Source organism: Solanum stenotomum, chromosome 8, assembly GCF_019186545.1.
Source record: "Solanum stenotomum isolate F172 chromosome 8, ASM1918654v1, whole genome shotgun sequence".
Classification (NCBI taxonomy): domain Eukaryota; kingdom Viridiplantae; phylum Streptophyta; class Magnoliopsida; order Solanales; family Solanaceae; genus Solanum; species Solanum stenotomum.
Window position 1 is genome coordinate 525,018 of NC_064289.1, and position 68,627 is coordinate 593,644.

Below are 68,627 nucleotides of genomic sequence, written 5' to 3' on the forward strand. Positions count from 1 at the left end.
AATATAATAATAGTAAATGAGGCATAAATATTTCCTCCCTTCATCTTTTCCCAACCTTAAATTCTATGTCCTATGAATATTCTCTAAGGTCACTTTTATAAGAATAATAAATAAAATCATCCAGAAATTGCAGAAATTAAACTTGCTTATATATTAAGCCACCATGCATATAGTTTATAGGATACTCTTTGTATGTTTACTTTTTCAATAAATTAAATTCCCTTTTATCAATAAAAGAAGGAAAATAAAATCTTATATAAATGTGATCATCGACACCTCATTATCCGATTACTGCTACTTTATTGCCCTTCATATTAATTAATCATTGTTTTTTTTCCTTTAATTACTTCATTCCACTTAAACTGAAGAGTGCGTTTTAATTTAAGGGGAATATTAAGAATGACTGATTAAATTATTTATAAGTTATACATTAAAATAATCGAAGAGAATCATGAATATTTTGCACTAATTGATGGCCAATTTAAATATTTAATTTATTTTGTTCGTAGAAACGTTATCTTTCTTCTTTTCCAATATCTATAGAATCTAGTAAATCATATTGTATAATACATTATGCATATTGGATTAAGCACGAGAGGACAAGTGAACGTAATTACTTTAAGAATACGAATTAACAACCAACAAAATTTGATAGATAAATAGTAAAAATTATCAATAATGTTATTTAGCAACGGATTAGCACAAATATTTTTAAAAAATGTTAACTATGAAGTACATAACTAATTTTAATTTTTAATTTGTTATAGTTATACATAACTTTGGATAAAGCTTTTGTTGAAGAATGACAAAAGTCTTATATTGGTGGTCAATGAGGTTTGGGCAATCCACCTCCCTTTTGGGGTGTGAGTTAGGTGCAAGACCTAATTTCACATGGTATCAGAGTCAGGTTCCATCTCACCCAATGTTGGGACCCCCCAACAATTAAAATTGATGACGCAACAAATGCTAAGCACAAACGTGAGGTGAGATGTTAATGAGATGAGTGGAATCCTTATAACACTTATACAATCCAGTCCTCCTCCCTTTGAACTAACTTTTGATGAGTGAGTTAGGCCTAAAACCTAAGTTCATAGTTTTGTGGTGACTAATTTTCAACACAATAATCATTTGAGATCATTTTCGATTTTTCACACAGTACTTCAAGTGTTTTAATGCCTATCTTGTCGTGCAGTAAAAATCATTGTAGTTTTTATATATATGTGAGTCAATCATAAGAGCATTATCAAAAAATTCATACCACAAGCTTTTATGTTACTCGGCGAGAAAACAGTACAGTTTTATTTTTAGTTTTATTAGGGCGATTAAATCATTACTACTATTATTTGACCATATGTAATAAATGAGTTTATTTAACAAGAAATATAATTATTTTCAAATATATTCTCCGTCCGCTTTTAATTGTCATGGTTTTTTTTAGAGTCAAACGATAAGAAATTTGACTTATATTTTTCGATGTATTTTTGCATCATATTGATATGCAAAAAATTGCAATTTATAGTACTTTTCATATAGTTTTTAAATATCTAATTTTTTTTATTTATAATATTAGTGTAATCTAATTTGACTTTAAAAATTAGTCAAATTAACTTATGGAAAGCATGATGGATGAAGGGAGTAGAGTATATTATTCTTATTCGAAAAAACTAATGTCAAGTAAAATGGAACGTGGTGTAATAATTCAGTATTTGCAAATACTTACCACACTTTCCCACATGCATGCTGAACTTTAGTACGTATTGGACTTATCGAAATTCTTATTTGAGAATCATTTCAGCTCAAATAATGTTATTCAATCATACATTTCAACTTTGGAATTATTATTTTTTCTGAATTTCAACTAAGTATTATCCAAACACCTACATATATCATCATCGGCCCATGAATATTCATTGACCTAATGATTTCTTTTGCTTGAATTATTTGGTTGACTTTGATGAGACGACCCCTAGCCTTCCCTCCTTACATTTGGTAGGATATATATATTAGAAAAAACATAAATTAGTTATGATATTATTTAATTTTGCTTGATACAGGATTTTCTAACGAATACATATATTAGCTATACACCCTATTTAAGTATTATATAGAGTGTATATAATTGATACATAACAAACCATATTATAAGCAATACAAACTACTTCACAAAGATTATTGATACATGAATAAGCATAATTAAAGACAGAGTTATCCTAATTGATTTACCAAATCAGATAATGTATAAGAACTCTATCGAACGACCATTTGAAAGTGAAAACAGTGATGAGCTCTTCAATTGTGTGAAACGACATTAATAATATTATGAATGGCTAGAGAAATAATGTTGTCGCTTCATTTGTGTGTTTAGTCATATAATTATGGTAGAAAGATCGAGACAGTATACTGTTGTGAGGAGTATTAATGGAGTTAGCAATAAGCAATAATAATAATAATAGTAATATACATGTAGGTAGGAGTGGAAAATAATATTCATTTGTATATGTGTGGATCAAAAATGGAGTGTCATGCATGGGATACAATGACGAAAGAGGGATGTCGACACATTCGATACTATTTCCCAAAAGTTCTCATTAATTATATATATAAACAATATGCATGTATATATACAACGACTAAATACGACTTAGATACTATACAAATTATCAAATAAGTATCAACCTAGCTAGCTAGTTCGAGTCAGGGTGAGCATAAAATGAAAATTATTACCTTTGCTTCTTAGGTAGTGGGGTCTATATATATATAATGGTTAAGGTAATTAGTCTTATTATACGACTAATTAATCAATGACCAGTTTTGATTAAGTTGTAGAAGACTTTTAGTATGTTATTTCAGTAAATATATATATAGGGCTAGAGAATATTATGACAAAGAACATTATATACAAAAAGAAAATTATCCAACAATAACAAAGGTTCGTTATAGATATATTGAACCGTCCAACCGCACCCAACGTAACCACGTGGGGGTGCATTCTTTTTATATAAATAAAAATGGGCGTAGTCGATCGGGGACAAAATGAATATGAAAAGTGGATATTTCAATCGTCATACTCCACTATATATTCTCTTCTCCTTGTCAACATATCCTTTTCACCCACAACTTCACAGTTCGTAAATCCACTTTTTTCAAGCTCCACCCATCGCCTTGTCCATATCCAATTCAATATTGACAATAAAATTTATTTATTTTCGATACAAAATATAAATCTACTTTTTTAATAATGCCGATATGAATAATTATAAATGAATTTATGTATTACTTAGTTATTCACTTATTAGTATGTAATTTACATCCTAACCAATTAGCTGGGAACATAATATTATGCAAGATTTAGTACATATATTATTCATCTCTAAATCAGTTATTATATAACCCTTTAATAATATGAACATTGAAGGTTAGAATCTATAAAATTTAAATTTACTTAATTTTATTCACAACGAGATGAAATCTACGTTACGTTATACCAATGATGGAGCAAATTTGTGGATCAGAAAACATGGTGGTCCAATTAAGGCATGTTTTATGGCTGAAAATGCCATCAACAACCTCCACTGCTATTTGGGACGCATAAATAAGAAAATAGACAACTAATATATGAAATGGAGAAAGTAATAAATTATAAGTGTTGGAGAAATATCATCACAATTGACATATGAAGAAATGTGGGTCGGTCCTAGTCAACATGTGCTCCAAATTTGGTATATCTGGGGATGGTCTCTACTAATGCCATCATATAACAATTTGCTTGGTCAATGATGAATGATCCTGATTAGGATAGCAATAAGTCATGAATAGTCAATTTGGCCTCACTTTTAAAAAATTGCTTCTTTACAAAGTTTTTTTGGAGATTAATATTTCATGTTTTATAAAAACATCTTTCTAAATATTAAAATAAAAATTTGTGTTTGATAAAAAATGTGCATGTTACTATTCAAGAATACTCCCTCCGTATCATACAAGTTGATCACTTTCCATTTTACACGCATATTAAGAATTCAAGATAATTTTACTAATTCACTCTTTATAAAACTTCTTGATAATTTTACAAATGTAAACACTTTCAAAAAGAATTAACTGCAAGGTAAATATAAGAAAATATGATTAATGGGATGGAGCGTGTATTTCTTGATTTAGTAAAGTAGACAACTACTATTATATGGGACAACTATTTTTAATTATGGGATAGAGCGTGTATTTACTTTTCCAAAACTTTCTAAAAATAAACAAAAAAGGTTGAAAATAAATCTTTTATATTCCCAGAAACTTCAACAACCAGAGAAAAAGACGAAGAGAAGTTACATCTCATAACCTAAATTCATCACACGTACATGCCTAGTTGAGTGATGTAGTTTAACTTAGCATGAAACTTAAAAAAGAACTTTTGAAATTTATGATTTAAAATAATTATGTTTGTGTGACTATTTATCATTTAATTAGGAATAAAATGAGTATTTTAAAGTTAAATAATTACTCCATTAAATATAGAAATGCGATAGAATATTATTTTAAAAGAAAAAGTTTGGTAGTTTTCCTTTTTGACCTTGCTTTCATCTACGACCTGCCTACCGTCATTGAGGATTTGACGCCATAAAGACTCATTTCTCATTTAGAATCGTCCCTTAAAATTATTGAAAATGTGTTGTTGACAACGTTTTCCACTCTTTTGTCTCCAAGATTACATATCAATGAAAAATAAATACTAAACCACTTGAAAAAAAATTTAAAGATTCATGTGGTCTCAATTGTCTGTATTTTGTTTCTCATTTTTTCCACCTTCTCTCTCTCACTTTTCCATTTGTCTTTCAACGTCTTGCTTTTTTTCTGAAAAAAAAGGTATCATCCTTCATCAACTTTAAAGCAGTATCTTCAAGCACTTCTTTTTTTACTTTGTGGCTATGCCACCTTTGTAAGGATGTGATAAAAGGTTAAACGTCATTCTTTTTGTAGTTCTTGCCCCCTATCTTACTTTGTAAAGAATGTTAAACTTATCTAAAAATTTAAACCGTTTAAAAAAATATGTTTTTATTTATTAGTTTACTTAATTATGCATCACGCTCGACCCTCACAAAAATGACTACTCATTATATCATGAATTTATTTTGGTCTTGTTTTTTATTTATTTATTTTATAACGATTAATGGTAAGATTTGAGTTCATGATCTTTTGTCGTTCTAAATGTTGAGATGTGAATCGAACCACAAATTTCAAAACTCTTTCTTTCTCAAATTGCATATCCAATCAAACTATACTACATAAATACACACGGAGGGAGTAAATCCCAACTCCAACTCCTCACCCACAAACTTTTGGATTTTTCCTAAAGTATACCTGCAGTGGGCTGCTAATGACGGCTAACAGAAACCCAAGATTCTACTTGCTAAGACATGGGCCTCCATTAACCTATGACAAAGCCCAATATGAATTTTGTTTCAAGAGGACCATGTTAATATCTAGCTTAGCCCAAGTAAAATCTAGGAAAAATTACGCGATTAAGTAAATTTATATTATTTAATTACTCATCATAGTTATAGTTTGATATACCCACGACTAACATTAACTACTAATTACGTAGACTGACTTCGAGTTTGCATAATTAGCCAAATTTATTTAATTCGCCACACTTGTATAATTCGCAACTAACAATTCTTCACTTGATTTGTATTTGTATACGATGATTTGTTTTTGTATATGATGATGATTTCCTTTGATTTTCCAGTTTTGTCATCATATACATTCAGTCTTTTTGTGTATAAATTTTTAAAGTTTGTATAATCGTATAGTTTTTGAATTTTGTATAATATTATTCATATAATATATGTTGTATAGTATATTTTGTATAATTGTTTAAAATTCATATGTTTATGTTTGTATAAATTCATTATTTCGAGTTTTATCATATTTGTATAATTCCAGACTTTATATTACTCAATTACATAAAAACACGCGAATTATACAAACGAGATGTGAATTATACAAATCATTGCCCTCTATCGCTCGCCTCTCTTTCCTATCCCAATCTCACTCGCTTCTTTCCTCCCTCTTCCAATCTCGCGCGCCAGATATTCAAATACATGTGTATAAATATACAATTATCTAACTGATATACGATACAATTCACCTCTCTCCCACTCTTTGCTCTCTCTCGCTCGCCTCTCCCTCTCCCAATATCGCTCACCACGCTCCTCCCTATAGCTACAAATTGTAATTAGCAACTATAGCTATAGAGTGTAATTAAGTTGAGTGACTATATGCGAAAGTTCCTCTAAGGAATTGTTGAAGTATGTCAAAATTCGACGAAAAGCAGCCCACTATAACGATTTGGATTTTGGCCCAACCACGAAAAAGCACGGGTGGATTCACTCAAAGTTTTTTTTTGCGGCTACTATTTACTTTGTCCCAAAGGGCAAATGTTTGCAGATATAACCTTTAAACAATAGTTGAGCTATCAGATTGGTCTAATGTTCACTCACATATTCATCATCAACCTTACAAATATTAATGCTTTTGTAATAACTTTTAAATTATGCTTGTAACATTTCCTATAAAATTATTCATTTTGCTAAGCACAAATAATATTAACTTGATAGATGAACAATATTCTTTTCAAGTCACATACATACAATTAGTAACATTTTTATTTTTTTAGAGAGTTGTTTCTCAACTGAACTATTCAGAAGCTCTAAAAATAGTCAATATAGATAGGAAGAGATTGATAACGTCCAGATACAAGGCAACTGCAGCCCAGATGTATTCATCATAAGTGTAGCGCTTGATTAAATTGTCGGTATCATAAATTATATATGCGCAGAACAAAATGGAGGCTAAACAGCCATAGATCATCAGAGAGAGCCTACCCAGAGGAAACAGTAGCTGCAATAAAAATAAACATATGGATTGGTTATCTCTTCTAAATATTTATACTGTATATAGTAGTGATTTTGAACAAGAACCTGAATAAAGGCAAACAACATGAGAACCATAAGGGCACCAAATAAGAATGGTCCAAGGAAATTGAAATCGTGGCCTCTCCTTGCTGCCCAAAATGTGTATACTGTCAAACTAAGCACAACTGCTGTTGTTAATATGACGGACTCCAATATTACTTTCCCTGACAATTATAAAAGTAGACATGAAGCAATTCTCAAAATTAATAAGCATGATGCAGTAGCAGATAAAAAAATTTAATTACCACTGGTGAAGGCACAAGTCAATCCCACAGCAAAGGCCAGAGTAACTGTAAACAACCCAAGAAGCAAGAAATTGACCGGATGTTTCTGGTGATAGTAATACAAGGGGCACAATGCTGCACACATCCATCCCATATATCAGTTTATGAATAATTAAGATTAAACAAATAAAGACGGCAGATAAGAAAAGACTTACTGATGAAGGGAGAGATGATAAGAAGAATATAGAGAGCTAATCCTGCCCCAGTTGACACAAAAAAATGTGCAATTGGGTGAACCCTAACAACCACAGCGGCAACACCAATAGTCATGAGCAACTGAAAACACAAAATTGAGTAAACTTTCCTAATAAAACCCCAACGGAGTTGTGGATTCTCCAACATCGCCGGATACAACGGCCTTGCTCCGGCTTCCACGTCATCTTTCCGGTAAGGCGTATTCCACGTCTGCTGCCACATCTCACAAATAGTAATAATTTCACTAAGATTAATTTTTGAGATTTCTATGGCATTTATTTATTTTAAAAAATGAGTCGGTTATATATACATGTAAAAAAAAGAATTAGAAACTTCGTGAGTAGTCGATCGAGGAAATGAGATGACACGTGGAAGGCAAAGGAATATTTAATTATCGAACTAGTTATAGTAATATTCTTCTGGACTTGTCTGGATGAATTGTTAAAGTTTGTACTCATCCCTTTAATTTTGTTTCAAGGGAAAGACAGCTGAGTTTTGCTGTTTTGGCTTTCCTTTCTTCTAAGGTTTAACAACATGGAATTATTCTCTACGTTAATTACGATTTATCTTAATTTAGATACTCAACTAAATAGACTAGTAAAATTCCTCGATCAACTACTTAATGGATTCAACTAATATAATTTGATGGTATAAGAGCATTGCTTGGCTTATCTATTAAGCTAATGGTGTTCACTTACTTTAGTCATTTGCTTGTACTATTTACCAAGTATCATAGAAGCAATCCGATCCTATGATATACAAGTTATTCAATAATAATATATTTAACATAATTTTATAGATAAAGATCAAGAAAACTATGATAAAATATACTCCCTCCGTCCCATTTTATGTGGCAACATTTGACCGAGCACGGAGTTTAAGAAATAAATGAAGACTTTGAAATATTTACCAAATTGCCCTTTTAAAAAGTAAACTCAATTTCTCTCTCCTCATAAATGTATTGGAGTATATTATTTTAAGATTAAGTGGGACCAACAAGGATAAAAAAGGAATTGTACCTTTAAATACTTTCCATATAAGGAAATGTGACATTTTTTTTGGGACTGACCAAAAAGGAAATGTTGCCACATAAAATGGGACGGAGGGAGTAAGAATTTTCGATAAATTCTCATCTTAAAGTTAAAAGTCATTCATACTCAAATTAAACTCATAACAAATTCACCAATGAGAGTGCGTTTATGGGACGTTTGTTTCGGGGGGAAATAATGGAAACGTACGGTCTAGATTTACATTTTATTTGACACTGACCAAATCTATGATGGTATGTTTGGGATGAGTTCAATTAATCAATTCTCCTCAATAATCATCCTCGTAATTTACTTTAAAGCTGACTTAATATTATTTGAGTTTTTATCCAACACCTCTAGAGCTAGCAAGTCTACAAGGCATATTCTTTTCAAAAGTTATTTATAAACCAAGAATCCTATTAACATGCTAGTAGCTTCTACTCATAACTCGACTCTAGTTTTTTTTGGTCGTTTGCTTCATTTTAATTATATTTAATCTTTTAGTCAGTCTAAATTATTGACATATTTTTAAAATTTTGTGAATATTTAATGATAATATCAACATTTTAAACCTATCTTATTTGATTAAATCCATGGAGGTAAGTTTTTTATTTAAGAATTTATTTATTTAAAGATTAATTTTGAAATATTACAAAGTCATCATATATTTCTTTCACTCTATGACAAATTAAATTATATATCACCAGTGGCGTAGCCACATGGTTTGTCAGGAAAAAATATCATATATACCAGTAAAATGATACACGAAATGACTAAATAACATATTTTGGACACCTTTAACATAACAAATTGTTATAGCCTTGTGATTTCACCTCCTTGGAATGAGGAAGTGCTCGTGTGTTTGAATCTCACTAGTTCTAATTTTTGAAAAGAGCTTTTGTTGTGCTATTTCTAAACACCCTTTATAAATTCTTAGCTCCACCACTGTATATCACATTAATTAGAATAGAAAAAATATCACATATGTCCTAATAAATCTGGTACCTTCTCTTCACCATGATGACTATATATCTACCTCATTTATATTTCATTTGGCTTTCTATATAAATGAAGTTGGGAATTTGTAGTTTGCTTTTGCATCTGTCTTTTAATTTAAAGGACTCTTTAATCTGTGTTCAAGTGTAGTGGCCAAAATCAGCTCGGGCCTGGCCCGCAATTCTTCAGCAATAGGTCCATGCCAAAAATAATGACACTAGTGAAAATTTTGCTGAATGACATTTTTTTTAATCGTAATTTATGAATTTTTTAGAGCACAATCTAAAGATAATTAAAAATCTTATGAAAAAAATATGAGATCATAGTCCAAAATTTGCAAGTCATACAAATATTAGGCGACAATGTGATATTCTGTTTGTAAGGTTGAACATTATATAAAGGAAAACAATCATTGAATTCGAATCTAATGTTATCCTAAAAGATAGTTTTTCATGAATTATAATTGTAATACTTTTAAAAATATAGACAATCTAAAAAATGACCTAACAAAGAACACTAGCGTACTGTAAGAGCCTTCTAATTTTGACTAGATATAGGACCCCGTGCCAGCACGGGGCCCAATATATATTATTTTTTAATTTTAATTTATGTCATATTATGAAATTTGAGAAATTATTGAAATTTTTATATGATTTTAAAAATATTTTAAATTTTTAGCTATTGTGATTTGTAGTACTTTTTTTTAACATAATTTTGAAAATAATATTTATTACTTTGTTTGTTCTAATTTATGTGGCACACGCAGAATTTCAAATATTAACCATTTTTTATATGTCTCTTTAATATATTAAGTTGTTAATTATTGTATTTTATAGTACATTTTTAACCTAATTTTTTAATAATATATGTTATTTGCCATGTCCCAATTTATGTGGCATTAATTGATAGATTTGTTGGAGTCGAGAGATTTATTTTGTTAATTATTGTAATTTATAGTTTTTTTTTCGTCAATTTCAAACAATATATGTTGTTAATTGATAGAATACTTTTAATGTAATTTTTTTAAAAAAATATGTGTGACTGTCCATGTCCCAATTTATGTGGCACATGTAAAGTTTTGACAATTAACCAAAATTTTAATACATTTTAAAAAATATTTTTAAGTCGTTAAATTTTAAGTAATTTAAATTGTTGTATTATTTATTACAATTTATAATACTTTTAAAGTAGTTGAAATATTGTACTATTTATTATGATTTATAACACTTTTTTTTTAAATTTATGTCATATTATGGAATTTGAGAAGTTATTGAAATTTTTATATGATTTTAAAAATATTTTAAATTGTTAGCTATTGTGATTTGTAGTACTTTTTTTTAACATAATTTTGAAAATAATATTTATTACTCTATTTGTTCTAATTTATGTGGCAGATGCAGAATTTCAAATATTAACCCTTTTTTATATGTCTCTTTAATATATTAAGTTGTTAATTATTGTATTTTATAGTACATTTTGAACCTAATTTTTTAATAATATATGTTATTTGCCATGTCCCAATTTATGTGGCATTAATTGATAGATTTGTTGGAGTCGAGAGATTTATTTTGTTAATTATTGTAATTTATAGTTTGTTTTTCGTCAATTTCAAACAATATATGTTGTTAATTGATAGATTTTTTGGAGTGGACTATTTTTTTTATTAATTATTGTAATTTATTGTTTCTTTTTCGTCAATTTCAAACAATATATGTTTATTATATAATCCATTTTATGTGGTACCAATAGAATTTAGAGAGTCAATTAAATTTTTTATATAAGTTTTAAATAATTAAGCTGTTAATTATTGTAATGTATAGTATTACTTATATTATTTTTAAATATATTTAAATATTATATGTTAGGTTTTTTATCCTAATTTATATGGCATTGATAGAATTTAAAGTGTCAAATAATTGTTAATTATTGTAATAGATAATATGGAGTATTTAAGTCATTTATAGTATAGTAATTAATATATAATATGTAGTATTTAAGTGGAAGGTGATGGGGCCCATTTATATAGTTTGATAAATATATTGGATATTAGTAGTGATTTATAGTATAGTAATTAATAATATATAATATGTAGTATTTAAGTGGAAGGTGGTGAGGCCCACTTATATATTTTATATAGTAAGTATTGGACATTTGTAGTGATTTTATTGGAACAATGGTAGTAAATCCTAGACTCTTCTAATATATAAATTTTATATAAGGTTTTATGATTTGTGGGCTAGGTGGGAGCCCATTTGAAGAAAATGTAAGCAAAGAGGCAACTAAGGAGTAAACGAAAAAGAAAATCATGTTGGGAGCGCCATCTCTGAATAGAGCGCGATTCGAATTTAGTTGGAGCTTCAATGTGGGCTCGGACACCGAGTGAGAAATCAAAAAAGAGAGAGGAGAAAACGATATAAATGGTCCTTAATTTGATTACATTTGGTCCTTAACTTATTTAGATGATTCTTCACATATATTTTTAAAAGTTATAAGTCTGGCCTAAAGCTATATATAAAGATAATCGCTACTTTTATTGTTTGTTTGTTAAAATAAACCGAAGTTCTCAACATGTGTCGGACGTTCATGAGTTGTCAAGCTACAAACGTAAGATATATATTTTTATAATATTGTTCAATTCAATTCAAAAGTCTAACTAGTAAGATTTGAAGAAAATTATAATTTTATTATGAAAAACATTCAATGGCGTATGGAAGTAAGTTGTGCATAGAGGAAAATACGGAGGGCCCTCAATATATACATGTTAGACCATAAAAACAAAGTTTGTTTTTACTTGCTTATATGAGTTAAAGACCAAAATGATTATTTTAAAAAAGAAGTATACTTCCATCATATTTATACATATAGTATCAAATAGGATCACAGCTCATACATCAAGTGAAACTACTTAGCCTAACAAAAAATAATTCGATCCAATTACAAATTTACTTTACATGATAAGTGGTCCTTAACTGATAAAAGGTAGACAAAAATGGAAATAACATTACATATATGTAAATGCAATTATTAAATAAGTAACAGATTTAACAACCTTTTTAGAAAGGTGATTTTCTGAAAGTGATTGTTAAGTTGTCATTAAATTTTTATTTAATGCACCAAATCCCAGACGTGGAGAATTATAAAACAATATTCGTGCCCATCTACTCATTTGCTCATGGTGGTCCCTTAATTTGAATTTTGATCGACAAATATTCATCTTCATGACATGCAAAATAAGCGGAGTCAGAATTATTAAATTTTAAATTCTAAAATATTATTTATACATGTAATTTTTCTATAAATATTAAATTTGAATTTAAATTATTGAATTTGATCAAATTCGTAACCGTAATATACTAACTCTATCCGCAGCAAACCAAAAGCTTCAAGGCTTCCAATGTAAAGGATAAGAAAATTGATTGACCCGCACCATTCAATTTGGTCGGCGATAAATTAAGATAAATATCGGAAAATTAATGTAAATTGTGACCATAATAATATTTATAGCAATCCATATTAACTACTCAAGTTGTCATCACATATTCGAAAAAAAAAAAGGTTTGGTACAAATTGACATCAATACTACCACCAACGAGAATTGTGGTACTTAATCAGAATTGAAGGGTATATCATGTCTTTTTTCTTTTTTAAAACTATTATTTTTTATTTTAGAAAGATGAAAAAGAAAGAAAGATGTGACACGTGAATTGTGACAAAGGACTACTAAAGTGCTAATTGAAATTTTTAGAAAATAGATTTTTATCAAATTTGTTTTTATATGGAGAATTGACTGACAATATTCATGAGGAATTTATTGATGATACTATTTACACTTCAGAATTAATACAGAGCTACAGCAGTGAACAGTATTAGTATTGCTTAACAGAGCAGCTGTCAACAGGGCCCTTTTCCTCTGAATGCATCACAACATCAACAAAACAACAAATTAGTATAATCACGCGAGTGAAATTTAAAAATACTAATTAAGTATTTATATATATATAGGTTTTATTTTTATATTCGATCAAATAGAACCTTTACGCTCAAAAAAAGCATTTGGTTAGGAAATTTTTTTATTGACAATATAAATAGTAAAGGGAAATTTGAATTTATATGCTTTAGTTTTTGAACATAGGACAACAATATCTTAAAACTATGATGAAAGATATTTGCATATCATGATAATTTAAACATATATTTATACTTTTTCTAAAAAAAAAGAAGAAACCGATGTTAGTAAAAGAAAAATTACTCGAATGGTAAACATCCTTCACTTTCAATCTAAAAATTGCGAGTTCGAGTCACCAACTTAGGAGGGTTAAAAAAAAAAAGGAGCGGGAGGAATTAAAGTTGATGATAATGACTGTTGGGTGTGTGGCTTCATGGGACTGAAGGCTTTCTGACCTCTACTACTTTACGGGTCACAAATTGAAATTGCCCCCATCAAAACTTTTCGCATAACTTTTTTCTTTCCGATTGTCTGAGGAGCTTTGCCGTAACTTGACAGCATGCCGGCGGAAGAAACAGTTTCCAAGTCACCTCTCGATAAACCTCTCAATCAACTCACTGACGATGACATTTCTCAGCTCACACGCGAAGACTGCCGTCGTTACCTCAAACAAAAAGGTACTCCTCTCACCTCTGCCTCTGTATTCACTACATACAAACAATTTAGGTTGCGAAATCGAATAAAAATTTCTTAAAAATACGTTAAAGCATAGTGATATGTGGAAAATTTGTCGTTAATGTGTTCCGTACAGGAATGAGAAAGCCGTCCTGGAATAAATCACAAGCGATTCAGCAAGTTATATCGTTGAAGGCTCTCCTCGAGCCGGATACTGACGCCGGAACTCGGAAGAAGCTTCACATTCCTCGTGCAGATACTCATGTACGGCGAGTGCGTTTCAATTATCTAGTGCATTTCCTCTTTATATCTCCAAGCATTATTTTGAGCTCCTTTTGTTATACTGCACTGATAATTAGTAGTAGTATTATTATATGATGGTTGCCTGTGAAGTAACAGTGCATGTTTATATGATAAAATTAAATTATTCTAAAAACTAATGTAGGTCCAGAGAGGGAAAAATACCTATGGCGAACCTTCTGAACCAGTGCCTGATAGAAGAAATCAGCAGGACAGACCTGATCTTTCCAGTCAAATTACTGCCCTTCCGGTCGCTGTTGTTGATAATTCAGCTCCTTCTAGGTGAGTTATAGTCATCTTGAATGCTTTTTGCAATGAATAAACCTTCTAAATGTGTATATAGCTCGAAATTTACTAAGGGAATGAAGTTTGGAATGGACCTGGAAAATTCTAATAGTCAATCTTAACAAGTTTAGGATTAATATATTTGATTGCTTGATTGACAATAAGCTCAGCACTGTGTTCAATGGATGACTGATGGCTACTTACTTTTTGTTATTAAAGAAAAGGCACCTGACTTTCGAAATTGTTCCTCTTGAATACTTGACTTTCATGTTTCTATTAAATAGCGGCTACTCCTATCAAAGTCAGAGTTCCTCTCCTACTTGTAGTTTTGTTAATACGATCCTCTGGTGATCTCTTGTTATAGTAATAGTTTCATTCAGTATATTATTTTTTGTGATTGCAAAGTTATCATTTTAGAACTTAGGTAAGATCCTTTCTCTATTATTGACAAATCATCCGATCCAAATATATTCATCTTAACCTTTTATTTTTCCACATGCCTTTGTAACTCATAGTTCGCTAGAAGATACTCTATTGAAAAAATGGCATCACAATTATAGGGGCGCAGGCCTCCATTTGACTAGCATTTCCCCCAAAGGAAACTGCATCCTATCTAGCTTCAAAAACTGATAGCTTTTCCATTGGTGATTCCAGAACAATAGGTTCAGCAGATAAACCAGTAGGACAAATGACAATCTTCTATAGAGGCAAGGTGAATGTCTATGATGATGTGCCTGCCGACAAGGTATTTAAGCTTGCTGAAAATTGGGAACTTCACCAGATCAGTATACTTTCACTTTTTACCTGATATGGCCAACTTGCATCTTTTCAGGCACAAAAAATCACGTGTCTTGCTTCAAGCCCTCTTTGTGTGCCTTCAGAAACTCCATCGAATGCCACTGTAGCAGCTCGACATTCAGCATGCTGCTTACAAGCTGCAAATAGTAAACTATGCCTAGATACTGATATGGTACCGACTATTCAAACAGGTCATTAGTTGCATTAATTCTATCTTCTTGTACTTTACTTGATTACAATGGCAAGTTGAAAATGTGAATTAAGCAGTCTTTGTTTCTCTGGATTTTTTTTGAACCAAGCTATTAGGTTACTGCAAAAATAAATCAACCATAAGAAGTTAATGTGAAAAGATACAACTACTTTATGATCCGTAATGTCTAAATTATGAGTCTGTGAGGTGGCGAGTCTTTTTCCTGGGAGCGTCCAGGAAGATGTTTATTGTATCCCCTATTCCTTAACATTTTAGTTTGAATCCCTTACAGTGAAAATGAGTGAGGTTTCTCGAGTTCCTATAGAAGAAAGCAGCCGCTTATACAATGATAATCCTGGTATGTTCTTAGTTATGTTTTTGTTCTTCTCTTTTCCCCACAAATTACTCCTTGAACATTACTAAATTTGCGTCTATTTTATGTCCACAGAAGCAGTGGAGAGCCCCGCAAGCAGGAAAGCATCAGTACAAAGATATCTTGAGAAGCGAAAAGAAAGGTATTACAATAACTGAGCTGTTCGATGCGAAAAAGTGAACAATATAAGAAGATCTCCGCACTGCTTTCTGTCTCTTTCTATCTCTCACATCTCTGTTAGGTGAAGGTTCAAGTGGAAGAGAAAGGTAGAAACAACTTCATCAGCTAGCTTGGATATCTATTTAAGTGATCGAATTGGGACTCGTACGCCAAGTGACTATGCAAGAGGGGCTGATCTTTGCTTCACACCCCACATTACACCTACAGGAAGTGGTCCTATACAAGACAATATTCAGATGAATCCCACTTTTTCTAGTGATCTCAATGACACAGGTGATGTTGTTTACAACCTCCCTATTTTAGTGGTCATAATACTTTCAAACGTTCTACATAACTTTTTTTTTTCCTTTTGCTTCTTTAATGAGTCTGTGCATGATGTAGGGAACTGTTATTGACTAAAAACTTTTCAACATCTAGGAAATAAGAGAATATTGCTTCTCAAAAATTAAATACTCATTGTTTTCAATAAGTAACCAGATTAATCACAAACTTTGTGTTTTAACCTTTGAGTCTGTTCTTTCTAAGTTCCTAAATGATTCTTGCTGCAATTGTATTTTAAGATAGCATCAGATTCCTGCATCACTGGAACCAACTATCCTCCCCCGGGACACATTCATAAGGTGCCATGGTTCATAAATTGAGTGATTTATTATAGTGATTACATGGTGAATCCATTGCGTTTATTTCCCCTTGTTTGTTTATCCTATAACATATCTCATTTGTTTTTCGCTAGTTGTCATTGCATCACCAAGTATTGAACATTAAGTATACTAGTCATTTTTGCTTGATGTCTCCTCCTCTATATAAATCTATTGAGCCTCTGATTGAAGTTTCTCATTCTTTTTTCTCTTTCTTATAACTAAACCAATGTCAATCTCCCCCAGGCTAAGGCAATGTGTACTAGTTCTGAAAACTGGTCTCTGGAGATGTATGAAACATTCAATGGGTCAAGTGTTTGATATGTGTTATTGTTTTTTGTCAGATGTTAGAGAGTGAATGTCGGAAACTGAATGGTTGGGGATGCACACAGATTTCTGTTTTTGTCTTGAAATGTTCGGTGGCCACATCATGTTCTAGTGTATGGATAGTTGTGTGAAGTGTGATGATGGTAGCACTTGGGACAATATCTGTGAAACTGTCTTCTCTATCTAGGTTTGTCTGTAATGTAAATGAAGAGAGAATTTAGTGAGAAATAGTTGTCAGGTCATGAAACGTTTTTTGCTTTTCTTATAACAGCTAGTCGTCCTCTTCAATAATGATTTTAGGCTGTAGTATTTCCTTGTTGATGGAAACCATTCTCAATGATCTTTGCTTACTTGGAATTATACGTCCAATTTTGTTGCTGGGAGATGGAGACAAACCAGCGGAACTGCATGGCATAGAATGTGAACGGGTCATGCTCTCTAATGATCCTTGACGTTTAAAATAAGCTTTCCTGCTCCGTTATTTGATCGAATCAACGTGATTGTAGGCTTAATTTCTTCTTCAAGTTTGTCAATTCACCTATTTATCGACTATGACTGCATTGCAGGATACTGCACATGCGAAGTAAGTAATGGGAAAGAATTGTCTTCGCGTCTACTTATGTTTCTTTCCCTTTGTATAATACCTACCTTTCTCGTGTAAAATTTACAGTTCAAGATCATCATAGCACATGCATGATAATCTAATTTCACTTTTCTCTTTGTATTCCTTTGAATTTCTTTTTCCCGTTCCTGGTGGTATGAATCATCAATGAGTACTATACGAAGGTTTATAGACTGCTTTCCTCTTAAAAAAATTCGACTATGGTTTTTTATAACTCGATTCTTCACAGAACCATTGAGTAATCTTATACTAAATTTAATCTACGAAACTTATACTACTAATCCATATGATATGTCCTAGCAAGTTAAAAACATGTTAGGGTGGCGACGACAACAGCATACCTAGTATAATCTCATAAGTGGAGAATGGAAAGAGTGATGTAAATGTAATCATACCCATATCTTGTGAACTGAATTTACTATAAAGCTAAAAATATGTTATAAATACTACAACAACTATACTGTGTAAGTGAAATTTGAGAATGGTGGATTGTGCGCACGCACAACTCCTACCTTGTGCAATATTTTAGTACTCTCTCCATGACTCCATCCATCTTTACTTGTCAATATACTAAAATATTTATCCAACAATACTTGTCCTGTTTGAAAAATCAAAAGATGATTTACTTTGTGTCTATTGTACCCTTGATACTAAATACAATTCAATATCTAATATATTTCTCAAAGCATTAAATTTAGGAAATTTTACACAAACTTCATAGTGTTAAGAGCTAATTATATCTTATCCCTACTCTATACAAAAATCTTTTAAATTTGATGGAATCCATATACATCCCAAATTGTTTCCGATACATTGTGTCCCGGTTTTGAATACATCGTTCGACGTCCCGATACATAACGTTTCGATATCGGATACATCACTCAATGTCACGATACACTACATACGTCCCGATACATCATGTAAAGTGATGTATCCGAAAATAGAAGAGAGTATGTATTTTTTTCAAATGGTAGGGAATTTTAGAGAATATGGTAAAATAAGTTGTGTATTTAGATAAATTTTGCTTAAATGGAATAAAATATATTCAAAGGGTAATATTGTAACAATATCCCTATTATTGATTGTTTCTTAAGGTGTGTGCCAAGTAAATAGTGAAGTATAATTTAACCATAGCTAATTAAAGTAAATATTTATATAAAAATCAGTCGGAGTATTTTTATTTTGAAAAAAATAAGTTGTGTATTTAGATAAATTTTGCTTAAATGGGATAAAATATATTCAAAGGGTAATATTGTAACACTATCCCTATTATTTATTGTTTCTTAAGGTGTGTGCCAAGTAAATATTGATGTATAATTTAACCATAGCTAATTAATGTAAATATTTATATAAAAAAATCAATCGAAGTATTTTTATTTTGAAAACTTACCTAAATACCCAAATTATTTTACTGTAGTCTCTAAAATTCCCTACCATTGAAAATATTACAAAAATTCTCACTATCTCCTATTCTTGGATACATCACTTTACGTGATGTATTAGTCGGATACATTATTTTACGTGATGTATCGGAATTTTGAGTGATGTATCCGAAATTGAGATGCGATGTAGCAAGACGTTGAGAGATGTATCGGAATCCGAAACGTGATGTATCTGAGCATTTTGGGACGTATTTTAAGGAACTTTTGTAATTTGGAAAAGACTTGAAATAGATTGTAATTAACTTTTAACACTATGAGATTTGTGTAGAATTTCGAAAGATTTCCATAAAAGGGTATATTGGGCCAAGTAGTTTACTACCCGGCCCTCTCCAGCTGAGTTTTTGCAACTCAGTCAGGAAATTGAATTTTCTCAATCCCATAATCGCACAAACGATGCAAGATTGGTACCTTCATTTATGGTAATCTATGCACGGATTTAATAATTTCGTTATATTTCATCAAATTTAATGCTAATTAAACTGCTTGTTACCAAATTGAGTTAAATCTTGTTTGTTCATCTGTGTATTTTCACCAAGGTTTTCTGTCTCTCTTTGTTATGAGTATGTGAGTAATTAATCGAAAATAATACTTGGTATTTTTGGTGTGAAGGAAAATATTAACCATGAAATTCTTTTTTCCTTCAGAAACTATTTCCAAGGAAGAACTGTTATGTTTTGTTCTGTGTTTCCCTTTTTCTTTTCGTTTTGCTTTGCATATAGCAAGTTGAATTTAGATTATATATACTGACTATGTATAAGTTGTTGAATCTCGTTAGCCGTAAGATTATTATTTTTTTGAATTCCTGGCTCCGCCATTGGTAATGGACTCAAAAATGAACAGTTGGATCAAAATATTGTGTCATTAAGGCTTGGTTTTTATGGCAGAGTTTTCAATGGAAGGAGAAAAGGTAGCATTTCTCTTAGTAACATTTCTTTGCTCGAGTTGTGCATATGAGGTCTCAGTATCTTGTATGATGGCCTATGATGAGGGTGGTGCTTCAGCAGTTTTCAACTCGCCTGAATGTCAGCTGTGGGATTTTTCTACTGCTATTAAAAATGGAACAGATAATTGCCTTATAGCTACGCATCAGGGGCGTAGGAAATACCAAGAAGATCGTATGACATGCTATCCTCGCGTTACTGTTCCTGTTTTAGGTAGTTTCAAACTCTAACCTCTTGCCTTATTCACATATCTAATTGTTATGAAAGAGATGCAGCTATTGTCTTTCGTATTTCTTATACTTAACTTGGACTTTTTAGCAATGTATCTTTCTCAAACTCTGTTAAGTGTAGAAAAGTCTTCAGACGAAGTCCAAATGTTGTAGACATTATGATGGTCAGTCGTGTAGTTGTAAACGATACTGAAGACGTCAAAACAAATTATATAGTTTAGTGAAGTTCCCCCCGAGGTAGGAGTAAGGTTTGCGTAAACACTACCCTCTCCAGACACCACTTGTGGGATTACACTGGGTTTGTTGTTGTTGTGAAGTTCTTGGTTTGTGATGCTCATCTTTTTCTGCATGATCACTAGGTAAAGATGGTGTGGAAGAAGCTAGTGTGGGTATAGCGGCAGTGTTTGATGGACATGGAGGCAAGGAAGCAAGTGAGATGGCTTCTCAGAAATTCTTTGATTACTTTCTATTGCATGTTGTTTTCAACACATACAAGAATCTCTTTTCACACAGTAAAGAGCATGAAGAAGCAGGTCAAAATAGCTTGAAATTCAAAGGTCTGTAACTTGTCCTATGGAAATTTAGAATATTTTTCGATTGGTTAGTATCTCTAGTTATTTTCTTCATCAGTATCTTGTCAAACCCCCGATCTGACCGTTGTCGTATAAATGATATGAAACACCTCTAACTTGTTTTAACTTCCTAAATGGAGATCCTCATTCCCTTGCAACTTTGGGAATCCTTTAAGCACCTCCGATGGTTTTCCACTTTTCCTTATGAGTCTACCACTTAGATATATAGGAATTATTTTTCACCTTATACAGTCACATCATACATGTGTTTTATGGTTGTGTTTTGCATCTTCTTCATTTCTCGGCCTCAAATCATTCATTGCATTTACGTACTAGTTAATAACCATACATTAATGAAAAGAATTTATACACTTCGTATGCATTTCAAACTATTAGAGAAAGCCATTTATACCTATTAATCTACTCTTGACAGCGCAAGTATTGATATCTTGATGTTTACACAGTTCTAATGGGGCATTATATGTAGTTGATGATGAGGCGACACTTGGAATTCTAGAGAAAGCCCTCTTGAGAACAATCCAAGACATAGATTCAGAGTTTACACAGGCACATACAGATCTCCTTGTGTTTGTTGCTTTCCTAACCTTCCCTTCCAATTTTCAAATCAATTTCTATATGCAGGAAGCTTTGAAGAATGACTACATTTCTGGATCAACTGCAATAGTTGTTCTTTGGATGAATGGGCAGATATTAGTTGGTAACCTGGGTGATTCAAAAGCCCTCATATGCTCGAGGAAAACTCATTTTGATCAGGAAAATGAAGGTTTAAAGGCTTCTGACTATTGTTCGTTAAAACTCTATTGATTATCACATTGTTGCTCACAGCTATAATGCCTGTTATTTGTCACCACGTGTCCTTTTTCTTACGGTTCTTTTACTCTCTCTTTTCTGCTTGAATATCTCAGGTGATTTGATCACAAGACTTCAAGCTGAGGAACTAACGAAAGATCACCATCCTGATAGGGATGATGAAAAGGCTAGAATTGAAGCAGCTGGTGGGGTTGTCCTTGTTGTTGGCGTGCCTCGTGTCAATGGTATATTGGCTGTCTCACGGTCTATTGGTGATATTCGTTTGAAAAGGTGCATCTTCAACTCTTTGACATGCTCAACAGTCTTTGAATTCTATAAACACAAGGTAGCAAGCAGAGGGCATTTGTTCTTAATCTACTTTCTTTTGGTATTTCTAGATATGGAATTATTGCTGAACCAGAGGTCACAGGTTGGAGACGTTTGTCAACTGAAGACTGGTATGTGGTGATAGGATCCGATGGCATATTTGAAAGAATGAGTCCCCAGGATGTCTGTGATATTTTACACGATGGACATGATAAGGAGAACAAGACATCTATCGACTCGTCCTCCTGTCCATCCTCTTTAGCAGACTGCATTGTCCACAATGCATTTAGTAAAGGTAGTGGTGATAACTTGTCTGTTATTGTGATTCTATTGAGACAAGAATCCCCTTCACTTGATTACAAACAACAGATATAAAATTTCTTCATTTCTAAGCCTTCATCAAGTATCAAAAAGTTCCATTGCCGGGAATCGAACCCGGGTCTCCTGGGTGAAAGCCAGATATCCTAACCGCTGGACGACAATGGAGCTAATTGTTGGACTTGTGCTTAAGGACTCATAAGTACCAAATGAGAAAAGAGTAACTTCATAGTGATTGGACATATATTCCCAAATGAAAAATTAATCTACTGTATTTACACTATTTTTACATGATTAAAATTATTTACTTATATATACCATGACTTTTTCTTATTTTGAACCCCTCGGTGAAAAATCCTCACTCACAAAAGAGAAGAGGAATCAATATTATTGATCATCATAATTATTAGTTCATGCTCTCACACCCACTCCTTCCTCTTTTGAGATTCAACGGTTCAAAAGTAGCATATATACCTCGACACATTATATTATATATATATATATATATATATATATTATATTCTTCAATTATATACTATGAAACTAAAAGTTAGTAAGACTGAGAAACAGCAAAATCACTGTCTAAGTAATCTTTGACTCCAATTATATTTATTCACTTTTCCATGTGTGGTCGTCATGACTTCTTTCTGTTTTTTTTTTCTCTTCAATCTTGAACCACCTTTTTATAACTTATTTATTCCTCTTGACTTTGCAGAAAAAAAGTTCAAACATTTGGTCACGAATCTAAATCTTATGTAAAATTGTTGATTCGAATTACTATATTCATTCAAAAGTTAAAATTAAGGGTATTAAAATTAGATAATCTCACAATTCAAACATAAAAATAAAGAATACAATCATTATTTCAATTCAACTAGCTTGAGAAATAATTGCCTATCCCAAGAGTAGAAAGAACAATGAAATAGTGATTTGAGTACGCATGCAAATGAAATTGCTTGGACTCCAATTTTCTGCAAAAGCTCATTTGAGTACGTACTACTCAACAATTAACTAATCACTATACTTTTCGGACACTCCAACTCCTTGGAGAAAAAAGTGTAGATGTCCAAGATTAGTAGCTAATGGAGTATTGTCGCGCCTTATATAGGGAACCACGGGGCTAGCAAATTCCTCCTCTCATACTTTGCTTTTGAGCTGACAATCTATCAAAAATGATTTTTGTACTTCACAAAGGTCTGCCTACGTTCTATTCTCCCCAGACTCAACTTGTGAAATTATAATAATGAATATATTGTTGTTGATACAATTATAGAAAGTAGCATCTTACGTTGACAAAGACAAGACACTTGCATAGTTGCATTTCACATCATAAGGCGCTGTTCCAAGGCCTGTGTATAGAGGAAAGATATTTAATTTCTTTTTTTCGATAGGTCAACAGTAAATATACACTATTGGTGCATAAATTAACTTCAACTCCATTTTTTCTTTCACTAGATTGATGCTTAGTTGTTAGACTATTATTGTAGTGTATACCCGTTATGTACACAAAATTCATCATAGAATGATTAGTCGATCTTTTTTCTCCTTTATAATTTGTATCATGATTCAATCAGAAAATTTCGAGCTCTTCTAATTTGTAACTTCACCGAAATTGGAATAGTTCCCCTATACTACTACATAAGTATGAAACCGAATTGCATTGAAATATTTCTTATTTCTTCTAGATGAAGAGCACCCATATAAATTATTATTTTTTAGTAGTATGGGAAACTTCAATCAAAATTGGGTGATTCTTCATTAATCTATTGGTTGCCATCTTCTCAAAACCAAACAAAGGAATCAAAACTAATTAACATCAAAATCACTAATTAATAACTTTTCACTTTATTCCCCTTAATTTCTTCTATTTCTTTTTTCCTTTACAGATCAGACTCCAATAATTTACATATGTTTGTGTATTGAAGTAGTTGTATAAGAGAAACCATGGATGTATCTTAATAAATATCTATTTATATAAGTAACTGACAAAGAATAAATATGTGCAAAAATGGAAACACTGATTTCTCACCTTCCATCTCCTTATAAGGAAATGAAAAAGGGACTTTCTAAGAGTCACTTATCGTATCAAACATAAATATTATTGTCACAACCCAATATATGGCATTGTATATATAAGATTAAAATTATTGTTTATTTATATAGTATGTGTTGAATCCTTTTAGTTTATTCATATGTTTACTTCTTTTATGAAAAATTATGGTTCCATCACTAATCACAGCGTGGACCACTTCCAATATCCTAAAGTACTTAGACTTAACTTGTATAAATACATCTCCTTGGTCCTTCCCATCCACGTCAATTCTGAACCCTGGCCTATTTATACAACTCGGGCAGGGCAATTAAACTTACAGATAAATTCTCTTGTTAGAATTTCTAGCTCCACCACTACTTACACCGTGCAGCACTATCAGTTGAAGCTGCCAGCATGATCTAAACTTCCCTTTTTAGTTCAAATATAATATGAGGAAAGATCAGATCATGTGGCAGCCTCACCTGTTGATGCCATCACGAATTATTAATCATGTATTCTTTGTTTTCAAGAAACCTTCCTTCCATTTTGTTTGATCTTGTCCTTTTCATTATCTAATCCAAAATATCAAATTAGAATTCAGACATGTTTATCAATTGGTCCACACATCATCAGAACTTGATATTGATGAAGCTACTTGAAACTTGTAAGTAGGATTTTTATACCAAAGTTATGATTATAGAAAAGAAACGTAAGTTCTCGATTACGCTGATTCTTTCTTTGCAAAACTACAAAGATTAGAAACTAAAGCTCTCAAAAACCAATACAGATAAAGATCACCCCACATCACATTCTTCATTCCTTGGTAACAATACAGATGACCTTAAACAGCACTGCTCTTCCAGTACTTCTTCCCTAAGTAGAGTAAAAATTCTAAATGCCTAGACACATTCTCAAATATAAAGTTTGTAAACAGATGTGTCAGCTTAATACACACAAACTTTGGCAGCCACTGCATTGAAAACTGATAGTGTCATACAGGCATCAACAAGCCACATACCAACTAAGACCAACAAAATGAAAACATCAAACTAATATGTTCATTACATCAGATAAGTTATTCTAATCAAACACAACCAACAGTGCTGTCATTAGTCAACCCAGATAAAGAGGAAAAAAACATAAGCACAGGCGATGTTATTAGTCAAGATACATCTAAGATAACACAGGAGAGGAGAATTTCACTCTTTGGTGGTTTTGTTTATGAGGGACTTGTGAATGTGAGGGATGACACCACCACCAGCAATGGTACCTTTGATAAGGGTGTCAAGCTCCTCATCTCCACGAATGGCCAGTTGCAAGTGCCTGGGAGTGATTCTCTTCACTTTAAGATCCTTGCTTGCATTACCAGCTAATTCAAGAACCTCTGCAGTCAGGTACTCCAGAATTGCAGCAGAGTAAACAGCTGCTGTTGCTCCAACCCTGCCATGGGCAGAGGTTCTGGTCTTGAGCTGACGGTGAATTCTTCCCACTGGAAACTAAAATCCCCCCAAATATGTCAAAACAATTATATCAAAATAGTAGGAGGGTTCTGGAGAAAAGAAAAAACCATAAATCATTCTAGAGAGTTTAAATGTTATGCACTTTTTACAGCTAATAGATCAAAAAATGATGCCACCCCTAAAAGTATTTGATGAATCCAAAAAATTCAAGGTCCCAAAAGAGTAAGATGCATCCTAGTTTGTTTTTTATGTGTGCATTTTTGAAGTGTCTGCAACACCAGCACCAGTCGCATCCTATGCGATAGTATATGGCTTGGAATGAGACACCTTTTTATGGTAATTCACTTTGTTGCAATTATACATCGTTGAGGCCATGTTTATGATCATAAGATGCTGATCTTCAAATATTCCCCGACTGAATTTAAGACCTACTATAATGTTAATTACATCCGTAAGCTTATTGATTAAAACATTGAAGAAGATTATATTTGCTTATGGAACAAATATTTTGTTCTCAATTAGCTAATGGAGGTTATGCCTTTTTCATTAAAGCTCATGTTTTATTTGCACCTCACACTTAAAGCGCCAATGAACCTTAGAGCTTTTTTTGAGTTTTTTGCTTCCTTTTGATAGCATTGGTGTTGTGGTGTGTGTAATTTGCTGATAACGTGGTATTGTTTGATAAAACGTGCCTTGGAGTTAACAATAGCCTAGAACTTTTGGAGACAGATCTTAGAGTCTAAAAGTTCAGGTTACGCAAGACTTGGAGACGAGTACAAATTCAATAACAGACCTTAGATTACTTGGAGTGGAAATTCAATGACAACGCACGAGACGGATGTAGAAGTGAAGATTGATGCACAAATCATACCAATAAGAACAAGCTCCAAGTATCTTAGGTCCATAACACAAGAAGGCAAAGATACTAATGATGATGGCATACATCATATTATAGTGAGCTGGGTAATAGAGGCTTGCATACAAGGTACTGTGTGATAAGAATGTACCACCAAGATTTAAGAGGTTGTCAATAGTTGAATGTATAAAAGAAGACGAATATGAAATGGATGTAAGTAGAAATGAAATTATACAAAACAAGGAAATAATGGGTATAGCAAAAGTTGGGAGAGGTAAAGGTAGACTGAAGAACTAAGGATAATTGATTAGACAGGATAGAAAGGTACATAGATCAAGAAGTAGAGTAATCGGTTAGTAGTCCCACTATATGTGGGAGAGACGGGGCTAGCCTCATCTCTTCTCTTTCTATTGGTACAAGTAGTAGTTAGTAACGGCATAGTTTCTTAATCTCCAATTTGTGCTACTATCTCAAGTTTAATTTGCTTGGTGTTTTGCCAATGGTCTATTAGATAAAGCCTCCCTACCCAGTAACCACAAAGGTAAAAATAAGTTATGCTTACTTCCTACCTTCACCTCACCGTGGGACTACATTGACTATGCTATTGTTGGTGGTCGTGTCATCATATTTTGGGTAGATCATATAGTCATTTCAGATTCAATAAAAATCAAACAAGATCTGCTCTTAATAAAGACCAAAATTATGTATTACCTGCAGACCCGCACGAGATGAACGAGAGATTGGCTTTTTCTTGTCTTTCTCCTTGTTGGCAGCCGCTGCAGCTGTTGTCTTCCCCGCCACTAGCCCTTTCCCTCCTTTTCCTGCCATTTTCCTTATTTCAAAACTACACCAACACAGTAAAAGCCAGGTATCAGTTCCTCAATTTAGTCTTCAATCTCACAAGGGAAAAAAGGTACTCACCTATATTCAACTTCTAAACATCATGGTTACAAAAATCTCAAACTATAGACCGTGTAAACTGTTGAAAACACGCTAATTTTCAAAATCGAAAGAAAACTAGTTATGACTGACTACACTTAATTCATAGATCGGCCTTTAGCGTCACCTGATTTTCTGCTAAATTTTCCCAGAAATGCAATAAAACTGATGAGATGAGAGATTCGGGAAGACGAAAGTACCTTTGTTTGTATTGTGTGTAGATCTGTAAAACTGTTTGATTTATTGCCAAACTCTTTTTGGTGGGAATTCTGAAATTTTTTACTTTCTTTTCAATTTCAAATTTTCGTTAAATTACTAGTTTACCCTCAATGATTGGGCCTGACAAATGGTTAGTAAACCTATGGCCCAAATCCAACCACGTACATGTCCTTTTCATTTAGATTTAGAAATTGTTTTTTATTTTTCAAAAATTATGCAAATGTAAACTCGAGATAAATTATACTTTTGAATTATTTTACATTTTGGTCTAATGATTGTTTTGCTCCTACTGTTTTCAATCTTAATACTCTATTAGATTGTCAACTAACGCTCGTCATAATTTTATATTATAAGAATGTGGTTTAATATTTTCTTAATAGATTTTTTGTTTGTTTCGAAGAAAGATTATGATAATTTAAAGTGTCTTTAAATTATACTCTTTCTGTCCCTAATTACTTGTTCATTTTTGAATTGGAACACCTATTAACAAAACAATTATTGACATAGTGAGTTTACTATTTTACTCCTATTAATTTTGAAGTAGATGAATTAAAAAATTAAGATTTTCAAAAAAATTTACCTTTTTCAAAGTAATTAATTGAGGGTATAATAGGTTAAAAAAAATGTCATTTCTTGATTTGTCAAAATGGACAAGTAATTAGGGACAACTAAAAAAGAAGTGGACAAGTAATTAGGGACATAGTAAGAAATAAAACATTTATTAAACAAATGTCCCAAAATGGGATATTGGATGAAAACCAAACAGACGTGGAAAATAATTTTTTACTACTCTCCTCTGATCATTTTTACTTGTCCACTTTGAACTAAACAATAATTTTGATACAATATACATATAACTAATGTAGTTTTAGGTCTTGAAAATGATTTGAAAATAAATACTCACATGATTAATATTGAGGGTAAAACATGAAAAAAAAAATATGTTTTTTAATATGCAAAAAGTGAAAATATGTTTTTAATATGGACAAGTAGAAATGAACAACAAGGGTATATTTTAGCAAAAATGACAAATATCACTTCTTAAAAGTTACTATTTTTTCATTGAAATTTTCCATCAAAAAATGTTCAGTTGTTATTCCTAATACTCTATATTTTACACGAAAAATTAGAAATTTTTCTAATATTTCAATGAGAATCTATTTTTCATAATGAGTATTTTTCCTAGTGAGCTAGTTCAATCAGAATGAAAATTAGAAAATCATATTTTATAACATAAATTTTCTATTAATTTGTAGTGAAAAAAGACAACGATTATAATTAGAACTTAGTACATCATATAATTTATTTTTGCTTACAAATTTTGTAAAGTCAACACACTTAGGTAGGAGATAAATATTATGGCCGGATATATAAGATCCAGAGTTAAATGCATTAAAAATATCAAAGTGAAGATAGAAAATTGGAGGCCAACATATGTTTTCAGCATCGTACATGTATTAATTATTAGACTAGTATTAAGGTAGTTGTTGTGTGCACATCATAGTAGTTGGTTCCTCTTGATATGAAATAAAATCAAAACAATTTAGTAGTAATTATCAACAGAAAATTTGTGAGTTAAATATCTTATTAATGATGACTCAATTTATTTAATGGAAGGACAATGATAAAACCTTACATAAGTTAGGTTGATTTAGGTGGTTGGAAATAGTCATGGGCTGGCGCATTGATGTCCAAATCGAGATCAATTAGAGCATCACTCTCTTCTTTCCATGGATTTTTCATGTCATTCGTATCGACGTTCCTTATTGTACGCCAAATCACACTGCTACATTTAAAACCCGACCCGAAAGCCATTTGCCATATTTTATCACCTTTCTTTATTCTTCCCTTAGTCTCTGCATAAGCCAATATGTACCAAATTGAGCTACTAGAAGTATTCCCAAATCTTCTCAATGAAATTTTCGAAGCTTCCATAGCTAAATCACTAAATCCCAATTTTTTCTGCAACTGATTCAGTACTGGTAACCCTCCAACGTGTGGAAAAAAATGATCAATTTTAGTGAAATTTGGTACGTACTTTTTTCGTCTGATAGATGAAATTTTTCAAAAAAAGAAGTTTTTCAGATAAGGGAAGGATAAATGGAGCTAGTGAAGTAAGGTTGATTTCTATGGCATGAGTTGCTGCAATTAAGAGATCTTTAGTTATGGAAACTCCAATGAGACCATGGTCGTCTTCTTCTAGGAAAACTGATTTATATGAACGATCTGAAGTACTTGCTCCATGACAATGAACATCATGTAGGAGCTCGTACTTGCACGAATTTCTTCTATGTGATGGATGATTAGAGAGTAGAATCGCGGCTCCCCCTACGCGAAAAGTGCAATTTGATATTATCTTGGATTGATCGTTGCCGAAGTAGCAACAGTGTGAAGTGTTCTCTGTACTTAAAATTAGAGCATATGTGCTTTCATGCACAAATTATTGACTATATATGTAAAACAAATTTATATTTCATTTTTCTATAATAAATAAACAACTATGCTATATAAATTGCATATATAGGTCACAAAAATTACGATGAAGGAAAGTGAGCTAGCGTTGTGTTGAGTAACACAAATCTGACCTGAAGCAATTGATTTGCAAGACGGACGGCCAATAATCCAGCAGTGCAACCCATTCCACCAAGATTATAGCTTAAAACATTCTCATTCATTTTATAATGATTCACTATCATACAAGACAGGGATGGAACTGGATCAAAAACAGAACAATTAACAATCAGTATACCAACATCTTTTGGATCAATTTTTGTCTTTTCAAACAGTATATCCAATGATCCAAACATAACATCTTCGGCTTCTTTTAGTGAAGTCTCCAAACATAAATTTGGGGAGTTTGTAAGCAAAGTCTTTGGCAAATAAGTGGAGTCACCAAGTCCAACTTTGTCCATAGACATTCTCATTTTATCTAATATTTCTTCAGAGTAATTCCCCATTGATTTGGCTATTTCTAGTGTTTTTTCTTTGGTGCACATTTGTGAGGCAAGGGGCTTGTAACATGCAAAATCTATCAAGAAAACTTTTTGTGAAGGCTTCTTTATGATATTAATCCTTAGACCCCATATGAAAATTAATACCAAAAATATTAACCACATGATCATGATAGGGAATTCTAGGATTGGTTGGGAAATAGACATTTTGAATGAAAATGGATGTATGCCAAATGATATATTGTACTACTACTTATATAGGAGTTTGGTTATCAACTACCCTTTCAAGCATTTATTTATAGAAAAATAAGGTTTGTAGGTATACAAACATTATTTGATTTTTTCTATATAAATAAATATGTAAGTAGGTATGTATGTTTAATAACAATGTGAAATTTCTATATGTTTACACTGCTGGAGTACTATATAGTGGCTGAGGAAATAAATATTTTGGACTTTTTTGGTTAGACAGGTGGTTCTGACATAGAAGCAAAATGACCTACCTATCATTAAATTCCAAACCTTTTATTTCACTTTTTCATTTAACCACCACTTGAAAAAATAAGTTTTTTCCTCATTGTTTAAGAAAGTAAAAATAATTATTGAATCTTCTAATAGTAAATTAAATATATATAAAATATATTAAGATGTTACTTAATTTTGTGGCCTAAACATGCATGGCGGAAAAATTGAAATTACAAAATTGTTATAGTCTTTTTGAGATAAACTAAAAAAGAAAATCAAGCTAAACAAATGAAAGCAAAGCAGGTAATTAGGAAAAGTATCCTTTATTTATATTTTATATAAAGATATAATCACTTTTTTTATTGAATATTTCCCTTATCATTTCTTTTCAAAAATTGAAAAACACCCACCTCACTTCAAATAGGAAAAAAGAAGATAATCATCATATTTGGAGCAAATATTGTTGGTTTTAGCCCAACAAATAAGCTTTAAGTTCCACAGAATTTCAAGCCCATTTAGCTTTGGGTAAATTACATAAAAATGTAATACTAAAAAAATATTTATCATCGGCAATATACTATACTCCCTTTGTCCACTTTTATTTGTCATGTTGCGCTTTTCGAAAGTCAATTTGACTAATTTTTAAAGTTAAATTAGATTACATTAATTCGATATTTTTTTTTAAAAAAAATAGATATTCAAAAACTATACAAAATGTACTATAAGTTGCAATTTTTTGCATATCAATATGATGAAAATATACATCGTAAAATGTTGGTCAAAGTTCTTATTGTTTGACTCTAAAAAAGGAAACCATGACAATTAATTGTGGACGGAGGGAGTAATATTTTTAACTAAATATAGCAATTTAAAAAATAAAATAAAATTGTACAGCTATCTTCACCTCTTTTTCTGTCATTTTTTCTCTTCCTACTTTCTTCTTCTTCTTCTTTTTATTATTCTTCTTCATTGAAATTTTCATCTAAAAACTATCTTCAAATCAATATATTTACCCATATTGCGCTATTTTAATCCAAAAATACGAAGAGAAGAGGAATAGATAGACTGAGAATTTGTATAAAATCATGTGCTCAAGCGAGAATATCAAATCTCTAAAACTACAATAACAAGAGTTCACCATTGATGGTCATTATAAAGCTTCAAATTTTGAATTCATTATTTGAGTTTTAAGAATTTGTGGTTACTTTGGATAGGTTGTTCCAACAAATAATTGAAAATATCGTTTGAAGTTTATATCTCAATTTTAAGAGAATTTGGTTAAGTTTAGAATTGATTTTAGGAGAAATATTAGATTGAAACTCGAAAAAGATGAAGTTTACGAAACTGTATCGCAATTGATTTTATTTATTCGATATAGTTTATAACGATATAGTTTGCAATACAGTTTCGTAAATTTCATCTTTTTCGATAGACAGACTGTACAATTTTTCTAATTCCAAAAAATTATTATATTTAGTTAGAAATATGATATTGCCATAGATAATAAACATTTTTTCATAATTGCATATTTATATGATTTACCCTACATTTTTTCATGATTTTTGTTGTATTAGTCCAATCATTTTTTTTAATTATGGAAAAATGTTAACTAAAGAGACATACTTAAAATGAAATATAGCGATGTGATAAATTAACATATTGGAAAATTACACCGATAACTTTTTAAATAAATTTTATTTAATTGTATTTTAATATATTTTAACATACGGACTATGGTAAAGTATTTTATTTTTCTCTCAAAATTTATGCTGTCAATATATAATCACAAAATATATCACGTACTAATTTCTTTACCCAATTTGTATAATATCTTTTAAATTTTAAAATTCATCCTATCTGAATTTACAATTAAAATTCAACGATTTAACTTTTGAAATTGAAATAATAAATTGGTTAACCTTGGTCCAACTTAGAAGCAAAGTCATCTTAATAAAATGTCTGTTAGGATTTGTTCGTTAAGAATAAGTTATTTAGAAATAATCATTTCAAAAAAGATTATTCTAATTCAATCAGTATATAAATGATTAGGACTAACTAGTACCTTAAATAAAAAAGACAATAGTATAATCTTATATCTTTATCCTAAAATTATTATACATGCATGTGGTATCCTTATTTGGGCGGCAAGAATCTCCAATTTTGGTGTTTTGTGAAACCCCAGAAGAATAGCAAGAAAAGATAGTGGATGATCCTTAACCTGCACCATCCGACATGGCTTCTTCTTTTTCCTATCATCCCACGTACGCTTCTTTTTTCTTTAAATTAAATGTTGGTTTTTTACCTCTACCCAACATCAAGAATGAAGCTTTTTTATGGAATCACTCTTTTCTCCTTCATTTTATGTGTTTTGGTACCTGGGTCTTTTTCCTTTGATAATTTTCATCAACCGTAAGCATTTTTACTTACATACCCTTTAATTTGTGCATGTATTTACTTTGTCCTGTTCCTTATGATCTTCTTGAAGTGCCTTATTGTATGTATAATACGCTTTTAAAAAACTCTGTATTATGCATGGACCACTAATGTTTGTTGAGCATGAAATGCTTCAAAGTTTAGTAGGTTGTTTTTATTTATTTCGGCATTTTTTGTTTTGGAGGAACTGTCTATGCATGTTGTCTCATCAAACTTCACTTTTGTTTCAGCATTTTCTACATATAGAGATAATTGTTTTTGCTATCTTTGTATTAATGTTGCTTCTGATGTTTCTAGATATTGCTATTGACAGGTTTCCCATTGTAGAGCCTGATTCTGGTCACACAAAACTTCGCCTTGCCCTTGCGAGAGAAGGACTTGAGGCAATAGAGAGGATAACAACACCCATTGCAGCTGTCGCTGTAAGTCTTGCATTATCTATTTTGTTTCAGCACGAATAAGACAAAAAGATATTTGAAATTTGATTTGAGTTACTCCCTCCGTTTCATAAAGAATGACTTCCTTTCCTTTTTAGTCAGTTTCAAAAAAATGATCTTTTTCTTTTTTTGGTAACATTTTACTTTTTTTTGTTTTCCACGTGTCATGTTTAAGACCACAAGATTAAGGGCAATTTTGTACATTTGACATAACTTTAATTTAGGACCACAAGATTCAAAAGTTTCTTTAATTTCTTAAACTTTGTGCCAAGTCAAATCAGACCAATCTTTTTGAAACGGAGGGAGTATTAAATTAGTTAGGCACTGGGCAGATGCATTTTGTTAAACAGCTATACTTGTTTATTATAACATTGATGGTAGAATTTGACCAGGTGATTGGTCCATATCGTTCAGGAAAATCGTTCCTCCTTAATCAGCTCCTTTCCCTCTCTTGTAATGAAGGTGAATCCTCAAGACTTGCATTTAACTTTGCAATTGTGCTTTTACTTGTTACATTGCTGTTTTCGTGCATTTTCATAAGCTATTGATTTTTGGAGCTCTACGCTTACAGGTTTTGGTGTTGGGCATATGCGTGATACTAAGACAAAAGGTGCGTATGCAAGGGCTGTCGGTACTAAGGAGATATAGACATTATTTAACATTCCGTTTCCCTCTTCTTCCAGGAATATGGGTTTGGGGTACTCCAATAGAGTTGGACATCAATGGAGTTAAAACTTCTGTTTTCTACCTTGACACTGAAGGTTTTGAAAGTGTTGGAAAGTCAAATGTATATGATGATCGGTAATATGGGAAGTCCCGAGAGAATATATTTCCACAATAATTTTATTTTTGTTAAAGAACATTTCCACAACTAGTCATGTTTTCTATTCTTTGTTGTTCAGGATTTTTTCCCTTGCAACTGTTCTGAGTTCCGTGCTTATATATAATCTACCTGAGATGGTTTGTTACTCTGTTTATGACTTTTACTCTCTTTATTTTCGAGTGTTTATGTTATATTTTACTTGTATTAACAACATATGCCTTTTAGTTTTTCATGCTCTATTGCAACAGAAAAAAGAATTAGCTGTTGGTTATCCATGAATGTTGACTGATTTAATAAGGATAGTTTCTGTTGAGAACAGTTAATAAATAGAAGTACTCATCTAGAGTCTCCTTCAAGCTCTGTTGCATTTGGCAATATATAAATTGGTTGAGTTAGATATACATTTCTTTGTTATAAAGAGTGTGTTAGCTGATGCAAAATCATATGATCAAAATGTTCTATTCATGATTCATGTAATTCACGTGTGCGGCCAGCACATATGCATGCAAAAGTTAACACAAGAATTGATTGTACTAAGCAGTTTGTGCTCGATATATTCTTGTCTAATATATAGATTGAACACCGGTAACTTATCTTAATATGGTTCAGGTTGTGACTCTATGGGCGGCAGCTTATATAGTACTCGCATATTGGCCTACAAGCAAGAGCGGCTTCCTTAATTATGTTTTGTGTGTTTGTTTTGTGTTTTAGATCCGTGAAGCTGACATATCGCGACTATCATTTGCCATTGAACTTGCTGAAGAGTTCTATGGAAGGTTCAATTCTAACCAGTTGTTTCAAAAGTTTCTAGTTTCACATAGGACTTTTTGTGTTCTAAGTTATTCACAGAAGATTCTTTTCTGACCCCGTTGTTTCATCCATGTTTATCGCTCTCCCTGGAACCCAGAGTGAAGGTAAGTATATATCTTTGATTTATTTCAACTCAACAAAAAGGGACAAAGAAATAAAGGAAGAATCAGATCCTTAATTAACAAGAAAAGTGACATGTTTATGAGGTTGCTGTTGTGTAGGGGCAAGACGTTGCTTTCGAACCAGCAAAACTCCTATGGCTTATCCAGCGTGATTTTCTACGTAAGTAGAGAAAAAGATGCCATATATGTTCATAACTGCATTCATTAATGCGAATGTCGTGTATTTATGGAATATAACCTCTGATTGCAGAAATTACCTAAAACTTTTAAACATATGTTTAGGTACTAAGCACTCTGTTATAGTATGGTCATTTTTCCTCTGACTAGCACCGAGGTGCCTTTTGTTGGTCTCCTATTCCTTCTCTTGGAAACTGTCTAACCTTGTATTATTAACAGAAGGAAAATCTGTGCAAGAAATGGTCAACGAAGCTCTACGACGAGTCCCTAATAGTGATGGTTGGTTAGCTTATCTTTATTTGGACATATAGTAACTTTGGAATCTATTGAATAGTTGATTATAGTTTACACTTTTTGTTTCTGCAGGTGACAAAAATATTGATAAGGTACCTTTATGGATTGCATTATGCAAATTATAAAGATACTTGCATAAATAGATATATTTTACTTGTTGCTGTTCATTATATCAGGTGAATCAGATTCGAGATTCATTAGCAGTAATGGGCGACAATAGCACAGCCTTTAGCTTACCACAAGTATGACTTACCTTTGCTATGCATCAATCTTTTCTTCTTGATTTTGTAATGCACAACTTGCTGCAATGACAATAGTTGAGTTGGATTTGCTCAAATATCTTCTTCTACTTCTTCATTGTTAATGCACGCTGAGGATATTGTAGCAAACTTGATTTCTTGTCAGTTAAGCGTTTTTCCTATTAGAACTTGGAATGTGCATCACCACTCTTAGCTCTTCTGCAGCCTCATCTTCAACGTACAAAGCTTTGTGACATGAAAGATATTGAACTGGATCCTGATTATGTCAAGAAGAGGGAGCAATTGAAAGAAGTTGTTGCATCTATCGTTCGTCCAAAGATTGTCCAGGGTAAATTTCTCAATGGGAAGGAGTTCGTATCGTTCCTTGAGCAGGTGTTAAATCTCTTATCTGTTAACTCTCCTGGTTTTAGTTTAACTGCTTTTGGAGAGAACTGATGAGACTGATTAATCTTTTTCTCTTTAATGGTAAATTGGTATTAGATACTTGACGCCTTGAATCAAGGAGAGATTCCATCTACGGGCTCCCTTGTGGAGGTTTTCAACAAGGGTATTCTAGAGCGGTGTTTAAAACTGTACACCGAGCAGATGGCTAAAGTGGTTTTACCAATGCAAGGGGAGTCTTTACAGAAAGCTCATGAAGAGCAGAGAGACACAACAATGGAAATTTTTGATGAACAGCATTTTGGCCGTCGTCATGCAAGGAAATCAGTCGATCAATTGGAAGAGGAGATTGAAAAGGTTAAAAATTTCCATTAGCAAACATGGTTTTAATTATGCATTTCTACAAATTTTACTTAATTCCATGTATTTGCAGGTGTATAAGAATATCAAGTTGGCAAATGAATATCAGTCCTCAACTCTGTGCGAGGCATTGTATACTAGATGCGAGGACAAAATGGATGAACTTCAGTCCCTCAGACTTCCTTCAATGGCCAAATTCAACACTGGCTTCCTCCTATGCAACCAAAGTTTTGAAAGAGAATGCGTTGGACCCTCTAAAAGCAACTATGAACAGCGGATGATCAAGGTTTTCGCGCACTTAATTACTTCTTAGCTCTTCCTTGCTTTTTATCATAAAGATAATTTCTTATATAGCCAAGTGAGTGAAAAAAATAGAAACAAAATCAATTAAGTAGGATGTACAACTGAATCCAGAACCGAACCATCAATGGAAACTTTACCATCCATAGAGAATCTAGAGGTGCAGTAACTTCAGACAACTACAAAGAATTATCTTTCCTACAGAAGACAAAGTCACTTCATGAATGAAATTTTTTGTATTACTGTCTTCAGTTGTTGTGTTTAATTAATGTAACCTACTCTAAACAGTGTATTTGTCTGTATTATGCAGATGTTGGGAAAGTCAAAATCTCTATTCATTAAGGAATATAATCAGAGACTGTTCAACTGGCTGGTAGTTTTCTCACTTGTCATGGTGGTGTTAGGGCGGTTCGTTATAAAGTTCTTTCTGGTCGAGATTGGTGCATGGATACTCTTTATCTTCTTAGAAACGTATACGAGGATGTTTTGGTCTGCTGAGTCGCTTTACTACAATCCAGTCTGGCATAATTTTCTGGCAACTTGGGAAACACTTGTGTATAATCCTATTCTTGATTTGGACAGGTAACATAAAGTCATTACCTTTTTCTAGCAACTTGGCAAACACTTTCTCATTTTGTAATTTCATTCTAGCAAAGTTTTTAAGGATGCTTTTTCCTTAAACTTTGTGTCTAGTCAAACACTGCAATATAAATATCAACTAGTGTTAGTTAATTTACCAGTTGATTAGACTTGGAAATGAGAACATTGTAAAAGTTTCATTTGTCTGGTGTTGCAGATGGGCAATTCCCATTTGTGTGATAGCTGCAATATTTGTGTTTTATTACGGGAGAATGCAACATGGTCCTAGGTGGTCATTACCTGTGTACAGCAATCAGCGAAGATCAGAGTAATTGAATGGTTTCCATTTTTATTACAAAGTCGGAGGCAGGCAGGCAGATCAAGGGCGGGTTTGAAGGTTGAATATATCCCAGCTAGACTACGTATGAATATATATATATATGCAAAAAAAGAGAAGTACTGGAAATATACTTTATACGTAACTGTACAGAGGATTGGCAGAACACCTCAACAGGTCATGAACTTTGTTGTCACAGTTGAAGATGTTGTAATTCTATTACTTACTAATATTCAATCTCTCTTACTCTTACAAATTACAATACAAATCATGCAAAAAGCTTCTACTTCCCTCTAACTTGTAATTTTCGTTTTGTGCTTCTTACTCTAGTTTTCCTCTGCATTTGTTAACCTGTTTTTGAACCTTCTCCCTAAACTTCAAACTTCAAAGTGGATATTCATGAGAGAATCTCAATGAATACTTGTCATCAAATTCAATGTGTATTTTCAATCGACGTTCTTATCAAAATGCTGTCAGAGATTTGAACTTTTTATATACTAGTGAAATTTGATTTGGACAACACATCACCTGTCTTTTTATGCCTTTTAAATGTGGCTCCATAAGAACTTTGTATATTGAATTCTAGATCAATTTTGTTTGTGTTATATATACTAGTGAAATTTGTATTAGCACAAGAAGCCTAATAAATTTGTTACCATAAATCTAAGCACCAAAATGGGAAATAAGAATTCGATCTTTGACTCAATCTACTTACTTTTGTAATCTAAGGCATGTTAATCATTATTTGGCCATACAAAGCTATGAAACGAATACATACATAACCAAACCCCTAAAAATCGATAAAATTAGAATCTAATCATTGAAAGAAGAATGAAAAAAAAAAAGTAATCTCTACAAATTTGGATACAATTTCATGAAAAATACCAGACTTGTAAATTCCATATACAAGTATGTTTTCAAACTCAATATTTGTATAAACCAATTCAACTTCTCTTATCTTTAGAATCCTTTTCCCTCCAAGCACATGATTTTCATTGTTCACATTTCTAGCTAAGCAAAGAGTTATGTTCATATAAGTATTCTTGAATTTGTTCCGATGATAAAATAAGATCTTCAATTTTAATTTTTGAATTGTTTTAATCCTCTTTATAATTGTTCTTTTTTGGTTCTTCTTCATTATTAGGAAAAAGGAAAGTAGCAAAAATAAACCTGCTGCTTCTCTAGTATTCAATTTAGCAATTAACAATTGAGTATAACTTCTCTGATATTGCACTAAAATTTATATTTTTGCTCTGCATATATTTATATAATCGTATATCCTATTTTGAAAATACACAATAAATTCTTCAAATTAAAATAAAAACTTTATGTTCAAGAAAAGTTGATCAAACTTTACTTTCTCTATACACTCAAAAAACTGTTGTACAAAAACTGAAGAACCTAAAGCTTCGGTTAGAATTTTCGATATGGATAAATCCAATATGAATAGAGAGTTAGATATACATTTCAAAACTCGAGATCAGACATATGAATGATATCTGAATTCTGATCAGATCTATAGGCTTGCTAAGCCTTTAGCTTCAGATCCTTTCATAATTCTTAGCCTTCTGCAGGAATTAATGAACATATCCCAAGGTACATCACCAGCAAGCATCCAATCACCATCTTTGTCTTCATAAGTTGGTACATAATTACATCCATTGTATCCTTCTGTTTCTGAATTTTATAAATTAAAAAATTCGTAAGACTCTAACTAAATGCAGATCTATCTAAAACAAATTTAATAATATATATATGTTAAAACTTACCAATAGAGCACTTGAACATGTTCTCTAAAGCCTTGAGTAATTGTGGATAACTTTTGTAAATATTAAGATCAATTTTCCTTAAATAAGCCGCACCATCCATGCTCACTTTAACGTAGCTCGCTTCTAAAATGTTCTTTCGATATGATCGAACAGGTGGCCATCCAATAACTTGTGCTCTGAAATAAGTCATATCAAAAAAAAATTGTTAATATTAGCAACAAAAAAAGATACAGATTAATTTAATTAAGAATAAGTATTTCGTAACTACTTACTTTGGTGGTGGTTCATCATTGTTATTCATATGTGATGAAGATCTTTTGTTGCTAATTTTACTAGTAGAAGTAGAAGATGATGGCTCTGTTCCAGGTAGACCTAATCTTAGCTCTGTTCCAGCCATTTCCATTTCTTCAAATTTGATGATATGATCTACGGCGACGGTGAGTTTCCGATGAAAGCTGAAATATTTCCGGTGAAGAAAATGCTAGTTTCCTTGTGAATGATGAAGGAAAAAGAGGGAATGATACTCTTATTTTTATAGAGGAGACATCATTTATTCTCTTTGTGCATGAATTTCATAACATGGCAAAATCACGCCCCTTCAACCCACGCGCTTCTAACAAATCAATTATAGATATTTGAATTTAAAAGATTATCTGAACATATGATAAAAAGTAGTATGTATCTCTACGTAAATAAGTTAATTATTTAATATATATTATCTTCTTAATAATTATATGTGCATTAGCTTTAATAAACGTAAAATTCCAATTGATATTGACATGTATATAATAAAAAAAGTTGACATATTTTATTAATTAACTTATCTACTTAATATGCGCTAAAAAATATTGAAAACAAACATATTCTAACATAGATTCAACTCAATTAAAAACATATCATAATTTAAGTATAAATAAAAATTACTGATAGTATTAAAAAACTATCGAGTATTCAACCTTTCATATATATGTACTCCCACATTCTTCTTTACAAGAATTAGCTTCAAATGACCGTATATCATCATTGAAATAAGTGGTAGATAGTTAAAGTGTTTAAAAAATTTAAAGCAAAATTATAAGATACTGCGAAATTTATAATTACTACACTATCTTTGCCATTTAGGAGTATAAGAGACGTGTGTTGTACACGCGCGTTTGAAGCGTAGATGACTCTATTGAACACGGGTTGTTCTACCTTTGTCTGTGGTGTGAGGGACATCATTTAAGTCCACTGAAGTGAGAGAAGGGAACACAGAACAGACACCGACAACTTGAGTTATTTAAGGTACCTGGTCCACTAAAATGGACGTTCCTGATTTGATGATTCTGGAGCGTTGGATCATGTGGAAATCTACTTTGGGGGCTGCTCGGTCAAACCCCCATGTGAATGTGCCTCTCCATATTGTCGGCTAATGAGGTATAAAGTGGACCCCACCTTCAAATTTGTTTTCATCTTGACTAATTTAAATTCATATCACCCAACTTACATATAATGTGATGGATGTTTGAAAGCACATTTATAGACCTTTTCAAAATTATAAATTGAAATGTTCAATAAAAAATCATGTGTTCAACCACTCTATAAAAATAAAATAAATTGCTGGATGGAGGCATATGTAATTGCAACACAAAATATAGACAATTGTGCGTGTTAGTTTTAGAAAGAGTTTTTAAGTTATATATATTGGAGATCAATGAATAACATTTAACATTATGAGTTTAAGTTAAATTTGTGTTATAAACTTTGAATGAATTCGTTTTAGTCAACAAAAGATGTCAAGTGAACAAAACAATTAATACCCCACCATACTCTGTTGGATGAAACACTTTGATTTTTTTCCTAATCAACTTTATTCCTTTCCTTCCCTTTGCTTAATTAATCTTCCCACGTCACCTACTTTAATTTTAATTATATACTTTAAATAAAAGGGAAATAAAGTAGTGATTAGTAGATAAACTGTACTAAGGTTTCTATGAACATGAAGTCAAGTTTTATTATATTTTCTTGCCCACGGTTTTCTAGATAGTATAATAATTAGCCAAAACCATGGGATTAGTTCATCATATTATATGGTAATTAAAAGTAATATTATATTGTAGTGAATGGACTAAAACGCTCATTAAACTGCTAGCAGCCGTTGTTTGCAATTTAACAAATATTCCTGCTAATATAACTATAGATAATACGATAATAATAATAATAATATTATAGTGTAACCCTTAAGCTCTCGTTATTATTTCTTTTCTATAAAAAGACCCTCATTCTCGTCAAATTGCTTAACTTTTAAAAAGGGGAAACCAAACTTTCTTTTTAATAAGTTTGTCTTAGAACAAATAGATAACGAAAGTAACTGGTGAAGAATAATAACGAAAAACAAGGAGGAGTCATATTTACACACAATATATTATATTTATATATATCAAAAATATTGAGTCAATTTCATCCACATATTATCGACAATTTTTTGTGTGTGTCATTTACATGGCATGAATTGCTAGTCCCTACTCCATATATATGTACGTACAGCTGATTTTAAGCAAAAGAAATAAAATAAAAATAAAAATAGCTGTAGCTTTGAATACATTCTCACCTCATTTTCCCTTTTGACTCTTAACAGTAGCTGTACTATGTAAGACAGATTTGACCGTACGTCATATCCTTCCTTTCTTTTTTGTGAAACGGTATTTCTCTGTATTCGTCTTACTTTTCTTTCTTTTTTTAAAGTTAGTTTTAAGAAATGAATTCTTTTTTGTGTAGTTGAATTTTTTTACATAATATGTTAATATAAGATGTCAATTAAATTATAAAGTCGAGAAGAAAAACAATTAGACAATTCTATTCTGATAAATATCCAGCAAAGCATTATAGATATATTTAGAGTTCCCTAAAGTCCACATAAATATATTGAAGGCTTTTGTGTGGGGTTGAGTTCATTAAGAGAAACACGTACGCACGCCCACAAGTTGGACACAACCAAACAATAAAACAGAGAAGCCATTTTTTTGAAAAGTGTCAACACCATGCATGTTATGTGTTTATGTACAAATTGACATGATTGTGAAATAATTACTTTTTCATCTTCCAAAATTTATCGACCCAATTACCTTTGCATGCTCACAATATAACATGAAGTCCATCATTGGGCAATGGGAGTGGCATCTAATATCGAATAATTAATCAATGATTAAAATGGATTGGTTATGATAAATAATAAATTTTGAAAATAGCTTAATTTTAAAAACTTACTGAGGTGAGAGGAACGCTAAATATCATATAAAACTAGATTGAATCTCCCATTGAAACCAATGTAGGAAATTTTAACACCCTCATACGTTTAAATCTATTAATTGAAGCGTGGATAATACTATAATATATGACGATCTAAGAAGGTTGAAGTAATAAATGTGAGATATGTACATGGCAGCACGTGTGACTGAGTTCTGGACATTCTTGTTCTGTAGCATGTACAATGGCCCATTATCATCTTCATCTGTTCCTTCCATTGCCCATCTTATACCCCTCCATGTTCATTTCCACCATTTATACATCAACTTTTATCCAATTTATTTTATTTGAAATATATTATAAATCATTTGAGCCTCAAGGTACTCCCTTAATTTTATTTTATGTGACAACATTTTCTTTCTAATTCATATGTTATCTTACTATCATTAGAAACAATTTAACTAAAATTTTCCTAGTAGGACAAAGAGGGAGAATAACTTTTTGATTAGAGAAAGCCTTGGAGCAACAATAATTTGTGATGCAGTCCTTCCCAAAACCCTACATCAAAGCAAGATGTTTCGTGTACGCAACTGATTCTTTTATTTTTTATTAGAAGAAGCCATTCTTACTCACTAAAACGATTTTCTTGAACTTGACCAATGTTTGTTGCATGGGCAAATCGAAAATCAATATTTGTTTAACTTAAAAAATTTGAAACCATACAAGGGCTAATTAAGTTATGACAACTTAAGATGCATGCAACATTCTAAAATGAGTTTATCTTATATCAAGATGAAAATGCACTCACTCATTCACTCTACTACCTATTCATTTTGATTTCCATTTGAAGACAAGAAAAGAAAACTTTTTTTTTTGTCAAAATATGACTTCTTTTTATCATAAGTTTCAAAATGGCAAGTTTTGTTTATTATTAAAGGGGAATACAGTTCGAGCAGTTTCTTTTGCTTCTTTTCTAACCTATATTGATATCACCGGAATTTGTTTTATAATTTATTCTCTAATTATGGCTCACAATAATACACAAACAATGCCAATAGGAATTAGGAGGACATGCACTGGACTAGTTTACAAGCACAGTACAGCAGCGCTTCGAAATCCTCTTAGTCTTCTTATCAGTTGGCTGCAAAATAAGTAAACCATGTCACTCTTTGAATGTATGTATCTTAAAATTAGAAAGAACAATAATTTTGTATACATAATTTCACTTTATGGTATTACCTGTGGGCTGAATAAATCCGGAACCTTGATCCTTTTAGAGCCATCAGGAAGACGTTTGCAATGAGAATGATCTTCCACAGCCATAAAATCTGTGCATACCTGCATGGAACAAAAAAAAAAAAAGAGAATGAATTAACAAATTACTTTCGGAAACAGCCTCTCTACCCTACAAAGGTAGGGATATGATCTGCATACATGTTACCATACCTAGACCCCTCTTGTGAGATTACACTAGTATGTTGTTAGATAAAATTGCTAAGTTGGCATGATGATGGAGCTGCTAATGTTTTTTTAATTGCAGAAGAAATCTTAGATTTTTTCCAGAGAGATTTCAGTTGTGAAAGTCCTAGTCTTAAGATTTTTTAGTTGTGGATTTCCTAGTCTTAAGGCATGTGGCTGTTGGTTGAATTCCTGTTTATTAGTAAGTTTCTGTTTCAGATTTTACTGCAATTCTGTTAGGATCTAATTGTATTTAAACAGCTCACTCAATACCAATTCCAGACTTTAATAGACTAACTTTTCTTTTCTTTGTGTTTTGTTCATCTGTTAAACATCAACAAAGGCCACACATCTATGGGATGAAGCTAAACTGAAGAGGAATTTCAGAATATGGCAAAAATGCAGCTGGCTTACCTGATTCTTAAGAGTTCCAACCAACGCGTCCTGGCAACCTAATGCATGAACACATTCCAAATTGGGGCACTGGAGCAGCAATCTTTCTGTAAGGTAAAATTTTTATGTAAGTCAATTATAAAGAAAATGCTCCATTTTCCTAAAGCTCAAACACTAAAGAGGAACATCAAAGACCAGACCTGGATTCAGGTTTGTACAGGAGTTCAGGTTCAAATCGTTCAGTTCTGGGCAATTCAGATATAACGCCTGCATCAAAATTTTGGTCAGGTATAACCTGCAATTCAATGAGGAAATTTTAGAAGTAATTGAATGAAGAATTCTCACATCTAAGCCAGAGCAGCCCCATAAGCTGAGTTTCTTCAAGCAGGTATGCTTGATAATCAGTTTTTGATATATAAGGTGTTGTTTACTATTGGGAGTTCTTTGTAACTGGATGTCATTATTTTCCTGAGTTGTTGGATTGTCTAAATCAGGATCAGATATGGTCATACCACAGTCCAGGAGCTCTAGATTAGGCAACTGAGCTGCAGCAAATTGAATGCCACCTAAGAAAATCCAACACAAATTAGTGAACAGGTTGCTGGGTTGGATTAATCACGGAAACAGATCTGAATATTACTTGAAGTGATATTTGGACAAAGAGCAAGCAGAAGTTTAGACAATGTCTCAGGAAATATGTTGCATATCATTCCAATGCCACTATCACTAATGCTGGACCTGCGACAACAAACATCAAGAGAATACAATAATCAAGATTCGTTCCACTAAATTAGCTGCTTTCAAAAAAATACAATAATCAAGATGCAGGTTTCGATAAACCCTAAGCTCTGCTTTGCTTTATTTTAAAGGGCTGTACTAATTTTTGTAGATCTTCGGATGTGCTTAGAAAGAATATGATAAGTAAAAGTGAAAGACAGTAGTGTGTTGATTACCCATCATTCAGTTATTTGTTATCACCCACAGAGTGGAGGAACCACAAAAAGAAAGGGGTGGAAGGGAAACATACCCACTCAAATCAAGCAACTCAAGGCTTGAGTAGCTTGAAGCGATAGCTGCAACAGATGCATCAGTTATTTCTGAACCCAGTACAAGAGAGAGCATCCGTAACCCCCTGAGGTTAAAGGCAGTAAAAAACAATAACAAGCTTTATTAAAGGAAAAAAGGTAAAGAGAAATTCATAAAATGATCAAATTGGATGAACATTGCAAACCTTAGATTTGCTGCTGTTAAAGCAAGCACAACAGCATGTGTTAGGCGGATGGAGGCAATATGAATGTTCTGGAGTCTCGGGCAGCTCCTTCCAAGACCATCGACCATGAGAGTAAGATCGGTGGTGTCATTTTCTTGGTGAGAAAAATCCAGGGAAACATCCTTCAAGTTGGGGCAGTTGAAGACCTACAGGGGTAAACACACTTCAGATATAAGTTTGCTTGCACCCCAGAAAAAAAGGAGCAGAACATCATACACTACATACCATCTTAGCATGACAATAGAGATCTGAAAGTGAAAGAGTTGAAAGACTGGTTGAGCAAAGAGTAACACCCCCAAGATTAGAGCAACCTTCCATCTTGAGATTAGTAAGACATCTTTTCTCAGCAACAAAACGACCCAACTCATCCCTGCAATATGTAGAGATTGCATTCATTTCAGCAACTAACATGTGAACCTATATTACAGAATATTAGAATAGGCCACACCTGCAAACCAGTTAGGGGACTTTAACAAAGTTACATGAAATTACCAACACCTCCGATTCAGGTGCCAAATAAATGACTATGATGGAAAAACATATATGAAGAATTACTGCATTACATTAATTCCCAAGATTCCTGCAACTATGATTTACAGACAAGTTTTTACCTAACATGAGTTGATTGAACTCAATGTATTTCTCCTTTGGCAAGCAAAAAAGAAACATAAGTGACTATTGGGGAGTGGGGGGTTACTGCATTACATTAATTCCCAAGATTCCTGCAACTATGATTTATGAAGTTTTTACCTAACTTACTCCTCCTCCCTCCCAAACTCAGAGTTGATTGAACTCAATGTATTTTCTCCATTGGCTACTAAGAGTTATGACAAAAAGAAACCTAGAGAAATCATGGATGTTTTACATCTGCATCTGCCATCTAGGCATATAAACAAAGCATATATTCTGAGTGTGATCGAAGAACAGTAAGTTTCTCTTGGGGATGGAAATCATAAAAACTACTGCTTATGATGCAATACTGATTTGTGGTGGGTGATGTGAAGATACCAGATAACATAACTGCACAAAACTAACTAGAGAGAACAACAAGAAAATCCTAAGATAACATACATATATGTAAGTGTACTGCAAGTTAGACATCTAAAGCATACCCAGTGATCCGATTGACTGAATTACACATAAGTATCTCCATTGAATCCAGTTTAGGACAGGAAAATGCAATGCAGGCCAACATGGTTGCATCAATGTCACTGCAATATATACACTGTCAGAAATAATCGTTCAATTGAACATTCTATCACTGCTTAGTACACTATCATTTTCCTCAAATCCAGCCTAGTTGCCCGGATAAACCTTGCATCGTATACTTATTACAAATTTTTAACGATAATTTAAGTTTGATCATAAGTAATGACGAGGCAATCTGATTGTAAATTATCAAATGTTAACAAGTTACAATTTTTTCTTTTTATGTTCTTTTATTTTCCTTGTTAGATAGAAAAGTTTAGTCCTTTATGTTTAGTTCCTGAATAGGACTAACCTTTCCAATCTTAGAGAAAGCTTAACAAGCCCTGGACATTTCTTTAACACCGACCCGACAAGTCCAATCTGGGCATTTACGGGAACCCTAAGTCTAAGCTCCACAGCAGATTTCCAGATCCTTCTAGAAGTTTCCGACCACCCCTTACAAACCTTCGCCGATGAAAGCAACGCCGGAGGCGGTAATCTCTTAAACACTTCCCATAAACAACTCGAAGGCAACGTCCCTATCCCCGATCCGGACCCAACAAGATCCGATTCGTTATCCAGATCGGAGAACTCCCCATCGTCATCAGATCCAGGTGAATCATTAACATCAACGTCATCAAATGAAAGTGCTCGCCGGAGCTGTGGGAGTACATGGCGTTGCGGCATGGGAGGTGGCGGCTGAGGACGAACAACGGAGGGTGGGGAAGCTAAGAGTGACGAATCGGGATTGGGACTGGGATTATCAATCGGATTAAGGTTCTTAGGGAAATTGCAAACATGGCCTTTTTTCGGTACACCGCATCGGCCACAACTGTAGCTACCCCGCTTCTTGCCACGCTTTGGAAGAATAACTTCGGAGATAGGAGTGGTGGTGTGGGGATGTGGATGCCGGCCCTGCATCTCGATTTCGCCGGCGATTGGCGGACCCAAAAAAAAATGTATAGTCGTTATGTGAGTTCTTCCGATCAGATTTTTTTAGAGTTATATATGTATAAATTTAGGATCCGCCATTGTTAATCGGAATCTTCCCGGCGGCGACTGTGAAATGTGTAGGTAAAATTGAGGTTAGAGATGAGTAAAATAAAAGGTGGGAGAATGGCGCGGGAGTTTTCTGTAGTTTGGCGCCTCCGCCTAATTTTTTTTCATTTTAATACAAAATAGGTGTTTTTATAGGCTGCAATTCTATTACGTACTACTACGTCTTTTAAAGGGAAGAAGAACAACATATTCCAATTTCACGTAATTTCATAAATGGAGTCAGATGAAAATAAATGAATAATGATTACAACAAAATAGTAAATTAATTCAAGTATGAGAAAAAATAACATAAGTAATAAAAATGTAAATGACAAGAGCATCTCGTAGAGTACAAATTACTACGGAGTACTATTGATACGAAAGGAGAAGCTATGCATGCGGTCATTTCTTTGTTAAGTTGGAGTTGCGTCATATTCTAGTTAATCATCTCTCTCGCATACATATTTGATCTACTTTTTCCTCTAATAAAATTCATCTAAGTTAACCTTTCATACCTCCACACCGAGACATTCGCGCTTCTTCACTTATGGACCACCTTAGTCTCATCTTCCTCATTCTATCCTCTAATGAGATCACTCCATCTTATTTCGAATATCTTTTATTTCTGATTTTATCTTTCCTAATATGCCTACATTACATATTCATCTTAGCATCTTTATTTTTACAACTTCTAACTACTGAACATGTGAGTTTATAAAAGGAGTTGAAGAAAAATAAACTCCATCTCTAAATATGTAAGTGTCATCTTAGCAAAAAAGAAGCCCAAAATAAGTTTCATTTTAGAAATTTAAGGAAAAATTAGTAGTATTTGTTTCTAACTCTATTCTTATATTAAGAAGAAAAAAAAAACTACTCATTCTTAAGTAGTACTCAATTCTCAATAAACATAAAAATAATAACTTAATAAATTATACATTATATTTATTTTTTACTTAATAAAAGTGAAATAAACTAAAGCGACAGCTTTTCTGCGAAAAGGGAATATCATATGGTAATTTGGATGGGAATATTTTTATTGATTTAATGCTTTAGTCCTTTATTGTAGTGCATGTGTATATTGTTTTTTTTTTTCATTCGGTACATGTGTATATATATATATATATCAAAACATATGAAATGATCGACGAGTATTATTTGGTAAACACAACATAAATTTGTTTGTAATTATGTTTAGTTGAATCTTAATATTATTGTTAAAAGTATTATTATTGGAAGATATATAACATTGAAATCTTTGACCAAATTCAAATTAGTTAACGTCCTTGAAATTTTTTAACGTAAAGTAAATAATAATTAGCTAGACGAATATTCAATAGATATATCTACAGTTGAGTCGTATTATACAAGTGTTTAGTTTAATTTACTCTTTATAGAATTGAAAAAAAACGAATATATAGTACAATTAGCAAGTGAAGAAGAGAGGAAATGATAGATACAATTAATTAATTAGTCATGATAATTTTAGAGAATGAAGGCCAAAATTTAAAGGGACATTGCAGAATCTTCATCCTCATCGAGGCTAGAAGTGTAAACAGTGTAAAGAGACCAAATCAAACCGAAGACTCCAAAAAGGATCCAACCAAGAAGATTATTACTGAGCCCAAATGGAAGCCCAATTCCTTCTGTGCTCATTCTTTCATCCACTAAAGCCATTGCTGTTGGGCTAATTGTTATTGTTGCTGCACATGCTGCTACCACTAATGATCCACATATTCCTAATTTTGACTCTTCTCTTTCCATTGAACATTTCACCTTTCCCATATTCCTCCTCATGGCTGGCAACCCTGTAAAACCAAAAATGTGAAATATTACGCTAAGTCAATTCAAACATACTCTTTAACATAATGTAATATTATGTGTTAAGGATCAAGTCTACACAGTAACATGTGTATGCTAGAGAGAGATAGAAATCAAGGTACACGTTCGGCAGAGTTTCAATTTTCATATTACTCTTGTCTTGTCATGAATTTCAACCTTCATAAAGATATGTGCATCTATAAGTCGGTATAACTAGAGAAAGAGGGAATCACAAAATTAATGCATTCCTTCCAATTAATTATACGATGATATCTTAATTTAAGAAAAGAATATTAAATAAGATAATTCGATTTCCTTTTCAAAATGAAGGTTTAACTAAACATTCCAAGTGATGCCGTGAATGAATTAAGTCATTGATCATATCATGATACCCATTATATCTAAGAAAACTCAACTAAAATATCATAGGTCAAGAACAAATTCAAGAAAATGATCAAATCACTAGTTCTTCATATTATTACTAGACAATCACATAACGTTATTTTTCAGTTAATTTGATGGTATAAAAATGAACGTACCAAGAACAAAAGAGGGGTGGGATAGAGATGACTTGTGCACGAGGGCCGCACGGGCGACTAAAGAGGTTGTGGTACAAGCAGTGATGCTGGTAGCCATTGTGTTTTGTTTTTTTTTTTCAGTCAGAAATGAGAAATCAGAGAGCTTCTTTATCTTCAATACTAGTACAACATCTGCTACAAACACACACCTACATTTTTGTTCAAACAACCACACAACATCGATTACTTAGATTGCACCTCATCTCTTACTACCCAACAGTAATATGCCAAGTGTCCTGCCTTATTAAAAATATTTATACATATATATTAAATTGGTCTCTCAATAACAATCGATATTTTCTATAATAATATTTTGCTTTTATACCTAAAAGTTATTAAATAAACAATGTTGTCATAAGAAGGTTTGACATTTCCTTTGTTTCCGAATATTCTCATGACAACAGTTTTAAAATCAGTGAGAGTTCTATAGACCAATATGAGTACTCTCATTTTCCACTATTAATATATGACGATTATTGTGCATAAACGTATACTAATAACGAAAAGAAGAAAAATAAGTTGCTTGAATTATCCTAGGTAATTTATTAAAACAAAAAATATATTGTCAATGAGAAAAACTAAACTCATATGTAGAAAATGGAGAATATTGAAAAGTATGTGAAACTATGTTTTGCACTGAGTTGTTAATCGTGACTTTGAGTACTATTGTTATTTTTATTTGCGCGATACTGAAACTTTTATATTAATAATAATAATCGCATCGTTTAATTTGAGCGACAAATTCTGGCACAATACATCTATGTAATGAAGAATAATTAGAAACATGAGTTGAGCATTTTATAATGGAAAATATATAATCACTTGAAAAATTTACCTAGATAGACATTTTATTTTATCATAATCTCTAAAAATTTCTACCATTTAAAAAAAATTCAAAATCCCCTCTTGGATACATTACTCCTTTCTCGCTAATACATTCATATCTCCATCTCTGATACATCACTCCTCTCTCGTTGATACATCTCTATCTCCCTCTCTGATACACCTCTCTCCTCTCTGAGACATCCCTTCCCTCTCTGATACATCCCTCCCCTATATATCCGGATGTCATATCCCCTCTCTGATACATCATTTCCCCTCTCTGATACATCATTTCCCTCTTGGATACATCCCTCCCCTATATATCCGGATGTCCTATCCTCTCTCTGATACATTCCTCTCTTATATATCCGGATGTCCTATTCCCTCTTTGATACATCACTCCCTTTTCGGATACAACCCTCCCCTATGTATTTGGAGGTTTGCTGATGTATCCGGAATCTAAAAAATTTTATAAGATTCTTGTAATTTGAAAAATAGTAAATAAATAATGTAATTAACTCTTAACACTATAAAATTTATGTAAATTATACAAATTATATTGTATTGCAAAATTTTAAAGATAGTTCAACATCATTCTTTACTTTTGAGTAATGGTGAGCAACACATAATTTTAATTAGCTGGTTACTAAAACTTCTTAGGACAAAGAACTTCCCTATCTGCTACATGATATATTTTTTTAAAAATATCTGTCTATATATCTAAATTTGATAGATTTTCCTCGACACACAATTAACAGAAATTTCACGAATTTCTTGATGGTAGAGTTTGTGATGTCTTATTATAGAAACTATCTAATTGTACAAACATTCACATCATACTTATTAAATATTTCAATAATTTGAAATAATGACATTTATTTTACTGATTAATAATTTCATACTAGGTTTTTAAGTCAAATACAATCTTGATACATGTTTTTTGCTACTAGATACACTGAAATTGGGAGAGAGGCGAGCAAAAATAAGAGGCAAACGAGCGAGATTTGTCTATGTATCTCATATACATGTGAATCACACTAGATGCATACTTGATAGATATGTTTGGTGTGATTCGCATGTATCCAGGATACTAGATACGTGAACGAGATGAGAGAGAGGTGAGTGAGATTTGTCTACATGTCTCGATACATGTGATTTCACTTGGATACACTACACCTAAAACAAATTATACGTAAGACCCTATGCATTTTGAGATAGATTTATTTGAACGCACCAAAATTTGGAAGATTCATAAATTGCAAACTAGCGCGTATATAGTAATTAGTTTCTAAAGTAGTGAAAGTTTTGTAAGTTACCATTAAATATTGGTGTTATGCTGTCAATGGGCCTAAGAGAGAATGTTAGACTATTTATTAATTTATGTGTGACTCAATTAATATATTTAAAGCTCATAATTATTTTTTAATAAAAAATAAATATCATCTATTACATCAGGTACGTCCATCATCAGTTACTTGATGGACGTACCTGATTAAGCTCGGGCTTCTATAAATTGATCCTTACTTCTTCATTAGGGTTACAACATATTCTTTTCATTTTTTCATCACTAACGGCGGCCAGGGCAAGGTGGTGACCAAATTTTCAACTAAGGATTTTGCTAAGTTCTTATCACCAGGTATGCTTTCTATGAAAAATTCTATATGAGATTATCATGTTCGAGATGCTGATTTGTACGTTGAATATATGTGATAATTTAAACGTTTGTATTTGAAGTATATGTTTTTTTTTTCAACTATGAGATTTAACTGAAGAAAGATAATTTTTTTTTTGATATCTTTGTGAATAAAAATTCAGATGAAAGTTTTTCTTAGATCAAAATTATTAACTGAGAAAAAGTAATCAAATAAACTTCTCCAAAGGCTCCAAAGAAATCATTCTAATAAATTTATGATAGGTGCACCACCAGTCAATCTAGTAATCCTCTATATATTTACCACATCATGCTAAATAGAAAAATAGCTAGCCATTAAGATTATCATCCAACACAATTAATTACTGAGATACGATCTAATTCATTTATTTTATTTTTCGCTTAGTCTATTACTTAACGAGTTATTATTTAAGAATAAATTTATAAATAATATTTCTATTTTTACTTTACTTTATTTAATTTCAAAATAATTTGTTTTAGCAGATTAATTTCTTTTAAACCCATTTGATATGAAATTTAAGTAATTGATTTATCTTTTTAAAAACTTGAGACTTGAGAGAGCAATGTTAATTAGTTGTTGGTGCATATATACTTTTTGTCACTTTATTTGATCAGAACACACCATTCAAATCAATATTCACTGTTTATTTTTAACTATCCTTTTTTAAAAAAATATATGCTTTTGTGATGATTATAATCACTTGTTACTTCTTTTTTATATATGTAAAATTCAAGTATGATTCATTTAGAATATCACGCTACTTATAGAAAAATAGTAAATGTTCTTTTTAAGTATAAACTAAAAAACACTTTTAAAATGTCCATTTTAGGTAACTTATTGAAATTCATTAATAATTTTCATTTTACATTTTGAATGAGCAAATTTTAGTGTTTGTTCATTACAATATTTTTAAAATGTCGTAAAAGTTCTTTAAAAACGTATATGTTTAGAACTTTTTTTCAAGAAACTATTTCAGATATTTTTTCTATTAATATATTTTGTTACCTTAATATATATTATAGATATTTTCACACGTGTTTAAGCCACATAAATTTTATTATATGTATAGCCCTCATAATCGTATTCAATCAAATTTTTCTCATTATTGAATCATACATCTTTCTTGTTATATTTAATATAGAGTAATTTTATCTATTGAATTAAGGTCAAGATATACGTTTATATACTCTTATATCTTCAAATAAAAACCTATAACAAATCAAATATAATTATATTTTTTTTCTTGAATGATGACTGGGAATTCTTAGCTAATGTTTGACCATATGTTAAATTTATCTTCAAATATTTTTTAAATCATGAATTTCGAATTAGTTTTTTAGTTCATAAATCTTCAACTTTTTTTCACATATATATATAAAAGTTCCAAAAACATAATTTCAAAAACTCATACATCATTCTTATGTATGTTTTAAGTTGGGGGTGTTCAAAATTGAGTAAATTTTGGGTTTAGCAAACATAAAGATCATATTTGTATAATATAGCTATAATTTGTATAATTGTGCGCCATAACAAATTTTATGTTTGCTATGGAGCATCAGATTTGTATAAATCGCAGACAAACATTAGTTTGTATAAAAGCGCAACGATTGTATATGTATATCAGTTAAATAATTGTATATATGTAACTACTATGTATATGTATCAATGATTGTGTTTGTATATCTGCATAAAATTTGAATTTGTATACAATTGAATCGAAATAAAATATTTGTATATCAAATCTCTCTATATCTCACTTTATACAACACAAATTATAAATTGTAATTTGTATAATTTGTGTTTGTTTAAAACAAGAAAGAGAGAAAGACAAAAGAAGACTGGTAGAGAAAGATTTGTATGTATATAATTATAAGTCTATATGACGAAAATATATGTATTTGTATGTGTATATAGAGTTTTTTCTCGCATTATACAAACACAAACACAATTTATACATTCGTGTTTGTATAAAAGTGAGAGAGGCGAATGACAAGTGTTTGCTACAAATTATAATTAAATGAAACTGTGGTTATAACATTTAATTTGAGTTAATAGTTTGCTATTTTATACAATTTTCCCTTCAAAATTTGGGTAAAAAAGGAATCAACTCAAAAATAAAACCAAATTGATTAAATAAATCAATTTTTTGGGGTTTTGTTTGATTTGATTTTACATTTTTAAAATCAATAATGTTTTGTTTGAGTTTGATTTTGTTAATTTTTTAAAGAAATAACCGAATCAAATCGATAAATTATATACATATTTTTTTTATAATTATATATATATATATATATATATATATATAATATTATTTTTATGACAAATTTTTAATAACTTTTATATATTATCATTAAAATTCAATTACAATTTATTAAAAAAGCCAAAGAGGATGACAATATATTGTTGGTTTCATGTAGTGCATGATAATTTTTGGCAGGACTAGAAATGTCATTGTCTTTTTCTTGTCCCACCAAGAACTGTTATAGACAATCATTTACATAAAATCAATAAAACAAATACTTTTGTCTTGAGGTTTTTGCCTCATAAATAAATTATAACTAAATTTTGAAATATATATAAGATATTAAATTTTTTTAATAAAAAAAAATATATTATGTATGTAGAATTATAAAATATACGCATATAATTTATTGATTCCGTTCGATTTTTGAAACAAAATCAAAGTTTATCATTTTAAAAAAATGTAAAAATAAAACTAAACTAAACCCAAATAAAATAAATTTATTTAATCGATTTGGTATGATTTTTCGATTTGGATCAATTTTTATTCAATTGTGAACACCCTAATTCTAAGTATGATTCATTTACAATATTTCGATACTTATAAAAAAAAATTAAATGCCCACATTAAGTAGTAATTAAAAAATACTTAAAAGTTATCTACTTTAGCTAACCTATTGAAATCATCAACTGCTCGTCTTATAATTTTATTTTTATCTTTTTACATTTTTGAATGAGTAAATATTTGGCGTTTGTTCATTTCAATCTTTTTGAAATGTTGTAAAAGATTTTCGAAAACGTATTTGTTTAAGCCTCTTTTTTGCAATTTTTTTTTCAGGAAATTTGATTTTTTTTTTTTATAAAAAAAATATATCATGTTGCCTCTATATATATTATATATATTTTCACACATATCACAGTCGTATTCAACAAAAAAACTCTCATTAGATCATATATCTTCCTTGATTTATTTAAAATATTGAAATAATTTTATCTACTGAGTTAAGGACAAGGTATATAAATATATATACTCAAGTATCTTCAAATAAAAGTTATAACAAACCAAATATAATTATCTAATATTTTTTCTTAAAAAAAGTTCTCAAACAAGGATCAAATTTTTAGCTACTATTTGACCAAATTTGAAAAATCTATCTTCAATTATCTATTTGTCTTAGTCAATTTCTTTTTTCACAAATGAAATATATAAATTTAAGTTCCAAAAATACAACTTTAAAAATTAAAAATTTATAACCTGCCGAAACCTTAGCTAATTAACATGCAGACATATAATTAGATTTTTCATTTAATATGCCGTCACCTATTTTAATCTCTATTCACAATCGACGCACCTTATTCTTTTTAGAACAAAATACTTTTATAATATAATTTCCTAAAAGAATACTATAAAAGTAAAACCGTAAAAATAGAAAAAGAGTAGTAGTAATAAGTATATAGCAGTGTGTCCGTAATATTAAAGAAGTAGGGAAAAAGTATTCTGTTTAGTTCACGCCATTGTGAAGTCGAAGCCTTTTCTCTCGATTTCAACTCCCAAAAAAACCCACAAGAAGAAGAAGAAGATCATCGACGACCTTAATCCGCCACCCCACCCACCCTACCTGTTCTACCCCCAATCTATCACCGACCCACGTTCCCTTTTCCCAAATCAAATCGACCCATTTGCTCAAATTTCAATCTTTTTGACCCAGATTCACACTTGTCCTTTTCTGTTGTGTTGTATTAATTGCAGAGGGAGTGTTGTTTGATGATTGTTGGTTCTGTTTTTGGGTTTAATGCATATAAACAAAGGGGGGAAATCAATGGACGTAAATTCCGTTGTGTTCATGTGGTGTTTGTAGCATGCACTGATTCAGTTACGTGGGGTTTGAAGGTATAAAGAGGGCTGAATTGGATTTCATTCGAACTCGACTGTTGGAAAGTGGAAATGCCGAATCAAGTGGTGAAAGTGAAGAGGGAGAAAATTGCGGCATGCATTACATGCCCTCTTTGTCATAAGCTATTCAGAGATGCTACTACTATTTCTGAATGTCTTCATACGTGTAAGTCCCTTTCTCTCTATCTGTTTCTATGGCTTTTGGTCAATGTCAGCTATTCGAATTTTGAATTTTCGATCTGGGTTTGCTTTATTTGGTATCAGTTTAGCGGAATTAATGCGTTCCAACATCTGGGTGTTTTAAGAGAATTGTGTATACAATTACCTCTTTGTCTGTAGAGTATTTGAATGATTATAGCGTTGTTTGCACATTTGGTCAATATCTTGATTTTATCAACTAAATGGAACGACTTTTCTGTTTGATTGATTTCATTTAAATGAGTTTCGCGTATTTACTCAGTGGTAGATGAGTTAAATCAGCAGTTTCTGATTTATATGGAAATTTCCTGTTCAAGATATTTGCTAGATGCTCTTCTCACAGAAGAGGCAGATGCTTGGTTCATAATGGATAATTGAGCTGCAATGAGATGTGGTCAAGTGGCACATGACTTATTTTCATGCTATATATATCCCTTGAAAGGGTTCATTTGGAAAATTCTAATGAAATGTATGTGTCATTTATGGAATCATTTCTAGAAAATTATTTTTTTTGTGATCATATTGCGAGGAGCATGCTTTGATTTCCCTAAACAGTGTATATTGTCGTATGAAACCACATGTTTTGATAAATGAATTAAACTTCGTTACATTCTTTTCATTGCTCTTAAGCAGAAAATCTCTGCATTTTGGTTTGGGCAATACTGACACTAGCTTCTGTTGTTTCAAGAAAAGATGAGCTTTCCTTCTGTGCTAATATTGTTTCTGGAATTCATCCAGTTTGCAGGAAATGCATCTATAAGAAACTCTCTGATGAAGAAACTGAATGCTGTCCAATATGCAATATTGACTTGGGATGTGTCCCATTAGAGAAATTGAGGTCATATATTTTTGCTATCGCTCGTTTCACTTTTTCTGTTAATCCGAATGTCCAAAGGTGTGCTTCAGTGTCAATTGACATATTGGTGTAGATAGTTCTAGTTTTGCTTTTGCGTTTTGTTCAACCACATGGAATCTCTAGCAACATATTACACTTTTGATTAACTTCCTTCTGTTAGCCTATTAAATTTAACAACATGGAGTGTACTGCATGTTCAGCTCCAGACTGCCTTGTTCTGTTGCCCCTCTGAAGTTTGATATGCAACAAGAAGTTAGAGGCGTCTTGTGTGAAAGATATCAGGTGGAAATTTTAGCTGTACAGATTCTTAATGATTATTTAGCTGGAGAGGCCAAATGCCTGGCTATGCATGTAATACCTTCTTACTTTCCTGCTTCTTACTTTTTATTGACCTAACATCAATCAATGATGAATCTGAGAGCAACACATTATGCTCACTGGAGGTTGAAATTTCTATGAAGTATTGAGATTTTCCCACTTTTTCCCACCACAGTTGCTTAACATAGTCCATCTCCAAATAAGCAAGACTGCAAGTCGTTCATCGATATTTCACATATATGAGTTAGGATCTGAAGAATGCTGAGCAGAGATCACAGTGCAGTGCTAAGCAGGATTGTCACAATTGAGTTAGGATTTCACTAAGAATACTGAGTAGAAAATAGAAATCACAGTACTCTTCCATGTTTGTGCTTTGTAGCTAAGATTTACTAGCAGGTTATAACTGAACACAAGGCAAAATTTTGTATTCACTTTAAAAGTTGATATGTGATAATTTTATTATCTGACATACCCCACATGTTAATCTATCTTTCTTGTTTCTTCTCATTTCAGGCCAGATCATAATCTGCAAGATATAAGAGCAAAGATATTCCCTTACAAGAGGCAAAAGGTGCAGGCACCTGAAGTTGTGCCTTCAATTACCCCTCCAATCAGGAGAAAAGAGAGATCATTATCATCACTAGTGGTCAGTACTCCAAGAGTATCAACACAGACTGGAACAACAGGAAGAAGATCAAAATCAGTGGCAAGAAAAGCATTACGAGGCTCCACATTTTCTGTTGAGAAACCTGTCAGAAAAGAGGGAAGTGCTGGAGAAGATCAGCTGGATAGCGCTAGTTCACCTGAGACTTTGAACAAGTTCACTCAGAACATTAGGCAGGTAAAGTCATATTCTTTGATGGTGGTGTGACGCCTCATCTTAGGCTTCCTTGAAATCTTTTTTGTGGTTGATGTCAAGCGTGTATAGGTAGTACACTTAATCATGCCTCTTTTGCAGAATTCTTCCAGTGCTGAGCTATTTGGCCAACCCACACCTGATAATGAAACAGAGAATGGCATGGATCTGTGGGAAGGTCAAGTTGATTTGTGGAAACCTTTGAACTGTTTGGTGGAAGCAGCAAACCGGAGCAAGTCTGCGAAGTTTACTTCCCCAGGTTCTACTGCCAAATCTGAATATCTGCATTCCCTTGACAATGAGGCTCATGTCCGTAAAACTAAAGTGAAAAAACATGGACTGGAAACCAAAGTCCAGGATAACAAGAATAACAGTGGACCTGCTCATTTGGGGTCAGATAAACCTAAAAAGATGCGGAGAAATAGCCAAAAGAAGGCATCAGAATCTGGAGGATTTAGTATTTCACCACAAACTGTGCTGGATGCAATCGCTACCAAATGTGAAAGGAGGAATAATCCAATTTGGTTCTCGTTAGTGGCCTCTGAAGATCAGTAAGAATCTGCCTTATCTTGTAGATTTTGTTATAAAAAAATATCTTTTCTGAGAAAGAAGTTGTATTTCTAAATGTTTCTACTCCGAGTTTTTTTCAGGGAAGGAGATGCACCCTTGCCCCAGATTTCTGCAGGTTACTTGAGAATAAAGTAAGCTTATTTGTGATATCATTCCAGACTTGTTGTGAAACAAGTTATCTTGAGATGCTGTTTCTGTCTAGGCTTAGCATTCTTAGTTATGCTCCAATTATCAGAATGAATTGCACAAAGAATGTCTATAGCTGCAGGAGTAGATACTTAAAGCCTTGATATCTTTTGCACCAACTATGTGTTAAGAGGGTGGAGAGGGGGTCACATACCATTTCTTCTTTCAAATTTTGGATGTAGACACTACTGGTCTCTTTTGGTTGTAACTATGACATCAGCAATTTCTTCTAGTCCCAAGAAAGGAATAAGAACTAATAACTGCACGTAGTCTTGTTCCAAGGGTACGAAGACTAAATTTATATTGACAAAGCTTTAAAACTGAGTATATTTATATGCCATGAGGACTAGGTTAGCATTTGATTTAATCCATTAAATTTGAGCATTTAACAAGCTGATCTACACACACTTCTTTTTGGAATGGTAGGCATGCATCAGGTGGGATCAAATTGCAGGTATACCACAAAGACTAGGAAAGAAAGATATGACCTAGATTAAAGTTGCAAGCATTTTGAATTGAAAATTGATACTAAGTTACTAACTTCTCGTTGTTAATTGCTAAATATTGGACTAACGAGTTCTGATAATAAGAGGCGTCATGATCCAGTCTTATCTGTTCTCTTGTGATGAGTTGGGATTAAAGTTGTCTAAAGAAGTAAAATCCTGCATCATATTTAGGGTCCTGGAATCTTCTACCATATAAACCAGTACACATTTAGTTGCTAGTAAATATTTGTACATGTCTTCCAAGCTTTCTATTTCCTTTTATCATGGTCTCTGATAATTGATTATTGTCTATTTCTGCTTATTGTGGTTTTTTACCACTACTGTTTGATGTCTTCTCCAACGCATCTTCATTTACTATTGGTTGGTTGACCTCTTTCTTGTGGCATGATATCATATGAGGGAATTTCTCATCCTGTCAAGGATGATTCTCACCAATGAGTTAGGCAGCTTCTTCTGTTCCATTGATTGATCCTGTTTGTCTATTTGAAGCTAACTCGTACTATCTTTCCCTTACTTGAAGGATTTTTTTGAACCATTAAGAAGCTGGTTTATCCTTTCAGCATAAGTGGTTTAGGACAGTGTTCTCTAATAATGCAACTAGTTAAGTCAAATTCCTGTTGTTCAACCTACAAAATTTGCTTGAGTGCAAGGTAAAAGATACATGGATGTGACTACAATGGTGCTTCTTGGTAGAATTGATCAAGGGGGACTGAGCCACTCATCTAACACCATAAGCTTCTCCTCTTTGTTCCGTTAGGGATAAGCTGAGATGGCATATCTGTGTCTCTGAGGCTCCTTGGACGACCTTGAAGATTTATATCTGTATACTGCATGCTGTTTTGCAAACATTTTTAACCATTGAGCTTTTGGCTTTGGCGATCCTTTTTTCCCCTTCACTTGTTATATAGCAACTAAAGTATTGCCTCTTTAGAAATATCTCACATATAATTTCTTACTTACACTATCTCACCAATGTTGCCATGTATTGGTAATCTTCTCAACATATTATTGGTTCAGTTTTTGAATTTGAAAATATTGAATGGGATGTAATACTAATAATCCACCTTTTACCAATTTCTTCTGGTATTATGAGTACCACCATCAATCCATTCTGATTTTCTATTGTTTGGTTGGTCTTTGTTGAGATTGAGAGGGGCTATAGGAAGATCAAGGGAAAAGTAGAAAAACTAATTAACCGGAAAAAATGGATTATTTTGTGAAAAGAACTTTTGGTCCTATAAAAAGCGGAGCACTAAAATTAAGATTAATTTGTCTGCTAATAGAAGGATACAGCCACTAGTTTAGCGTTTTGAGAGTGTTTGCACATTTTCCTTGATAGTATTGATAATGGTATTCATGTTCTGTTTCATTCTGTTGCAGGAATGGCAATATTCCTGTTTCTTACATCCAAAAGTATCTGATGAAGAAGTTAGATCTTATCAGTGAAGATGAGGTATTTTATTGCTCTTTGGCTGCCATTTAGCACTAAGAGAATGTTGTCAACATTTATGCACTAAACAATCCAACATTATTCTGGTTAAAGTTCAAATTTAATATGGAGAGGGGTGATTTTTTTGTAATTCTTTGTCCTGTTGGGTGTGATTTTGGTCTAGTAATAAGAAAATTGGTCCAACTGAGGAAATTTTTGGGAATGGAAGGTGTACAAATTGCTTTAATGCTGAAACCCCAATTTCAAGATGAACTAAATCACCTTGCATCATGTTTGGTAACATGTCTTACGTGATGTCCAAAGGGAATATGTGGCATCTGCGAGTAAGTTATTTTTCAGATTTACTGTTTAGTTTCTTTCGAATTCAGAAGCGAAAAAAGCTGTAAAGAAGTGTAGAAGTTGGCGAAAAACAGCATTTTGTGTTACACCATACATATCAAAATTAGTAATCCGTGTTAGTTTTAATGTTGGAAGAAGGTAGCGGTTTCAAGCGATTTATACAAAAATATTTATACAAATGGAAGCTGGACTATATCAAGTCGTTAATGAGTTTGTACTAGAAAAGATCTGCACAGCTTTAATTAGTTTTGGTTCTAGGGTGTATCAGTGACTGGGTTTTTCTAAAGGTTTATTGTATTTCAGCACAAGTGAACATGAAGTCAAGCAGGTGAGTTTCAGGGTGTTGTGTTTTTACGATGTGGGTGTTATCCTGGGAAGCATCTGTAAGTGACAACTGTGACTGATACCATTTGTCTTTCTTGGAAGTAAACTAACTGTTTCACCTTGTATCCTTCAAAGGAGGGAAAGAGAGATTGTTGCACCCAAGGGTGTGGCCTAGTTGTCAACGAAGTGGAAGGAGAACCATGAGGTTCAAATCCCAGCGGAGGCAAAATCCTAGGTGATTTCTTCCCATCCGCCTAAGCTTTAGTGGGCAGAATTACCTGGTACCTGTGCTGGTGGGAGGTAGCAGGTACTCGATGGAATAGTCGAGGCAGACACTGACAACATCCAAAAAAGAAAGAAAGAAGAGAGACTGCTATCCTTGAGTAATTCCAATGTAAAAAACATATCATGATGGTTCCAGTATTATACTCTGCTGACTGTTTATGTTGTTTTGTAGGTTGAAATTAGATGTATGGGCCAGTTGATAGCCCCCACTTTGCAAGTGAATACTTTGGTAGATATGTGGCTTGAAACTACTACACCAGAAAGCGTGCCAGTTATTACTGGTTCATCAGCAAAGGATTTTGTGATGGTGCTGTCATATGCTCATAAGGTCCCGGTCCCTGTCCATCCAGCTTCTTGAGTTGCCCTTTCTGCCTTCAACAATCCATGTAATATCTGGCATAAGTTGAAGTATTAGCCGATAATGTGTCCCATAAGATCATAAGTTATTTTACAACTGCTGCTGCTGGAACACAAATCAGCAGCAAATGAGCAAAATTCCCTTTGACAGGGTGCTGAACAACTGAAGCTTGGATCTTCTTGCTTTTGTCGAGTTACTTTGCGTTTCTCTGATGTTGTATGATTGTACACTACCTTGTACTTTCATAAGGGATGAATTTTGAGAGAATTTTCATTTGTCTTTTTAAACTACCAAGATTCATGGCAGCATGTTCTTAGGTCAAACTATCTTGTGTGTTTTCTCAGTTTGCCCTTGTTGGGGGCTTGTCTGTTGCATGCTGATCAAGAAATAGGTAGTGGATATGATACTTTGATTTCACAATTTAGAAAGTGCAACAAGTTAAACAGTATAGATTTATTTCAAGTGAAAATTTTACCTTTTGTATTTTCTTTTTGCTCTATACTACACAACTTTTGGATTTCAAGTTCTTTTCATATATCTTTTTGTTGTCTCAACTAAGACTACAATTAATGAAAGTAAAATAGTATGATCAAGGCTGATATTAAATGACTATCTAAACTACTATCTTGTTGGTGTTTGATAAAAAAGGCTAATCACTGATTGAACAATTATGCAATAGTAGTAGGTGAGTTATTATGTATGCAATAAACAAGAATGTGGGAATCGTTATGATTTGAGTGGGATACTAAACTTAATTGTAATTTTCCTAATTAGTATACTCGTTTTGGTTTTAATATTTGATTATTTTTTTCACATTAAATACACTTGAAAATAATTGCTACACCATATGATGTTATCATAGCTTTTTACTAAAACAAGGTCATATTTCAAATTTAATCTTCACTCATAGATTTTGGAAGTTATTTTTAATTTTTTTCCCTAAATATCTATTTGATCATAAATTATTTTTTGAGATTTAATCATAAACTTTTGAGAGTGGTTTTTTAAAAAAGTTCCTTAAATATCTATTTCAATCTTAAAGTTTTGATCTTCACTCATAGATTTGGAGCAGTTTTTTGAAAATTTCCTCAAGTAAAATTTGATCATAAAAACTAGTCGTCACTCATAAATTTTGGGAGTTATTTTTTTTAAAAAATCTTAAATATTTATCTCCATATAGATTTAAGTAAATATTTGTTTGACCATAGATTTTAAAAGTAATTTATTTTTATTTTTAAAAATTGATCATAAATTTTGGAAAGTGGGTTTTAAAGATTTTTTAAAAATGTTTGTTTGACCATAAAATTAAATTTGATCAGATTTAAAAATTATGATCTTCAATTATAGATTTTGATAATAGTTTTTGAAATTCAATCTTAAAAAATAAGTAATTTTTAAAACAATTTTCTTGAATATCTCTTTGGTCATAAAGTAAAGTATCATAAAAAAATTAATCTTCCGTCATAGATTGTGAAAGTTGCTTTAAAAAAAATCTCTAAATATGTGTTTGATCATAAAAAAATCTGATCTTCAATCATAAATTTTGTGAGTAAATTTTAAAAAAAATTCTTAAATATTTATTTGTCCATGAAATAAAATTCAATCTTAAAGTTCTAATCATCAGTCATAGATTTTTGAGTTTGTTTTCAAAAAAGTTTCCCTTAAATATCGAAAAGGTCATGAAGTAAAATTTGATCATAACAAATTGGTCTTCACTCATAAATTTTGGAAGTAATTTTTTTAAATTTTCCTTTCAAATATCCATTTTTGGACATGAAATAAAATTTAATCATAAAAATCTGGTCCAGTACTCATACATTTTGGGAGAAGTTATTAAAAGATTGACCTCAAATATATATTTGATCATGAAGTCAAATTTGATACTTAAATACTGATCTTTAGTAAAATCTGGTCAATAATTCAATTATAGATTTTGGAGTAGTATTTAAGATTTTTATTTAAACATTAATTTTAGTCAAAGATTTTGAGAAAAGTTTTTCCTTAAATGTCTTTTTGACCATCAAGTAAAATTTCATTATAAAAACTTCGGGATCTTTAGTCTTAAAAATATATCTCATACTTTTTCTTTTTTTCCAATCAATTTGATAGAAGTAGAGTTTGAATGGCAAAACGAAATGATGCAGAGAAAAATCACAAATTAAGAGTTAATTTGATCTCAAAGAACATAAGAAAACTAGTATACAAGGGACAAGAAATAACAAGAATATTTCAAATGAATGATGAGGTTGAAGTTGGAAGTGAAGAAAAAGGGTATTTAGGTTCTTACTACAAAGCAACTATTCTTTACCCTGTTGGCACTTGTAGTGATTACAGAGTCAAGTACAAGACTCTCGTGAGTGATAACGATCAAACCACTCCACTAGAGTGGTTTATACGTGCCTCTGAGCTCCGTCCTATTCCACCTGAAATTCCACGTGAAACAAAGCCAATGGAAACCTACGATATCGTTGATGTGTATGACAATGAGGGCTGGTGGATTGGGGTCATAACTGCCAAAGTTGAACAAGAGTATCGTGTCTATTTTCCTACTACAAAGCAGGAGATTGTGTATTCTGCTGATAAGTTGAGGTTTCATCAAGAATGGTCTGATGGCGAGTGGAAATTTCCTTCACTTGGTTAAGGATACATTGTTGTTTTTTTAGTGAATTCTGTCATTCTAGTGTGCTATGAATTTACTTAGATCATTTCAACTTTAATTTAGTCCGCAACATATTATGTATGCTGATCCAATATATTTCAATAAAAGATTTTGGGAGTAATTTTAGAAAATTTGTTTTCAAAATTTTGAACTTTCACTAACAAAAAACTTTTAATCCAGTTTAATGCATGTTCAAACACAACTTCACATTTTAAAAACTCAAATTTTCAACCTTCAATCTTTTATGAAAAAACTAATATTTAATCATCATCATCATATCATATATTTACTAAAAGTGGGAACAAAAAAAAGTTGAAAGTTAAAATATCATTTTGCCTAAATTATTATAAATATTTAGCTAATTACATGTTTAAATATTAGTGATAATCAATTATTACATTGAGTAAATGGAGAGTTCATATGTTCAAAAGAGGATTGTTTACTCTTCGAGATTTTAATGGAGGTTCATTGCATACATTTGATATTGTTAAAGTTGTTATCTTTTATCTATTTTGGCCCTTTGAAACCTTCAAATAATATTTAATTTAAAACTTTAAGATGTCATTTGGTATTCCTCTATTTTTATCTATATAAATTCATCTTTTTTTGTGTCATGAAACTCACATCCAAAATTATCCTTTACATTATATAGTTAAAGTAGTGAAGCCATTAACATCTAAAGTATATGATATATCTACCTTAGTCTGATTATATATCAATTTATGAAAATAAAGTGATTTTTCTATTTGATTCATGCTTTAGTTTGACTCGATGGAGAAGACTTTTAAATTTTGATTGGATATGAGAGAAGGTGTCGATAAAAACTTGGAAAATTATGTACCGATTTTGTATTTCTTTTTCCTTTATATAATGTTATGATTAAAGTCTTAAGAACGATGCGTATATTATTTTTTTTATATTTCTCAATTAGTCTTCTTTAATTTAATTTTCTAAAAATTATTATCATAACATTTATTTGAGATTGTTGCATTTTAGTACTCATTACACACATATTTTCATTGAATTTTAATCATCCTAACAAATTTATAACATATTTCTTGAGACACACGTATGTTGCACGTGTCCAAAAACTAGTATCTCAAAAATATAAGAATCATCAAGAATTGAACCTTAATGGCTTTCATGACCAAACGTTTTTAACATTTATAGATTGAGAGTTAGTTAAAATGAGTGATCCACAAAAAATTGAATACTAGTGGCAATTCCAGTCTCTTTTAACTGAAGTAATACAAACCCCAGAGGTCAAAATTATAGGAATTGAAAGAATATGTTGATACATACAGCTTTGTATCCCAAGATTCACTGTACCCAGAAAGTGAAATCAGTGAATTCATCTGTTTCTGAAAGCACAATTTTAAAAGATGTCCCCTTTCATTCTCAAATGCAAAATGAGTTGAATCAATTGAAGAAAAGGGTTATAGACCCTTTGAGTAGTAGTAACAAATTTTGCTTTTGCTGCAGTAGAAGACACTTTATGGCAGCACTAGGAGCAGCTGCTCTATTGCCTATTCATCCTTCACATGCTTCTGATGTTTCATCTCCTGCTGACCCCATGGTAAAATATATAATGCTTCACTTCTACTCTTTTACTTCCTCTTTTCCTAATTACTTGTCCACTTTTGAATTGACACAACTATTAAGAAAACAATTATTGACA

The 68,627-nt window shown here is 31.9% G+C and overlaps 12 protein-coding genes and 1 non-coding gene across 16 annotated transcripts in view; 6 read left to right on the forward strand and 7 right to left on the reverse strand.

Annotated features, from left to right (window-relative positions):
* Positions 1–6,588: 6,588 nt before the first annotated feature.
* LOC125872072 (protein LIFEGUARD 4-like) lies at positions 6,589–7,702 on the reverse strand. Its single transcript, XM_049552747.1, has 4 exons — positions 7,405–7,702; positions 7,211–7,324; positions 6,972–7,129; positions 6,589–6,891 (listed from the first exon to the last, which is right to left on the reverse strand). The coding sequence occupies exons 1-4, from the start codon at positions 7,664–7,666 to the stop codon at positions 6,688–6,690; spliced, it is 738 nt and encodes a 245-aa protein (XP_049408704.1). The 5' UTR covers positions 7,667–7,702; the 3' UTR covers positions 6,589–6,687.
* Positions 7,703–13,807: 6,105 nt separating this feature from the next.
* LOC125872071 (protein TIFY 4B-like) lies at positions 13,808–17,841 on the forward strand. 2 transcript variants are annotated; one of them, XM_049552744.1, is made up of 9 exons: positions 13,808–14,091; positions 14,226–14,353; positions 14,535–14,671; positions 15,329–15,419; positions 15,507–15,663; positions 15,955–16,020; positions 16,111–16,177; positions 16,283–16,488; positions 17,198–17,841. In XM_049552744.1, the coding sequence occupies exons 1-9, from the start codon at positions 13,974–13,976 to the stop codon at positions 17,209–17,211; spliced, it is 984 nt and encodes a 327-aa protein (XP_049408701.1). In that variant the 5' UTR covers positions 13,808–13,973; the 3' UTR covers positions 17,212–17,841. The 2 variants fall into 2 exon arrangements, with proteins under 2 accessions (XP_049408701.1, XP_049408702.1); XM_049552745.1 differs by lacking the exon at positions 17,198–17,841 and having other exon boundaries at positions 16,277–16,456.
* A 2,280-nt stretch (positions 17,842–20,121) lies between these two features.
* LOC125872074 (probable protein phosphatase 2C 51) lies at positions 20,122–22,499 on the forward strand. Its single transcript, XM_049552750.1, has 6 exons — positions 20,122–20,398; positions 20,775–20,972; positions 21,475–21,554; positions 21,630–21,771; positions 21,914–22,088; positions 22,196–22,499. Exons 1-6 carry the CDS (start codon positions 20,122–20,124, stop codon positions 22,497–22,499), a joined length of 1,176 nt encoding a protein of 391 aa, XP_049408707.1.
* A 39-nt stretch (positions 22,500–22,538) lies between these two features.
* On the reverse strand, positions 22,539–22,610 carry TRNAE-UUC (transfer RNA glutamic acid (anticodon UUC)). Its single transcript has one exon. It is a non-coding gene; the product is annotated as a tRNA-Glu (tRNA).
* Positions 22,611–25,526: 2,916 nt separating this feature from the next.
* LOC125875107 (probable histone H2A variant 1) lies at positions 25,527–27,972 on the reverse strand. 2 transcript variants are annotated; one of them, XM_049556188.1, is made up of 3 exons: positions 27,930–27,972; positions 27,502–27,634; positions 25,527–25,970 (listed from the first exon to the last, which is right to left on the reverse strand). In XM_049556188.1, the coding sequence occupies exons 2-3, from the start codon at positions 27,616–27,618 to the stop codon at positions 25,674–25,676; spliced, it is 414 nt and encodes a 137-aa protein (XP_049412145.1). In that variant the 5' UTR covers positions 27,619–27,634; positions 27,930–27,972; the 3' UTR covers positions 25,527–25,673. The 2 variants fall into 2 exon arrangements, with proteins under 2 accessions (XP_049412145.1, XP_049412144.1); XM_049556187.1 differs by having other exon boundaries at positions 27,857–27,969.
* Positions 27,973–29,589: 1,617 nt separating this feature from the next.
* Positions 29,590–30,905, reverse strand: LOC125872274 (3-ketoacyl-CoA synthase 11-like). The gene is made up of 2 exons (XM_049552987.1): positions 30,534–30,905; positions 29,590–29,916 (listed from the first exon to the last, which is right to left on the reverse strand). The coding sequence occupies exons 1-2, from the start codon at positions 30,903–30,905 to the stop codon at positions 29,590–29,592; spliced, it is 699 nt and encodes a 232-aa protein (XP_049408944.1).
* A 2,746-nt stretch (positions 30,906–33,651) lies between these two features.
* Positions 33,652–38,704, forward strand: LOC125872630 (uncharacterized). The gene is made up of 17 exons (XM_049553387.1): positions 33,652–33,773; positions 34,111–34,219; positions 34,627–34,696; positions 34,806–34,844; positions 34,918–35,035; positions 35,137–35,194; positions 35,769–35,833; positions 35,965–35,971; positions 36,089–36,149; positions 36,386–36,445; positions 36,533–36,552; positions 36,637–36,702; positions 36,925–37,092; positions 37,201–37,458; positions 37,535–37,747; positions 38,072–38,343; positions 38,558–38,704. The coding sequence occupies exons 1-17, from the start codon at positions 33,652–33,654 to the stop codon at positions 38,670–38,672; spliced, it is 1,821 nt and encodes a 606-aa protein (XP_049409344.1). The 3' UTR covers positions 38,673–38,704.
* A 1,207-nt stretch (positions 38,705–39,911) lies between these two features.
* On the reverse strand, positions 39,912–40,962 carry LOC125872631 (auxin-induced protein 22D-like). Its single transcript, XM_049553389.1, has 3 exons — positions 40,719–40,962; positions 40,447–40,622; positions 39,912–40,354 (listed from the first exon to the last, which is right to left on the reverse strand). Exons 1-3 carry the CDS (start codon positions 40,847–40,849, stop codon positions 40,194–40,196), a joined length of 468 nt encoding a protein of 155 aa, XP_049409346.1. The 5' UTR covers positions 40,850–40,962; the 3' UTR covers positions 39,912–40,193.
* A 3,616-nt stretch (positions 40,963–44,578) lies between these two features.
* Positions 44,579–49,151, reverse strand: LOC125872632 (F-box/LRR-repeat protein 17-like). The gene is made up of 11 exons (XM_049553390.1): positions 48,294–49,151; positions 47,905–48,003; positions 47,018–47,162; positions 46,754–46,938; positions 46,550–46,654; positions 46,163–46,260; positions 45,868–46,088; positions 45,723–45,789; positions 45,544–45,629; positions 44,911–45,009; positions 44,579–44,812 (listed from the first exon to the last, which is right to left on the reverse strand). The coding sequence occupies exons 1-11, from the start codon at positions 48,899–48,901 to the stop codon at positions 44,753–44,755; spliced, it is 1,773 nt and encodes a 590-aa protein (XP_049409347.1). The 5' UTR covers positions 48,902–49,151; the 3' UTR covers positions 44,579–44,752.
* A 1,366-nt stretch (positions 49,152–50,517) lies between these two features.
* LOC125872633 (photosystem II reaction center W protein, chloroplastic-like) lies at positions 50,518–51,557 on the reverse strand. Its single transcript, XM_049553391.1, has 2 exons — positions 51,376–51,557; positions 50,518–50,823 (listed from the first exon to the last, which is right to left on the reverse strand). Exons 1-2 carry the CDS (start codon positions 51,470–51,472, stop codon positions 50,522–50,524), a joined length of 399 nt encoding a protein of 132 aa, XP_049409348.1. The 5' UTR covers positions 51,473–51,557; the 3' UTR covers positions 50,518–50,521.
* Positions 51,558–57,652: 6,095 nt separating this feature from the next.
* Positions 57,653–64,744, forward strand: LOC125874687 (E3 ubiquitin protein ligase DRIP2-like). Its single transcript, XM_049555683.1, has 7 exons — positions 57,653–58,210; positions 58,981–59,080; positions 59,930–60,257; positions 60,375–60,823; positions 60,923–60,973; positions 62,915–62,987; positions 64,105–64,744. Exons 1-7 carry the CDS (start codon positions 58,096–58,098, stop codon positions 64,288–64,290), a joined length of 1,302 nt encoding a protein of 433 aa, XP_049411640.1. The 5' UTR covers positions 57,653–58,095; the 3' UTR covers positions 64,291–64,744.
* A 1,779-nt stretch (positions 64,745–66,523) lies between these two features.
* Positions 66,524–66,931, forward strand: LOC125872275 (protein AGENET DOMAIN (AGD)-CONTAINING P1-like). Its single transcript, XM_049552988.1, has one exon. The coding sequence runs from the start codon at positions 66,524–66,526 to the stop codon at positions 66,929–66,931; it is 408 nt and encodes a 135-aa protein (XP_049408945.1).
* Positions 66,932–68,161: 1,230 nt separating this feature from the next.
* The window catches only part of LOC125873037 (uncharacterized), a 5,187-nt gene continuing 4,721 nt past the window's right edge, over positions 68,162–68,627 (forward strand). The window contains exon 1 of one of the 2 annotated variants that reach the window (XM_049553882.1): positions 68,162–68,525. In XM_049553882.1, coding sequence (XP_049409839.1) covers positions 68,238–68,525 — 288 coding nt within the window. In that variant the 5' untranslated portion in view covers positions 68,162–68,237. The remainder of the gene's footprint in view (positions 68,526–68,627) is intronic. The other variant, XM_049553880.1, reaches the window with a different exon arrangement.

What these genes read in the sequence shown, in the direction of transcription:
- LOC125872071 (XM_049552744.1), top strand. Translation starts at nt 13,974, where the DNA reads ATGCCGGCGGAAGAAACAGTTTCCAAGTCACCTCTCGATAAACCTCTC. An exon ending in GATAATTCAGCTCCTTCTAG is followed by an intron (nt 14,672 to 15,328) that starts GTGAGTTATAGT and finishes TGGTGATTCCAG; the next exon opens with AACAATAGGTTCAGCAGATA. An exon ending in ATGATGTGCCTGCCGACAAG is followed by an intron (nt 15,420 to 15,506) that starts GTATTTAAGCTT and finishes GCATCTTTTCAG; the next exon opens with GCACAAAAAATCACGTGTCT.
- LOC125875107 (XM_049556188.1), bottom strand. Translation starts at nt 27,618, where the DNA reads ATGGCAGGAAAAGGAGGGAAAGGGCTAGTGGCGGGGAAGACAACAGCT. An exon ending in CATCTCGTGCGGGTCTGCAG is followed by an intron (nt 25,971 to 27,501) that starts GTAATACATAAT and finishes GGGGGATTTTAG; the next exon opens with TTTCCAGTGGGAAGAATTCA.
- LOC125872633 (XM_049553391.1), bottom strand. Translation starts at nt 51,472, where the DNA reads ATGGCTACCAGCATCACTGCTTGTACCACAACCTCTTTAGTCGCCCGT. An exon ending in CCACCCCTCTTTTGTTCTTG is followed by an intron (nt 50,824 to 51,375) that starts GTACGTTCATTT and finishes TTGGTTTTACAG; the next exon opens with GGTTGCCAGCCATGAGGAGG.
- LOC125872275 (XM_049552988.1), top strand. Translation starts at nt 66,524, where the DNA reads ATGAATGATGAGGTTGAAGTTGGAAGTGAAGAAAAAGGGTATTTAGGT.
- LOC125872632 (XM_049553390.1), bottom strand. Translation starts at nt 48,901, where the DNA reads ATGCAGGGCCGGCATCCACATCCCCACACCACCACTCCTATCTCCGAA. An exon ending in GGGGCTGCTCTGGCTTAGAT is followed by an intron (nt 45,790 to 45,867) that starts GTGAGAATTCTT and finishes ATTTTGATGCAG; the next exon opens with GCGTTATATCTGAATTGCCC. An exon ending in TTGGAACTCTTAAGAATCAG is followed by an intron (nt 45,010 to 45,543) that starts GTAAGCCAGCTG and finishes TGTTCCATGCAG; the next exon opens with GTATGCACAGATTTTATGGC.
- LOC125872630 (XM_049553387.1), top strand. Translation starts at nt 33,652, where the DNA reads ATGTTGGTTTTTTACCTCTACCCAACATCAAGAATGAAGCTTTTTTAT. An exon ending in TTTGATAATTTTCATCAACC is followed by an intron (nt 33,774 to 34,110) that starts GTAAGCATTTTT and finishes TGCTATTGACAG; the next exon opens with GTTTCCCATTGTAGAGCCTG. An exon ending in TCAAATGTATATGATGATCG is followed by an intron (nt 35,036 to 35,136) that starts GTAATATGGGAA and finishes TTTGTTGTTCAG; the next exon opens with GATTTTTTCCCTTGCAACTG.
- LOC125872274 (XM_049552987.1), bottom strand. Translation starts at nt 30,905, where the DNA reads ATGGGGAATTACTCTGAAGAAATATTAGATAAAATGAGAATGTCTATG. An exon ending in TTGCAAATCAATTGCTTCAG is followed by an intron (nt 29,917 to 30,533) that starts GTCAGATTTGTG and finishes GTACTGAATCAG; the next exon opens with TTGCAGAAAAAATTGGGATT.
- LOC125872072 (XM_049552747.1), bottom strand. Translation starts at nt 7,666, where the DNA reads ATGTGGCAGCAGACGTGGAATACGCCTTACCGGAAAGATGACGTGGAA. An exon ending in TATCATCTCTCCCTTCATCA is followed by an intron (nt 7,325 to 7,404) that starts GTAAGTCTTTTC and finishes GGATGTGTGCAG; the next exon opens with CATTGTGCCCCTTGTATTAC. An exon ending in GACTTGTGCCTTCACCAGTG is followed by an intron (nt 7,130 to 7,210) that starts GTAATTAAATTT and finishes TATAATTGTCAG; the next exon opens with GGAAAGTAATATTGGAGTCC.
- LOC125872074 (XM_049552750.1), top strand. Translation starts at nt 20,122, where the DNA reads ATGGCAGAGTTTTCAATGGAAGGAGAAAAGGTAGCATTTCTCTTAGTA. An exon ending in CGTTACTGTTCCTGTTTTAG is followed by an intron (nt 20,399 to 20,774) that starts GTAGTTTCAAAC and finishes CATGATCACTAG; the next exon opens with GTAAAGATGGTGTGGAAGAA. An exon ending in GGTGATATTCGTTTGAAAAG is followed by an intron (nt 22,089 to 22,195) that starts GTGCATCTTCAA and finishes TGGTATTTCTAG; the next exon opens with ATATGGAATTATTGCTGAAC.
- LOC125872631 (XM_049553389.1), bottom strand. Translation starts at nt 40,849, where the DNA reads ATGGAAATGGCTGGAACAGAGCTAAGATTAGGTCTACCTGGAACAGAG. An exon ending in AATGATGAACCACCACCAAA is followed by an intron (nt 40,623 to 40,718) that starts GTAAGTAGTTAC and finishes GACTTATTTCAG; the next exon opens with AGCACAAGTTATTGGATGGC. An exon ending in CATGTTCAAGTGCTCTATTG is followed by an intron (nt 40,355 to 40,446) that starts GTAAGTTTTAAC and finishes TATAAAATTCAG; the next exon opens with AAACAGAAGGATACAATGGA.
- LOC125874687 (XM_049555683.1), top strand. Translation starts at nt 58,096, where the DNA reads ATGCCGAATCAAGTGGTGAAAGTGAAGAGGGAGAAAATTGCGGCATGC. An exon ending in GTCCCATTAGAGAAATTGAG is followed by an intron (nt 59,081 to 59,929) that starts GTCATATATTTT and finishes TTCTCATTTCAG; the next exon opens with GCCAGATCATAATCTGCAAG. An exon ending in TCACTCAGAACATTAGGCAG is followed by an intron (nt 60,258 to 60,374) that starts GTAAAGTCATAT and finishes CCTCTTTTGCAG; the next exon opens with AATTCTTCCAGTGCTGAGCT.